Raw genomic sequence first — 70,345 nt, forward strand, 5'->3', positions numbered from 1 at the left:
AGAAGAAAGAAGGAAGGGGAAGGAAGGAAAAAGAGAGAAAGAAAAAGGGAGAGGGAGGGAGGGAGGGAGGAAGGGAGGAAGGAAGGAAGGAAGGAAGGAAAAGAGAGCAAGAGAGAAAGAAAAAGAGAGAGGGAGAGGGAGAAAGGGAGGGAAGAAGGAAGGAGGGAAGAAGAAGGAAGGAAGGGGAAGGAAGGAAAAGAGCGAGAGAGAAAGAAAAAGAGAGGGAGAAAGTGAGGGAGGAAGGAAGGAGGGAAGAAAAAGGAAGGAAGGAAGGAAGGAAGGAAAAGAGAGCAAGAGAGAAAGAAAAAGAGAGAGGGAGAGGGAGAAAGGGAGGGGGGAAGGAAGGAGGGAGGAAGAAGGAAGGAAGGGTAAATGAATGAATGCATGAAAAGGCCATGAGAGAAAGCAGAGTAGGTTTGTGATGGATTCTGACTGCTGGCAGAAACCAAGCAGTATCCTGTTTTTTTCGTTTCTCACCATTAGAGCAGCACAAAACACATTGACTAATGTCACTATCTGCCCACCCTGACCTAAGAGCTTTACAGCTGTCTACAGAACTTGTTGATAGGAGTACTGGATGGTGGGGGTGGGGAAGGGAAGCTGGTTCTTTGGGAAAATGCAGTCAAACAGAAGCCTCCTCTCCTCTTCCCAGAGGGTGGGAAGCATTGTGGGAGGGGGGTGTCATTAGGAAGGGAGGGTACCTGGAGAGGGGGGTCTGCACACAGAAGGGAGGGAGAGTTTTAACAGCTCTACGAGGGGAAAACTTTAGGGTGACAATGACTGGCTCCTTGACCAAACTTTATTTAGGCTCCTCGGATCGTTCTTTTCCAATCAGCCTTGCCCTTGACCCCACTCTCCCCCTTCAGTTTGGGGGATGGATGGCCCAGTCTTAGCAAGAATCCTGTTAAGTCAGTTGATACACAATGCCCCCACCTGGGATATCTGATCACCTCCATATCTGATCAAGTTCTCCACCTCCACCTTTGATGTCTTAGGCCTTGGCCTGCCTTCTGCAAGAATCCCCGTTTAGCAAGAAACCCCCTACCCTTGCTGTCTCCTCCAGTAATTTTCCATCCCTGACCCTCACGCAGACCCTTGGCACCCCCGCTTCATCCTTGCTGTGCTGAGCTGGGCTGGGCCTCATCCCCCTGTGTGATAGTCCAGAGCCTATTTGCAGGGGTCTCACCAAGTCTTCCATGGAGTGGGACTAGGTCAGAACAACACCTCTTTAGCAGGGGACAGGAAAGAGCTTTGAGAAGCTCTTGTTGAGAAGGCCCTGGAAGGCCTCGGAGTGGCTGCTGCTTCTTCAGATAACGCCCCACAAATGGGTCTAATTGATCTTGTTCACTGGGTTGTAAAGTTACCTCATTTGACCCTCTGAGCCATGGTCCCCGGGGCCATGACGACTAGTTGCGTTGTTTCCCAATACTCTCCCCAAGGCAGAGGAGCCAGGTTATTTACCTTCTGAACCGGGACACTGGGCACTCCTAAGGGTGAAACGGGTGCCTTGGGGTTACCGACAGGCCTCCTCTGTTTTTCCTTGCGTGCCTTCTGGCCACTGGGTTGGCTCAGGATACTGGTTCGGGCACGGGGTGCGGGGGGTGTGGGGGGCACGGCGGGGGGGGGGGGGGACAGGGGGCGTAGCCCAGGTGGACCCAGGCCTCCCGCGGTCAGTGCTCAGTCAGCACCCAAAGTTCCAGAAAGGCTGGAAATTCTCGGCGGCCGCAGGCCGAGTTTGGTGGCCACCAGGGGGCGGGCCGGGGCCGGGGCCGGAGCCGGGGCGGGCCGAGCGCGCGGGGCGGGGACGCGGCGACGCCGGCGCCAGCTGGTCCCGTGACCGTGCGCCCCGCCTGGAACGGCCGCGGTCATGCAGTCCCCGGCGGTGCTCGTCACCTCCAGGTGAGCCAGACCCCCGTGCGCGGCGCCGCGTCTCGGGCAGCGTGGACTCCGGGTGCGCGCGAACGAGCCCGATGCGCCCAGTTGGAGGAGCAGGCGGAGGCGCCGACCCCGTGGGCCCGCGGCCCGGCCTTCCCTGCGGCCCTGCAGGTTCTCTGGGGTGGACCGCCCCACCGTCCTGCAGGAGCGGTGGGCGCATTGAGTATCCCCGTTTTACAGATGGGGAAAACTGAGGCCCTTGAAAGGGTGACGAACTGGCCCAAGACCCAGTGGAAGGCCGGGATTGGCTAGTCCCGCAGGCGGGCAGAGAGGGGGTCTCCTCTGCCCTTCTCTGCCGACGTGCGTTCATTTTCTTTTTCGCCTGAAAATCTAGTTTATACCTCCTTTCAGTGCTCACTCTGTGCCGGGCCCGGTGCGCGGCCCTGGGGATGCGGGTGAATTAGAAAAGGCCGGCCCTGCAGGGGAGACGGAATGAACACGGACCTGCGGCGGGTGGCGGGGGGGGGGGGGGGGGGGGGGGGGGGGGGGGCGGTGCGAAGCGGGACCAAGCCGGGACGGGGAGCGATGGTGTGGGGAGTAGGTGCAGGTTGCCATAGGAACACGGCGCAAGGGCTGAACCCAGACTGCTCCGGAGTGCGCGTCCCGTCCCGCAGGGAGAGTAGGAGTGAACCAGGTGGAGGGGAGAGACGAGGTGGCAGCTGCTCACGAGGTAGCTCGGAAGAAGAGCAAGTGACGGCAAAGGCCCCAGAGGCAGAAGGTGCAGTGTGGGCCCACCCTGACCCAGACCGGGAGGACCCAGGGCAAGGTGGATCCTGGAAAGCCTGGGGTGCACATGCTTTTACTCTTCCGCAGAGTGACTGACTCACTGATACACCGCTCTTGTTCCCCCTACACAAAATCTTGGTCGAAGACGACAGTTTATTGCCTAAATGAATGTATTGCCTAGCCCAGCTGTTATTTTTCCCGCTGTAACCTGAACTTCCCTGTGGCTTGAGGTCTAGAAAATGTAATTCTGTAAGCAAACCCTGATGCCAGAACCTGCTTGGTGTCCTCTGCATGATGCAGTGAAGTGACAGGTTGTGTCTTCGTTGGCAGCAGAGGTTTACCTGGTCCTACGTAAGTCACCTGTCCCTGAGCCTGCTTTATTTTCTGCAAAAAGGAGGTTTGAGATTGGCAGGTATGAGTAGAGCCAGCAACGGACGCCCGCTCAGCCACACGCAGATGGAGTGTGACTTTGGTGCTGGGTGCTTGGGAAGGGGGTAGGTAGGTGGCTTCCCTCCCTGCCCCAGCCCGGACGGGGCTTGCTCATGGTCTCACGTGCTGGTGATGACGGCCAGTCGGGTAGTACTCACTCCGTCCTGGTGGCAGGTGCTGGCAAACCCGAGGGACTGTCCACAGGGTAATTCCAAAGGCTTGAGACCAGCCATCAGGCAGGCTCTTCACGGTTGGGCCCCAACTCAGCTCTCCAGCGCAGCCCGCCACCGCTAGGGTTAGCACCTGCATTCACCCACCAGCTACTTATTGCATAGCTACTCTTTGCCAAGTACTGGTTCAGATTCTAGGGTACAGCAGTCAGTCACCCAAATGAAGCCCATCTCATGGAGCTTTAGTGGGGACAGCTGGACAGGAGGTAAATGGATGATGTGTCAGGGATGATAAATGGTATGAAGGAAAATAAAACGGTAGGGGAAAAAGAGGAGCAGTGAGTGCTGGTTTATTGGTGTGCCGTTTTGTCCAGGAGTGTTGTTCTGATAGAGTGGCAGTTGGGCAGATCCTGACAAGCTCTGTGAGGGAGAGAGCCATGATGCTATCTTGAGCAAGACTGTACCAAGCAGAGAGGACAGCAGAGCCAACGTCCTGGGGCAGAGGGTGCTTGGGCATTAGCGAGCAGGCCAGCATGGCTGGAGTGGAGTGGGCCTGGGGGAGTGTTGGGTGAGGCGGTAAGGCACTGTGGGCTTGGGAGCAAGGGGACAGTGTGCTCAGGGGAGAGAGAGCCGGAGGAGGGGGAGGGAGAAGGAGAAGGCAGGGGGAGGGGGAAGACTTACATGAGCCTGCCTTGAGTAGGTGATGGCCTCAGGTAGGAGCCGGCCAGTTTGTCCCCAGTGAGACGCAGGCCAGTTGTGAGGGGGAGGCTTGGGGATTTCTGCGATTGCTGCCCTTCTCAGTGAACCAAGAAGCAGGGGTGTCAGGTGAGAACAGGTACTGGGGGTTTACTGGGGGTTTGTTGAGAGAGGCGGCTTAGACGCCATATCTTGCTGCTCAGCGGGTCTCAGGAGCAGCTGAGAAGCATCAGCATCACCTGGGAGCTGGCTGGAAACGCAGACTCTCGGGTCCCACCCCAGACCTGATGTGCATACTGGCAGCTTCCCCAGGCGACTTAGATGCACTTGTGGTTTGAAAAGCTTGGTCTAAAGCATAGGTGGGCAGACTGTACCCGTGAGCCAAATCATGCCCACCTCTTGCCTTTGTAATAAAGTTTATGTATTGTCTGGCTGCTGTCACGCCACATGACAGAGTTGAGTAGTTGTGACAGAGACCATATGTCCTGCAAAGCCTAAAATGTTTACTACCTGGCCCTTTATGGCAAAAGTTTGCCTGCCGTCTAGGGTGGGTGGGAGAGTGAGTGAGTCAGGCTCAGGGCATCAGAGTTACCCGGAGGAGTTGTCAACACGAAGATTATTGGTATCCCCCTCCCACCGGGGTTTCTGATTCAGTGGCCTAATTTTCCAGGTGACACCAATGTGGCAGGAACCACACTTTGAGAAGCCTAAGTCTAGACCAAGGGAGGGGTGCCAGGCCTAGGCTGTGGCTTGCAGGTTGTGGCGGTGAATTTCAGGTGGGACCAGGTGGCACCTCTGTGTGTTTATCCCAGTCCCGTGCAGCTGCTGGGCACCAGGACAAAGGAGGCAGAGAACTGGAGACTTCGGGATGGGGCAGGGGAATGGAGGCCAGAAACCGTGGTTCACCAGGACCTCCCAGCTGAGGAGGTGTGACAGGAACAGGAGCATCAGTGGAAGGCAGTGGGACCGTGGACTACAAGTCCCGATGTGGTCAAAGAACTGGGAGGTGTGCGGTACTAAGAGGGAGAGAGTGAGCCCCGCTGGCGATAGAAGGTGCCTCTCAGCAGAGAGGCCAGGGTTCCTTCACGCCTTCTTTCCTCCGCCAAGAGGCCCCCCTCCTCTGCACTCCCACCTATGCTCTGTAGCATAATGATCCCAATTCCTGCCGCCCTCCACTGGGCTCTGGGGCAACTGCCTGGGAGGACACCCTGGCTCCCCCTCTGACCTGCTGAGACCTGGGCAGCCGACTCCCTTTATCGTGCCTGGTTCCCTCTCGGGGAAATGGTTGTGTCCCTTTGTAGAGCTGCCAGAGCGGGAGTGACTTAGGTAAGGTCCTTAGAGCCTGCAGAGCCTGCAGCAGTGCGGGCTGCCACCAGGCTCATGTTTAGTCCGCTCTGCGCTCCCGCGCTAGTAACTGGAGCACCGTGGACACCGTGTTCAAAGCCGGGAACAGCACGGCCTCTACTCAGCATCAGGCCAAGCGCACTCGTGTGATTACTGGCAAAGGGAAGAAGGCTGATATGTTAGGTGTGTTTTCCATCTCACAGGGTTACGTTTGGGCTCGCCTGGGCCTTCCTAATTGATTTGCGCTCATTACTGTGTGCCTTGTGTCACATGAAAATGTGTGTGTGCAGGGGTGTGTGGTCAGTGCATGTATGCTCTTCATATGCACTTTTCCTCTCTGGTGGGTGACAGACGGCATCACCATGGTGACAGTGTCGTGTGCTAGCATGGAGGTGGAAGGAGTCCTGGGGGAGAGTGTCTTTGACTCTCTTTGGGACATTAGGCAGAGAGGGAGAGGGCCTTGCCCTGGTACAGTGTTAGCCCAGAAGCGCCCTCCTCAGAGCATCCCTTTGCTCGTGTTCTGGAAGTCCTGCCCAGCACATAATAGGTCTCAACGTTGATGAGGAGGGGTCCTGTCGTAGGTGTTTGCATGATGTGTATTTGCCTGCATGGGTCTGCATCAGACCCTTACGGAGGATGAGGACATCCTTACCGTTTTTTCTCACTTCAGAGAAAATGTCTCGTGACTTGTTGGCCCCCCATACAATTCAGTATGTTTGTGTAGCGTTTACAGATTCTGCAAGATGTTTGGCCAAGCACCCTCTCACAACCTTGTACAGCGGTCTTCTCAGTGCCTTGTGCCCTGCACTCAGCGCCCTCTCCAACCTCCCCCTGCTAGACAGGTTCTGTAGTAGCCAGGTTGCCCCCCACCTCCCCCCAGGTAGCTGAAGAGATGTGTCTCTGCCCAAGTTCCTGGCAGTAGTCATTCTTGCACTGTGTGCAGATAGCCAGGCACTTTCCTTGGTGGGAATACTGCCCCCGCGTGCATCCCCTCCATCCTTCAGGGGCACATGAACTGAGTGTGTTAACACACTTCCCACTGGTGATTTTCCACGAGCTGCATCTCCTCCGCTCCCACTCGTTTTCCTGCTGGGGACAGCCCCTTGTCCGGGAGCAGCCCAAGGGCAGGGCCCAGGCCTGGGGCTCACCAGCCAGGCCCCGTGAGACGCGGTGTGTGGTGGGGCAGTGACCGCTGAGGACAGCCAGCAGAGGAACCTCGTACCCCAGGCCTGCAGGGCCACCGCGAGGTCCTGTCTGCATTTCACTCGAGAAGCCTGCTGACTTGAACCTGAGCTTCCTTTGCCTTCTTTCCCTTTGGCAGGCGAGTTCAGAATGTCCACACAGGCCTCGACCTGACCGTGCCCCAGCACCAGGAGGTGCGGGGCAAGATGATGTCAGGCCACGTGGAGTACCAGATCCTGGTGGTAACCCGGCTGGCTGCGTTCAAGTCGGCTAAGCACAGGCCCGAGGATGTCGTCCAGTTCTTGGTGAGCTGGGGGCTCTGCCAGGGTGCTCCTGAGGGGGCCCGGGGGCCAGGTGCACAGGTGTGAGCAGCATCAGGGAGCGGGCGCTTCTCTAGCCAGAGCGTGCTGGGTGGTAAGGGCACAAGAGCGATTCAGGTGCTTATGGTCGGAGGGGAGACAGACTGGTAAAGAGACAGGTGCAGGCCATGACAGGAGCGCACGGGGCTGTAGGTGTGCAGAGGAGCAGCACCTGGCCCACCCTTGGGAAATGTTCTGGAGGATTTCTGGAGGTGAGGAGCGAGCCCATAGAGCTATACAGGAGAAGGGAATCCCAGGCAGAGGGCGGGGCGTAAGCAAAGGCACGGAGGTTGGACACAGGGTGTTGTGTGCGGGGAACTGTGCGCAGTTCAGTGTCATCCAGGATGAAGTAGAAGATGAGGGTGACGACGGGCAGGATCCAGGTCACGGAGGGCGTGTAGGGAGCCTGACTTGTCTTGCAGCCAAGGAGGACTTTGAAGTAGGGGAGTGACTCGCTGGCCCATCTGGTGGGGAGTGGAGTTGGATTGGAAGGAACCGGGCAGGAGGCAGGGGGCCCAGTCACGAGTCCAGTGATGCCCCAGGGGAGTGCTGGAGGCAGGCCAGCAGGAGTTGGTGGGAGAGGGAGGGAGAGAGTCGTAAAATACAGTATTTCCAAAGTAACATGCATATCATTTGCTGGCTGACTGTTTGCACCAACTGTAGAGCACCGGCGGAGGGGCGGGTCTAAGGGGGATGTGTGGAGTCTGAAGTGTCCCACAGACACATGAGGCTGCAGTGAGGGACTGGGCAAAGGGAAGGGTTTAGGAGGAAGCCCCAGACACACAGGCAGCTCAGGGACAGTCACGGAGAAGGAGGAGCCTCTGAGGCCAAGGGAAGAGAAGGGGGCATCGTGGAGTCGCAGGAGCTAAGGGAAGAGAGAGCTTTTAATTAAAGGTAAAATGAGCCAGAGTCCTGTGGTACAGACAGGATCAACAGCTACAGGTTTGCACATATTTAGTTCTGAATCTCCTGGCAGCCAGGACAGAAAGGAAAACCATGAATTACCTAGCTCTGGTGACCTATCAGAAGAGACATCACCTTCTAAGAGAGAAAAATGTATGGCACGGTCTTTACGGGATATTTAACACATGGGAAGCATCGAAAAGAGCACGATGTCTTTCATTTGCTCCTTAAATTGACCTTTTTTTAAAAGTTTATTTATTTATTTTGAGAGAGAGAGCAAGAACAGGGAAGGGGTAGAGAGGGAGGGAGAGAGAGAGAGAATCCCAAGCAGGCCCTGCACTGTCAACGCAGAGCCCGTTGCAGAGCTCAAACTCACAAACCGTGAGATCATGACCTGAGCCGAAACCAAGAGTCGGACGCTTAACCGACTGAGCCAGCCAGGCGCCCACTTAAATCGATGACGTTTAGGGAGAATCCAGGTCTAATCTCGGGTGCTGGATCTGGTTCTGCTTGGCTGGGGTTTTGCAACTCCTGATCATCTGACTTGACCCACCATGGAGCCGAACACACACACGTTTTCAGAGCTGGGAGCAGAAGAGAATATCTGAGGTGCGTGTCTTTGGGCATAAGAGAGAAGCAACATCCGGGGAGCCCTGGAGGAGCATCCCGGCAGGTCTGAGTCCTGCACAGAGGGCCACCCTTACGTGCGAGGCCGTGGTGGAGACATCTTTACGCCCCCGTGCATCACCCCGGTGCCAGTCTTTTGTGGCCAGTGAGAACTGCAAAGGGTGTTAAGTGCGTGTATGGATGGCCATGCGTGCAGGGACTTCTCACACATTTTGAACCACCTGCGAGGGCGGAGGAGAATGCATTTACCCCCCATGAAATCTCTGAAGTTTCATGATTTAGCTTAAAAAAAAGGAGGGGGGAGCATTTTGCATTCTATTCCCGAAAAGGATACATGTCTCAATAAAAACATGAATTTAACTGCTCATCAGAAAGTAAAACAGCCCCCAAAAAGGGACACTGGGTGTGCTTGCTGTTTAGCAGCGCCCACGTGTGCTGGCGGTACGAGCACACATGCCTCCCCCGGAGAGGCTCAGGGTAGCAGTACTGTGCACCCTGCCCGTGGGGGCCCCAGGTGAACAGCAGCTCGCATCTCTGCACCCATGGCCTCTCCCCGAGCCTCTTCTCCCAGCTGTTCAGGAAGCTGCTTGAGAAGCCCTTGCTTTGGAACACTGATGAATGTGGGTCCTGGTTGGGCGGGGAGGTTACCCCTGACTTAAAACTTCCTGGCCTCTCACGCTATCAGTGCTCAGGAAACCTGAAGCTTCCAGGACCCCATTCCACTCCTGCTGGGTCCAAGGGCCAGACCCGCGTGGGGCTGTCAGGCCAGCAGAGGGCACTCAATCCTCAGGGTCACAGCTTCCCTGATTGGGCCGAGTCACTGTTCTCAGGACCCAGGGGTTAGAACCTACATCTCTTTCCTGAAAGGATCCTCTTACTTTTTTCCTTGAGGGCTGTTTTCAGGACAGCTCCAGAGCCAGATCCAGCTCTGGGGCCAGCTCCAGATCCAGTTGACAACTGCAGGCTGCAGCCGCCTGGCCCAGGGAACTCCCATTGGCGGGGGGAAGGAGGAGAAGGGGGCTGGGGGACTAAATTCCTCCAGTGCTCCAGCCACCTGCCAGCATGTGAAACCCTCACAGGCTGGGGGTTCTGGTGACAGGTGTAGTTAGCCAGGGCCGTGAGCTCCAACACAGCTGTGCACCGGGATCGCCAGGTCTCATGTCAGCACCTCCAGACACCCCCAGCGTCCTCAGCCACACCAGCATTCAGTGCTGTGCCACAGGTTTGGCCCTGGCCCGGGAGCAGAGGTGGGTCTATCTCTGTTTTTATGCTCAGTGCTCTGTCAGAGGAGCTGGGGAGCCAGGCCCAGCATACAGAGTCCAAGACAAGGGAGGATGCTGGGCGATTGGTGGGTGGGTGTGTGGTCAGAGCAGGTGACTCTTTGAGCACCCACACTGGGTTGCACAGACTGCGGCAATGCCTCCGACCCACTGTGCCACGGCTGCTCCCTCCGTGCAGGGCCTGAGCCTTGTGGGGCAGAGATCATGCAGAGGTGGCCTCATAGAATGTGAACTCAGCTGGGAACTGAGTGTCAGGGTGACTCTGGTGGCCTGGGACCACCTGCCGACCTGCTCCCCCGAGGTCCCAGTGTGCATTGGGGTTCTGGCTGACAGCAGGGCTGAGAAACAACCTTGTAATATCCGGCTCTTCTCCACTGGAGCCCTGTAGGGATGGTTCCAGCTAGAAGGCTGCTGCTTGCATGCGGGAATATGATCCAGAGATCTGTGCTGAGAAAAGGTGACTCATGTGGTTGTTGGAAGATGACCTAACAGCTGGCCAAACCATGAGGTCACCCCACTAGTCGGCTGAAGGCCCAGAATGGAGGCAGCCGGCCTCCTTGGTCACCTGTGGGCCGGGCCAGGGTCCCTGTGCCAAATGTCTCTACCTGGACCTGTGACAGTGCCTGGAATCCACCATGGCTGTATCTTCTCTCTGGCTACTCAGACTTTCATAATTGAGCCTAGTACTGATTAGGGGTGTTGAGAATGGAGCTGAGGAAGGATGATGGGTGGAGGGTCAGAGGTGCCCCAAGGCACCTGTCCTGGGGACAGGCTCTCCAAACAGCCCGGCCTCTGGGCTGTCTGGTTGGGGCAAGGGGGAGAGTACTCAGGAAACCACATGCCCCTCTCATTCCAGGTCTCCAAAAAGTACAGCGAGATCGAGGAGTTCTACCAGAAACTGAGCAGTCATTACCCCGCGGCCAGCCTTCCCCCACTCCCCAGGAAGGTCCTGTTCGTTGGGGAGTCTGACATCCGGGAAAGGAGAGTCCTGTTCAATGAGATTCTGCGCTGTGTCTCAAAGGACGCCGAGTTGGCAGGAAGCCCAGAGCTGCTAGAATTCTTAGGTACCTGAGGCTCTGTCCCAAACCCCTGAGGTCTCCCCTGTTCCAGAACTAGGCCTCACTCCCCTGGCTGGGCCAGTATGGGTCCACAGCTACTGCCTGCAGTCAGGAAGCTTCAGCCAGGCTGTTGAGGCAGGTGGGCCTTACCCGCTGCCTGGCCGTGGTGGTGGGCAGGGAGAGGCTGGCACCTGGTCTTTGAGGACTCACTGCCTGGGTGCCCGATGGGGCTCATACAGGGTGTTCTCTGTAGTCTGACTCCACCAGAGGCCCATGCCCCTGGTGCCATGCCCCTCCTGGCATCCCCAGAGCTCCACTCCGCCCCCAACACACGCACCCCATTTTGCCTCCTGCCAGCCAGGCCTGGGGACCTGGTCCCTGGGGACATCTCCCTCAGCTTGCCCCCCACAGATGTGTTTTGGGTATGGCTACAGGTGGAGGCTCAGCCCACACTGGCCCAGTGGCAGGGACTTCAAACCCTTGTAGTGTGTGTCCTCAGCCACCTCCTTCCCCTTCGAGTTTCCTTAGCTGTCAGATGGGACAACGCCTGGCAGCCAGGTGGCAAGAGAATCCAGTGAGCTCACACGTGTGAAGCATGTAGAACAGAGCCTGCTGTGCAGGAAGTGCTGTACAAGGGTGGCTGACGTTTTCCTTCCCACTTGGTACACCCGGGCGCCGTCCAGGCTTGCCGTCCAAGGCAGATGAAGTGCCTGTGCACCCCTGGGTGGGGAGAGGTCCCATCAGGAGGTGCTGGACTCTCCCCCTGACTTTCTCCCCTCTTTGGACCATTCTGTTTAACTCTTCCTAATGACCGTGGTCTCTAAGCTTCACAAGACAGATGGGAGGTTTTCAGAAGACAATTAACAAATAGCAAATACACCCAAAAAAAAAAAAAATTTAAGGGGTGAGGAATAAAAGCAAAACCAAGGAATGCACAGAAGGCTGGGACTGGGTAAGGCTGCAGAGCAGGTTTCTCCTCTCCTTTTCCATCCCCCCTACATGGGCTTGTGGGCCCCCGGGTTGTTTGCTATGAGATCACAACCTGTTTGCCTCCCAATGGTCTGTGTTGACTGTGAGATGGGGACTCCAGCTGATCCATAATTGGGGGGAACTCCCGATCTCCTGGCCCCCTCTGTTATGGAGAAGAAGGATAAGGTGGTCTGACTTTCCTAGCCTTTCTGTGCCTCAGTTTCTTCATCTGTAAAGTGCAAACAGGATCTCTCGCATGAGATTTTTACAATATTTAAATAAATCCATACTTGAAAAATGCTTTTTTAAAAAAAATTTTTCTTAATGTTTATTTGTTGTTTTTTAGAGAGAGAGACAGAGCATGAGCAAGAGATGGGTAGAGAGAGAGGGAGACACAAAATCCAAAGCAGGCTCCCGGCTCTGAGCTGTTAGCACAGAGCCCGACGCGGGGCTCAAACCCACGAACTGTGAGATCATGACGTGAGCCTAAGTCAGAGGCTTAACCAACTGAGCCACCCAGGCGCCCCTACCTATAAAATGCTTTTTACATGATGCCTGTTACATGAAATTGAAGGTTCGTGACATTTTGAATGGTATTTTCACGTTTGTCCTAATAAATCAATAGCAAAGCATAACATAAGGCAGTGTATCATTACTGCTTAGTTTTACTTATTACAGTAACACATATTACTCTTGTATACGTATTCATACCCTACGTGCCATGCGTTCTGTAAGTTCGTTACTTAAGAATGATATTTTTTTAAGAAGGAACTGCTTTCAAAGATCTACCACTCAGTGGCTGTTTAGGTATAGATGAACAAGTGGTCTAAACTCATTTCTCAATCCATCTGTGGGGAAGGACTAGCTCTTATATTCCCAATCTGTCACAGACAGATATTTTCACAAATAACAAAAATCCCATGCTTGGATGTCGTGACAGTGTCAAGCTGCTATGGAAGTTTCCGGATGCTTGCTCTCCCTTTCCTTGTTACCACATCATGGACATCCGTCGGTGGATGCTTTGAGAAGCGCTGATGTAAGCCAGTTTGTAATGGAACCGTTAACAGTTTGTGCTAAATCTTCCGCAAGCTCACTGTGCACTCCTTGGGCTCATAGTCTAAGTGCCCAGACCCTTGGAGCAGATCTTCACTGGATTACGGAGCTCCCTGATACGCCCCGCAAATGCACGCTGGCTGGCTTGTCCGGCCCTTAGCCCGGGCGTGCAGGTTCGGCCGCTGCTGTGATGCCAGCCTGTTCCTCGGCTCCTCCCTGTAACCACTCCACTCTAGGCTTCGCTGGGGAGCTTCACCCCCGACAGGCTGCAGCAGGGGCTCAGAGCCCAGGCTGCCCCTTATCCACTCAGACCCACAACCCTGGTCCCAGGGTGCTGTAGGAAGCCCCCAGCTCAGGTCCTGGCACAGGAGCTTGGGTGTGATGCGATGCCTCTTCATTCCCTGCCATGGGTGTCAGGTGCCCTCTTCTGTCTCCTTCCACAGGCACCAGATCCCCGGGGGCTGCGGACCTCACCAGCAGAGATGTCTCTGTCCTAAAGGCACACAACCAGGCCCGGGACGACGGGGAGGCTTTTGACTTCTTCAAGCAGCAGGACCAAACGGAGGATGAGGGTCTACCCATCCCAGGCCTGCAGGGTCAGGATGCAGGGAAATCCTCTGAGGAGGAAGAGGAAGAGGCACTGGACCCTCTGGGCATCATGCGGTAGGTCTCCCCATCCTAGATGGGCCCTCCTTCTGGCTTGTTCCTGGTGATGGCTCTTCTCATCCTCTGTCCCGAGAGTCTGAGAAAACCTGTCTCTCTGGATCATCACCCCATGTACCTGGGGTGCTCAGGGAACTGGCTCTCTACTCACTCTCGACATGCCTATTCTTAGAGCTAGGCTCAGGCATTGCCTTCTCCCTGGCCCCAAGGCGGGCCCCTGATCTCCAGCTCCACACTGAGTCTTGGGAGTCCCGACCCCTGACACCCCACCTCAGCAGCCCAAGAGCCCCCGGGTCTCCACCCAGGTCACCACTGATAGCCTGTGATGTGTGGCATGTGATTGGAGCGCCCCGGGCTGCATTTCGTTGTTCTTAAAGCAGGGGTGTTTACTTTGGCCCTGCCTCCCCCAAGGCGGTTGTAAGGCCTGTGAGTTACGTGGGTGGAGGAGACTGATAACCCTCAGGGTGCTGACTGTGTGATGAAGAAGGTAGAGTGAGCCCTGGGGTCCCCTAGCCAGTCAGCTGTGTCCCCTTTACGTGCACATACATGCACACAGGTGCATACACACGTACGCTGGCTGGAGAAGAAGAGGTAAGCCAGCTGCGGTCTTGGTGGTCCCTTAGTGTCCTGATTCTGTCATCTGATTCCTTCTCCTTTCCTGGCCCTCTGACTGCCTTAGCCAGTCACTGAGCTGCTCCCAATCCCCCACTGCAGGACCATCCTGTGCTGGGAGTAGGGGACCACAGGCAGGATGAGCCCAGAGAGACATCTGTTCCCAAGGCCTGTCTGATGGGCACAGGCTGAGGTGTGTGGGAAGGGCCTCCCAAGCAGACAGACTCAGCCACTCGAGGGCCCTCACCGCTGCTTGGCCCAAACCTGCGAGAAGCAAGGTGGGAACTCCTAGGTGTTTCTGAGCACCTACCACACACGGGGCTTTGTACTTTGCACTTCACATACTGTGCCTCATTGATGCCCTGCCTGCAAGCAGATGCTGTAAAATGGGACGTTTTACAGATTAAAGAAACAGAAGCCCGCAGAGGCCGAGTGCCATGCACAAGGCCAGACAGCTGGTAAATAATGGTACTGGGATTCAAATCCAGTTCAGGGCCCCGGACTGTGGTGTGGACTAGGCTGCTTGGGCTTGAATCCTGGCTCTGCCACTTGCCAGCGTGTATCCCTGGCGGTTTACCCTTGTCAGTTTCCTGCAGTGAAAATAGAGCACTGCCAGCACCTCTCTTTAGGGCTCTTGTGGCGACCGCCCTTCTCATGGTGCCAGCTTGCTGCCCCAACACCTCCGCAGAGCCAGCCGCAGACCCGCAGCGACACTCCCTCTGCCCTGGTGAGAGATTGAAGTTCAGCCAACAGACGAGGGAGGCCCGTCTCGCAGGTCCTGTTCCAGAAATTAGGGAGGGGCAAGTTCCACTTAAATGACATGAAAATCACAGTCCAGAAAACTCTGCCCGCCATCCGCCAGCTTTCCTCTCCTGGAGGGGATGTGAGGCTGGGCACACACAAGAGGGGTGGCTGCAGGGCCCCCGTGAGACCAGCCTGCAGGGGACAAGGGTTCACTCTTGGGAAAGATCTGGTGCTCTGGGAGACACGGCACCAGAGCCGGAAGTCGGGCAGCGCCTTGCAGTCAGGTCCCAGCAGTCAGGTGCCCAGCAGTCAGGTCCCCCTGGCCCTCCATGGCCACCTTGACCTGGGTGAGGGATCAGCGGCCCTGTGGAAGAGGCAGTGAGGTTATTTGGGGAACAGTTTGTAATAGGCACTCCTTATCAGCCTTGCACAACCTGCAGGCCCTTCTTGGGCTTTATTTTGGTAAAGATAAGGCTTTGTTTGAACTCATGCTCTCTGTTGTTCTGAGTAACCACACGTAAAGCCAAACGGAGAAGGACTTCAGTGGTTTGCGCCAGCCTTTGGCTGAGGGTCATGCTTAGCAAAGCGGCTCCTTTTTTGGGTAGGAAAATGCTCTTTGGGGTTGGCAAGGGCCGCCCTGAATTTTCTACTTATTTCGGTAGCAGATTGTCGGGAGATGTGTCAGCCATTTGGGACCACCCCCCACCCCCCCGCCCCCAGCACTGTCCCCAGCTCTGCACTCGGGGGTGGCAGAGGTGGGGGGTTGCTGATTTCTGAATCCTGGGAAAGCTTAGCATCTGAAAGGGATCCCAGAGGTCTAATAAGACCTCCTGCTAATTTTTCCTTTAATGACTGGTGTGACAGTGGTCAGTTCTGTTGGTCCCATCAGGAAAAGTAAAAACTAACATTTTTTGAGAGCTTGGTAAATGCCAAGAACTGATTCCCATTCTCGTGAATAGATACTTCTATTTCTGTTGTTGTTTTTTTTTTTAAGGTCATGACACACCACCTTGCTCTCAGGACCTGTGTGGGTCTGGTTTGGGAAATGGTACTCTAGGAAGCCAGTAGAGGCATCAGGCTGTGTGTGTGTGTGTGTGTGTGTGTGTGTGTGTGTGTGTGTGTGTAAGCTGAAGTTTGGAGACAAGTAGCTCATCCAAATTCATGCAACCACAAAAGGCAGAGTCAGGACTCAGCGCCCTCCCCTTGCATGCACTGTCCCTCGGTTCCAGTCATTCTGCAGTCTGGGAGGTGGGCAGGGCCTGGGATTATCCACAGATGGGAAAACTGAGGAGAGTTGACCAGGCACTTGGCTGAGCCTCATACACATGTGGCAGAGCCCCACCTTGAACTCAGGCTTCCCCCTTGGCCTCTGCGAGGGCACCCAGGTGGGCCTGTTGACTCTTGCACAGTGCTGTCCCCCCTGCCCTTTAGTGGGGAGCATTCTGGTTTTTGCAGGAGACTTACGCTTTGCATGTACATCCCCCACCCTGCCCTCAGTTCCTCTGCAGATGCGGCACCCGCTGTCCCAGATGTGCACCAACCCCCACCCCCAGTGCCCATCTGGGTCTGGCTTTCCAGAGCAGCCACGTTTCCAGGTGACAGGCGTGAGTCCTTCCTGCCTTGGACCCGGTGGGGCGCTGTCGCTCCACCACAGGGCTGCCGGAAGGGGGGGAGGTCGCCAGCACAAAGCCCCGTGCAGGGACTGCCCGGGCTTTTCTTTGTCTCTTAAACCTGATTTTGATTAGGGAGAAGACGACTTGCTACACCAGTAGAAAGTGCTTAAAGATAGAAAGAGCTTTCACTCAGCCCATCACAACTCTGCCGCTCTCCTGCTGCTCACAGGGTTTTGGGCATTTGTGTCCCCGCGTGACCCACATCACTACATGCACAGCACACATGCCTTTTATGCTGTGCTTTTCACGGTGGATTCTCTCACAGTCGCTTTCCATGTCCTGCGTCATTTTCATGTTTAACTCTATTGTAGAGACTTCACACATTTGCAAAAGGTGGAGTTCTACTGTAATAGTTCTGCCTTCCGCTGGAAACACTCTGTTAAAACCATTTTTAATTGTAACTTGAATAATACAGATTAGTACAGAAAAATTGAAAACACAGCAAAAAGGCCTTTTGCCATGGAGGTATAGCTTTTGGATATACATTTTTAATACCAGAATGGGGTGATGTTGTGTGCACCACTCTATAATTTGCTCTTTTTTTTTTTTCAGCATATGTACTGGGTCTTTCCAGATCAGCAAATAGGTTTCTACATTCTTAATCCTGTGCTAGTCTGTTGGGTCAATGCCCTGCACATGGCTTTGCCAGGCCTGCCTGAGGCACTGTGGTGGTTTCCGTACGTTTTTGCTGTTACAGGCAGTGAGGAAGTTTATCACGTGTGGAGTTTTTCCTCCCAGATAACTGCCCCAGAGCAAGGCCCTGGAAGCTTCTGCCCAGGGGCCTCAGTTGTGCTCCTCGGTTATGTAGAATTCTTTAGGGACTTAATCCCTCTCTGTTGGGAAGGCGTTTTTGCTTTTCTAAACCCTGCTCATCTGAGAGGTCCTCTGCCTCTCACCTCTTCCTCCAGTGCCCAGTGAGCCCCACTACAGCCCCAGGTCCCTGAGGACCCTCAGCTCCCCAAGGGACAGGCTGGTTCCTGCATGAACATGCCTTCTCTTAAGGCCAGGCTTCCCGCTCTCTGCTCACAGGAGGGGGAGCCAGCCCCCACTGCACTGGGCGTGGCCTCAAGTGGGGAAGCTGGACGGTTTTTTTTGGAGTGAATTACATATTTTGTCATAATTATTTATACAAATTTTGCCTTATCTTCATAGAAGAGTCATACGTGTCTTAGTATAAAAATGTTTTACTCCTTGTATTTGGATAAAGTCACTCCTCTGGGATGACTCTGTGGTTTTGAAAACCTCCTAGTGCACTGCCTGGTATCCCCAGATTTGCTCTAGTTGGGGATTTACTTATTTGTGCCCCAGCTTTATTGAGACCTAATCGGCACATAACATTGTATGAGCCTAAGATGTGCAACGTGATGATTTAATACACATATAAATTACAAAATAAACCACAATAAGGTTAGCAGAGTCCTCCATCTGAGAAACTAGTTCTGAGATTTGGAAGTGAGATGTCCTCCAAGGTGGGCTGTGGAGGGGCTATGCAGGTGGCCCCAGCCGTACCTGGTGAGGTACCTCAGAAGCTGCTTCTCCTCGGCCACCTCACTCACGGGCCTGGGATCCCTTTAATGTTCTGGCCCCTGCCTAGGACAGCAGGCCCCGCTGGGAGTCTCTCCCTGGAGCTTGTGAGAAGTGCCCTCAGACCTGGGCTTTAAGGAGCCCTTTAGGTGATTCACAGGAAGTTCACGTTTGAGAAGCCCCAGAAACCAAAGTTGATGACAGTCTTGGATATGGTGGGAAGGAAACGACGCAGGAGCAGCAGGCCTTCTGGCCACAGCTCTGCCATCCGCTGGGGCTTCCAGAAGGGTGAGTTCAGGGGTCCATCCTGCTGCCCTCAGTCCCCCGCCCTTTCCAGCTCTGAGGCTTTCTCTCCTGTCACCCGCCACCTGCCAGAGGGCAGTTGTTCCTGGTCACAGTAGGGCCTTGTCCTGTACCTCAGCAGACAGCACTCAGCTGCGGCCTGGCCCAGAACCAAAATCAATGAGGAGCATGGTGACAGCCACCCCCAGCTGCACCCTGGAGCCGTCCCACTGATCGATTGCAGCACGTCCCCCGTGAGAGCAGCACTGCGTCCATTTCCCCATCCGCGTCGGTGCGCGGTCTGGGCTGAGTGCACCATGTGACAGTGCTTCCCTTTTTTCCTTCAGTAGCAAAAATTTCAGTTCAAGAGAAGTCTCCTACAGAGCCTCGATATATATAAAACAGAGTGAGGTAGGGTTGGCCTGGTTGGGACAGGACTAGAGGGAGACTGGATCTCTGCCCCCTTAGCCTCAGCTCACCTCGCACGTGGCCCTGAGTGGCTCTGCAGAAGGTCCGGGCCTCTTAGAGCATGGTTTGAAAGCCACTGGGAAAGCTGGATGTGCGGACACCCCAGAGCAGAATCAGAAGCAGACGGTGCCAGGTTCAAAGCCCAGAGATGCCCCTTTACCAGCTGGAGGGCACTGGGCAGTTTCTGTTTTTATAAATTAAAGACAAAGTCCCAGTGACAGGAAGAATAAAATGAGAAGTACAAGAAATTACCCTGGTACAATGTTATCAGTATTTCAGATTTGCTTTGTGCTGGTTTGTGTAAGCCGAACTAAAGGCAGCCTTTCCACTTCCTGTTGTGTTACGCAAACATCAGCACTTACCTCAATGCCAGGTCACCTGGTACAGCCTGTCAGACTTGCTGCAGCCAGGTTAGAGGGATGCCTCCCGCAGCCTTGGTCTCGAGCCAGGGGCTTGATTGGCTGTCCTTGATGGAATTGAATGGTTGCTTGACTCCCTGGGGATGGAACCTTGAGAGCTCATGCCTGTCATTCCCCTGCCTCAGGCTGCCTGGAACTCTTGTGGCAGCCCCCAAGTAAGAGCATTAAAACGACAGAGCCTTTGGGGCACCCCGGTGGCTCAGTTGCTTAAGTGTTTGACTCTTGGTTTTGGCTCAGATCATGATCTCATGGTTCGTGGGTTCGAGCCACACGTCAGGCTTCATGCTGACAGTCCGGAGCCTGCTGTCCGGAACCTGCTTGGTATTCTCTCTCTCTCCTTCTCTCTGCCCCTCCCCTACTTGCTTTGTCTCTCAAAATAAATAAAACCTTAAAAAAAAACAAAAACAAAAAAACCAGAGCCTTTAAACTGTGAGGGACTTGAAGGCAAATCCACTGTTTACTCGTGGATATTACTGAGGAGCCAAGACCACACAGCCACGTACCTTCCTGGTGGGAGCTCCAGCCCCCTGACCACTGGCCCAGGAATTCACCCATTACCCCCAGCCTGAGACTGAGTCCGTGCCAGGGTGCCAGCCTCACGACCCTTGTCCACGCGTTCTCCATGTTGGGTGTTAGGGGTGATGGGGTTGCTCAGTTGCAGGGACTGCCAGGTCCCACTGGTCATGTCAACATTTGGGGTGTCGTCGGGGATGTGGGAATAAACCAAGGCCTCCCAGGTGAGACCAGGCAAGGGCCTTGATTCAGAACTGGCCATAGCAAAGGAGGGGTCCACCACCAGGACCTGCATTTAGCAGAGGCTCAGAGGCACGCTGGGAGTAGGAGCGATTCTTGGTGGGAAAAGAGAAGGCACAGGTGTGCCCCGACTGGAGGCTGTTGGCAGGGGAGGCTGCTAACTGGAAAAGGGGCATCCTGCATGCTGGGCGGGTGGTTGGGGGTTTGGTCTCCTGGGCTGGTCTGCTGCAGGTGGTGGGACAAAGTTCTGTCTTCCGTATGCTCTGCTGGCTGCCCATTTGTATATTCAGTCTTGCAGGGCCGTTTTGGGTGTGGCCAGAGCTGGGTCCTTGCTTTCCACTGGGTGCAGCCAGTGGTGTGGGTACCATGGCGGGTGAGGGACAGTGTTTGGCCCCAGTGCATAAAGGAGGAATGTCCTCACGCACAAGCCCAGAAGGGAGGGGGAATCACTGAAGTCCTGGTCCGCCAGGTGGGGCCAGTGGCCTGGACAGTCAGGCCATGGCTGTTGAGAAACAGATCCTTGAGGGTGACTCCGGGGTTACAGCAAATGATGGGTGTTTACCAGACAGGCCCTGTTTACTTTTTAGGGCCCAGAATGAAGTGTTTTGGGCCGAAACATGACGTGACCCTGGACAGTAGTATCAAGTGCACCTGTGATCACAGGCTTCTGCTGCACGTGGGTTCCACACGCAGCTTCCAGAGCATTCCTCGTTCCCATTTAACAGACAAGGAAACAGACGAGGGAAGTGAAATGACTGGCCTGAGGCCGAACATGGGTTCCCTTGCATCCCCCCACCCCCTCCAGTGCTCCTCCCCGGGAACAGAAAGGCCAGAATCTTCCCCAGACCTTTTAGGCTGTGGCCCCAACTTCCCGCCAGACTCTCCTCCTTCACCTTAGCATTTTCACAGGGCTGTTCTCTGCCTGGAGCACAGCTTTCCCGACTCTGCTCATTCCCCATCCAGTGCTTCCCTGAAGCTCCTGTCTGGGGGACACCTGTCCGGTTCGTGGGGTGATAGCCTCTCCTCGGTGACCTGCACTGCCCTGATGATCGGGCCACTGTGGAAGCCCCGAGACCTGGTGCTGCTGCAAATAGCATTGTCCTGGAATAAGCTTCGCAAAAGTGTATTTATTGGCATTCAGAATTTTCTCTAAATGCAATAGAAATTGAATTTAAAATTAAAAAATGAAAAATGCTTTATTTGAAAGCAGGAAAATTATATGACTGGAGAGGAGATTAATTTCCTTACTTGGTTAAGTGTCACCCTGGCTTTGAAGGTAAGGTAAGTCACGTTGTCTATGAGTTTTGGCTTCAGAAGGGCCTTCTGTTTTAGTCCAGGAGATGCTCCTGTAACTCAAGTGATGCAGATCCTGGGCAGCTGGTGCCCATTGGTGGTCTGCCCGGGGGGGGGGGGGGGGGTGGGGGGCAGGTGCATCCGGGAACATGGACACGGGCCCCCTTAGTGGCCAGAGGGGAGGCTACTGTCATGCGTCTGTCACTGTCACCAGAACTGCCTGAGCCACGTGAGCAGGGCCGTCAGCCTCAGCGTCTGCCACCTCCGTCTCACGTTTGCACCACGTCCGCCCGCAGAGTGCGGCCTGGTCTGGACATCTGTCTTCCATCAGGCATGCAGTGCAGGAGAGTTGATGTCTGTCCACGCACACGCCTGCATGCTACAGGAATGTGCTTCCCCATGCCTGCACCCATCCAGGGAGCCTGCCCCCCACCTCCTGCCACCCATGCTGCCCCAGAGCCTGCACAAGTTCAGGTGACCTCCTTTGTGCCCGCCAGGAAGGCAGGAGCAGGTCTGTCTATGGCACACCTCTCTGCTCAGGGCCCAGTTGCCCCATTGCCCCATCCCTGGTGACAGGAGACTAAACTGGTGAAAGGACAGGCGGGGCATCCTTTACCGTGTGGGTGCAGAGGCAGGGCTGGCGGGTGCAGCACAGTGGGGAGGTGCATCCCGCAGACAGCCGGGTGGACACAGGAGGAGCAGGGGCAGAGCAGGGATGGTGGGGGGCGGGGGCCATGGCCTGTGTGTGCAGCTTGAGTCCGCGTCCACGCGATCTGTGAGCGAAGGAAGAAACCCGGCTTGGAGACTCACCTCACACATGACATTCCTGACCCTGTCCCAGAAGCCAGAAATCTGGTATCATTCTGGATACGCCCCTTCTGCCCACTGATCACCTCACAGTCCACATTTTCTAGGAGCGCTTTTGCCTTCTGACATTCTCCCTGACCCTGTCTCCTCGTCACACTGCGGCACTCCCCCAGGCCAAGACTGATCGTTTTCGTGGATCACGAGCCAAGCTGCCGTGGGGACCTGGTTCATAGTCATGCCTGAGTCATGCCCCTGGCAGACCCCCCACAGCTGGAGGCCTCATTCCCTCTGCCTGGGGCCACATCTCCATCGCCTTGCCTCGCCTCCTCTGGGAACCCCCTGAGCTGGGTGGGCTCCTTCCTCTGTGCTCTGCGTGTTCTGGAACTGTTGCTCTGTGTGGTCATGATTGGTTTATATATCTCCGATTTTTAGCTGTGAGCTTCTGGGGACCGTGGCAGGTCTAACTGCCCTGCCCAGGATCTTGCACAAGGGAGGTGTCTAGCCAGTGCTGGGTCACAGAGGGCACTCGGAGTGAATGCCTGAGCTGCTTACAGGGTGGCTGAGGGCAGATGAGACCAGCTGACCTGCCTGCCAGCTCTGGAAGAGTGAAGCTTATATTCTCTGTCTCAGACAGAGGTGGTGCTGGGAACCACCTCTCTTCACTCTTTCCACTCCTCCTGGGGGAGTAGGCAGAAATAAGTCTGAATAAGAGCTATACTGTCACCAGTGTGTCCATCCATCTATTCATTTGTCCTCTTTCCCCTTCCTTCCTTCCTTCCTTCCTTCCTTCCTTCCTTCCTTCCTTCCATCCATCTATCCCTCCATCCATCCTTCCATTCTCTCAGCCAATATTATTGAGTGTCTGCTCTGGACCGGGCACATTGTGGATCCCAGAGACTAAAGTTTGGGAGCCAGTGAGGGCAGGCCCCTGGGGCTTTCAGCTGTCAAAGCTCCATATTTCCTCCTTATTCACTGTCTCCCCTGGAGACAGTTGGGGAGAGTTGGGGAGACAGACCGATGGCCTGTGTGGAATAACGGGGTGGAATACAGATGGTCCCCAGCTGAACAGTCGTATGTGCCACAGATTCGGTTAATTTCAGTTCAAGGCAACAAAAGATCGGAAATGTCTTCAGGAAGAAAAGACAAGAACATTCATCCAATCTGAGAGGAAAACGAACATAGCAGGAAAGTCAGGCCTAGTTTGTGCTCTCAGAACCAGAAGTAGGTGTAAGGAGGGAAATTGTTGAAATCTGCAGGGCTTCTCCAGACGTAATCAGTCACGATTGTTCTCTCACACTTGCTTTGTTCTTCAGACAGTCCCCTTCTTTCCACGTTCCCTCTGGTTTCTGGTCCACGGGAGGCCTCTTTCCCCTGTGCCGCTGGGGGCTTGTGTGCTGGAGGAGGATTCGGGCTTGCTTTCCTAAGGAACTGTTTCAGGGCCTGCTAGTTTCTGAGCAGGGCGGACCTGCGGGCAGTGCCGCAGGTGGCAAGGCCTCAGCCCTGCCCTCCCTGGTCAGGTGCGGATGGGGCACAGGATCTAGGAGCAGGGCCAGCTCAGGGGTGGCTGTCAGGTGATTGAGGGAAGCAGTGGGGCAGAGCCCACAGGCCCCAGGCTCCACAAAACCTCCAACACAGCTTCCTGGGCTGGCCCCAGGGTTCTGACTCAGCAGGTCTCGGCTAGAGCTGTCTCTGGCTGGCCTGCCACGAGGGGCATGGCCTGTCTTTGGTACCCACTTCCCAGGGGTCATTAAAGCTGAACTGGCCCTTCAAGGTGTGTGCCATGGCACTCCTGAAGTTTTCTGGGAAGTATTTGCTGTGAGGAGGGAAGAGGCCAGGCCCCTTTCACCTTGCCCAGCACCACAAGCAGAGCCTGGGGTGGCGCCAGAGCAGACACAAGTACCAGGTGGCCTGTGACATGAGCCTGTCTGGATGTGCCCAGGATGGAGAGAGAGCAGGGACTGGGGCACGTGGGGCACAGCCCTGCTGCTGAGTCTCTGCTCTCCATCTTGTCCTTGACCTGTGCCACTTTCTCCCAAAGAGCAGTAGGACCGAGCCCCTTATCCTCACCCTATCCCGAATCTCCTTCCTGCTCCTGGGACACCTTGAGGGGCCGAGAGCACAAGACCATGAGGGGGCCTTGGCACTGAGCGTGTAGGTGTGCTCCGTCCTGGGTGTGGGAGCCTCCAGCAGGTGCGTTTGCAGCTTTCATAGCTTCTCCCATCTCAGCTGGAGCCTGAGATTCTACCAGAAGTCCACATCCAGAGCGTGTGGATGGTCGCCTCTGAGCACCCTGCCCTCCAACCCAGCAGATTGTGTGTGTGTGGAGGAAACGAGGGAGCATTTACCAAGGCTGCTTTCTGCTGTTCCCCGGGTCCAGGCCCTGAGGTCTGTGTCCAGCCCCCTTTCCAAGGGGCTGTGCAGTGACTCCGAGCCTGGCCCCTGGGAGCATTATGGACATTGACCCCCGCAGCCTCCAGAAGGAGAGCAGCCTCTCTGACCTGTGACCATGCATACAGGCCTGAGTCCTGGGTAGCCCTTCAGGGCTGGGAGTTGTCTGGCAGTCTGCTGGCTCACTCACTCACCTGCTCCTCCCACACATCCTGACGTCAGTGGTTCCTGGGGCACAGGGCTCAGCCACTTCCAGTAGCAGGGTCTCACGTCTCCACTGTCAGGGCACTGGAAAGTTCCTTCTTGACACAAGCTCAAACTCACCCAGCCTTTGACCAGGCCACCTGCTGGCCATTGGGGCTCTCATGAGAAGTCCTAACCTAGAGCTGTGTCTGATTCCCTAGCTCCAAGAAGCCCAAGAAACGCCCAGAAGTAGCCATGAAGCCCAAACCCTCACCCCGACTCACCATCTTTGATGAGGAGGTGGACCCTGAGGAGGGGCTCTTTGGCCCAGCTCTGAAGCTCTCCTCCCCCAAGGGCCCCGCAGAGGACATGCCCCTCAAGGACCGTAAGTAGAGCCTCTGGGTGTTCCCATTCCTCTTGGTGACCCAGCCAGCCTCTGTCAATGGCTTTGGACCTACCACACGGGAGCATGATGGAAATCTCCTCGTTGTCCTGTTTCAACATGGTACAGACTCAGCTTATGGAGATTTTCTGCTGGAGAAATCTAGCCTTGCGCTTTGTGTCCCCATAGCCTGGAACATTCCAGGGCTGTATGTTTATTGTCCTCATCCTGTGGAAGAGGAGGGTGGTCATCTTTATCACTTGAGAAGTATGGGTTGTGATTGGTGCAAAAGCATCTTTGTCATTCCGGGGCCAGGTGTGGCCACCAGCTGGAAAGTAGACACAGCCACCCTAGCTGTGCTGTGACTCTGTACAATTTGGATTGTGATGAGAGATTTTGTGTTGCCTGCATAGACCCCATGGAAGGGTCCTGTGCAGAACTGGAAAGGGGAAAGCCGAGTGGCCTGGGAACTTCTGTATTTGTCCATAGGTCTGATCTTTCCTCATCACACCCAGCTTCTCATTCAGGGTGGAGAGTAGATGCTCCCCATTGATGCAGCCAGCACTTGGTGACCACCCTCTGGGGCCAGGCTCTGCTGAGCCTGAGAACACATGGATGAGAAAAACACAGTCCTGGCCTCAGGACTCCCACAGGAGACCGGACATCCCCTGACAATTGTAGGGCAGCCTCTGAGCACCTGTCCCTTGCTTCCTTCCTGCCCCCACCTGGGCCCATTCCTCTGGTTCTTCTGTGCTCTGCCTTGTCCCTTGCTCACTGTCTCCTGGCTGGGCCAGGCCATCTCCACCCTGTCCCCCTCTGGCAGCTGAGGATGGGCCAGGACTTCCTCTGACCACTCTGCTCCTGCCTTCCCCACAGCCCTGAAGTTGTTTGAAGATCCTGATCTCGGCGGCGCTGTCCCCCTGGGTGACCCCTTACTGCTGCCTGCCGCCCATATGAGTGGAGGGCCCATGCCCCACCCGGAGCTGTTCAGGTACCACCTGCCCCCAGCGGTGCTCTGCCTGCTCTGAGAGTACCTGGACGGAGCCAGGGACCCATCTCAGCGTGGGAGCATCTCACCAGCTTCGGCCTCCAAGGAGGCAGTCTTGGCTCATCAGAGGCAGGAGTCTATGAATGGGTGCCGGCCAGGGGGCAGTGGCAGGGATTGGGGTAGGGGGTGGGGGTGGTCAGCAGCCCAGGGCAGCTCAGCAAGTTCCAGAAAGGACTTCATGAATGCAAGTCTTTTTCTTTTCCTTTTCACACTCATACTTTAAAAGTTTATGTGAAGAATAATCAAATTAGGTAGTCGCAAGAGCAAGTGTAGCTGGCATAAATAGGTTTGGGAACAAGTCAAACGGACTCTTGGTAGCTCGCAGCTCTCCCAGAGGGAGGGAGCACAGATGTGCTGGACAGTGGCCGGACCCGGCAGGGTCCCATCAGCAGGTCTCCAAAGAAAGAGCGAGGCTTAGTCTGTTCCATGGGGGGCTCCTTCTTCCAGAGTGTGTGCCAGGCGTCAGTGTGTTGGACTTTGCACACTGCCTCAGTCAGTCCTCCATCCTCCGACATAGGTGCTCTTATCTCCATTTTAGAGAATAGAGTGTGGGAAAGGTGACTGGCCCAAGGCCACAGCTCCCCAAGGACAGAGCCAGGATCGGAATCCAGCACACCGCCCATGCCCTGTCCTCCCCGTTCCTTCCAAGGACTCTCTAAATACTTGGAGGAGAGGCTGGGAGATCTGCCTCCCACCCTGGGCCAGCAGCTCTCCCTGGACTTCCGAGCATGCCTGGTATTGTGCGTCTCTGTTGGGTCACCTGTGCCCCCCAGAACGCAGCTGTGCTTGGCGATTTACAGGAAGCCGAGCCGTTTCTTTCCAAGAACGGTTACATGGAGCCGGGGCATGTGGTTCTGGAAGGCTGTCATCTGCACCCTCGTTAGCAGTCTCGGGCTGTTAGCCCCGTGAATGCCCACCAAACCTGAGTCACAGCGAAGGCCTCTTGTCTGTACATCTCCCCATGGCCCCTGGCATCTGTTCACTGTCATCCTGTGTCCTTACCCCTGACAACCCCGACAGGCTGGGAGAAGCTGGGGTCGTTACATCTTCAGAGGAGAAACTGAGGCACAGGGAAGCAGAGCACTAGAGTCAGCCCCAGGGAGGGTGGCAGGGCCCTGCTGCCCTGCTGAGTGTGCCTGTATGTTTATTGTCCTCATCCTGTGGAAGAGGAGGGTGGTCATCTTTATCACTTGAGAAGTATGGGTTGTGATTGGTGCAAAAGCATCTTTTGTGCTGAGTGTGCCCTGCCCAGGGATGGCTCTGCCATCTCCAGGACCCCGCGTGACCCAGGGAGGCCATTGCAGTGTGACTTTCCTGGCACAGCCTATTCTAAATCCATGACACCAGCACTTCCCGACCCATGTTCTTCAGAACTCCGTGCTCCCTTCAGAGGGGTTCTGTGGCCAGACAGCTGGGCAGTACCGGTGTTAAGCAGGACTCTGTGGGCATGAGTGGGAAATACCATGTAGCATTTCACATGCTTGTTGGTCCCTGGGACTTTTTCCTCTGTGGCGTCTCTTGGCGTCCCACAGAGCACTCTGGGAGCCACTGCTTTAGAGAACGTGAGTCCTGCAGCCCTGCCTTCACTCTGCCAGACGTCTGGTGACAGAGAACTGACTTTTTGAGAGCGGGAGCCATGTTTTCTTCTGCTTTGTGCTGCCTCCGTGACTATCCAGGCAGTGATCGGGGTTCCTGATAGCAAACTTCTTAAACCTCATTCATTCACTGATGGCGTCACCCATCCGTTCATTCTGTCACGGCCGTCAGCTAGCACGAAGTGGCACGGAGTGGCGTGCCCGGCAGGATGCGGATAAGCCCCCAGTTCCCTCTTGCTGTGCAGCCACGCCAGTGGGAGGCTTCCAGGTATGGTCTTTAACCAAGGCCTGTCCTCTGCAGGGGCCTGGGGAGGAGAGGTGGGACTGGGGTCTTCAGAACTCCCCACAGCCTCTCCGTGGTTGACCTTGCACTAGCAGGGCCTGGAAGAGAAGAAAGCTGAACCGTGCCTTAGTGGAACCTATTTCTAGCCGTGACTCAGGGAGCCCACGAGGAAAGGGGTGCCCCTGCAGCCACCTGTCGTCCGAGTGTGACTGCCACCTCAGAGAAGCTTCTGATCAGTTCCGAGGGTATGGATAATTCAGTCCCTCTGAGCTTTTCCTGGGCTCCAGCCTCCTGTGGAAGATGCAGGGAGAACCGGCACCTGCCCCAGGAGGGTGCTGCCTGCAGGGAGCCGGGGCACGTGTGAGCTGAGGTTGTCAGGAGCTGCCTGCCTTGGGTTACACTTCTTGGCATCACCTCAAACCCGGGACAGCTGCCTCTCTTTGAAGGCCTGGCTTGGGCTGGTCCCTCTGGGTCTGGGCTGGGAGGACACCTTTTGCTCAACTTGTCTGCCATCCACAGAAGCTCTGAATTCTCCCTTCGGGGTGTGTCCCCCACCATGGGAGGCTGACCCAGGAAGCAGGCAGGGTGACCCAGAGCTCCTTTGGCAGCTGGTACTTGGCAGGCAGCCCCTCTAGGGGACGGTTGTGCCGGGCGCTCCACGCTCAGACAGGCCTCTTCGTAGCCCTGCTGATGTCTGAGCTGGATCCCATTTACGGATGGGGAGACTGAGGACCAGGGAAGTGGAGGTGATGAAGTGGACCTGAGGCCCCTGATGGAGTAGCAGGAGCAGGATGGGACTGTGCTGTGGGCGCAGTGCTGTGCTTCTGGGTACACAGTGGCTCTGCAGCCCTGCTGGGTGATGCCACCATCACCATCCTACAGATGAGGACACCGAAACTTGGAGAAGCCAAGTGGCCTATGCAAGCCCCCCACCCCAACCTGGGCCTTCTGCCTCCTGCACCTGTGCCCTCCCTCCCTGACCCCGGCCTGGCCGAATGAGGCCTGTTGAGATATCCTGAGACACTTGGCCCAGGTGTGGGCCGCACCTGTCTGGATATTTCTGCTGGTCGGTGGCTGAAGAAGCATGTAAAGGGCCAGGAACCCTCATTTAGGAATTCAAACATCGGCCCTTGGATTTCAATGGGAATTTTCCATGTAACTCCGTGAAAGCCCCCAGGACAGTGTTACCAGACCCTCTCCCCCCTCCCCAAACCTGGGTCTCCTGCTGTGGTTCCAGATCAGACCGAACAGTGCACAGCTTCCCCCAGAGGGCAGGCTAGAGGCTGCTGTGCCCCTGGGAACGGGAGGAGAGCATGCTGTCCTCCCTCTGCCCGGCCGAAAGGAGAGTGTGAAAGCACTGGTCAGGGCATTCTTCCATAGCATCTTGTGGAAGCGAGAGCGTCCCTGAAATGACCTCATCCAGCCCCTCACCAATTGGGAAATGAGGCCCAGGGAGGGGAGGAGACCTGTCGGTCACTTACCTTGCAGTTCTTCTTGCTTTGGGTCTTCTCTGAATCACTGTGTCCCAGATGGGACTGTCATCTGTCAAGGGACAGAAAAGTGGACAGCAAGTGTCCTGGAGCCTGACCCAGGGAGAATTCCGAGGGGACACAGGTGTGTGGAGGTTATCACAGAGTCCCAAGGGAAAAGAGGACTCCCTGAGGAGGCAAGAGGGGTCTGGGTCAGGTCCTTAGAGGCAAAAGGTCCAGCAAGTGTCACCTGAAGGGCCTTGGGGGCCTGTGGCCTCAGCGTAAGGAGGGATCCTCCACCCTGGAGAAACCCCAACCTGGGAGGGCTTCATTGCATTGGTGCCCCAGGAGGGCAGACACACCCAAGAGACCCACCCATCCCCAGGCCAAGTCTTGTTCCTTCACAAGCTGGCCATGGGCCCCAAGCAAAGCCCTTTATCTCTGTACTTCAGCTTTCATATCTGGAAAATGGGGCTAATACCTGCTACCAAACAGTGTCTTGTGATTATTCAGTGAGTTAACGAATGTGGAAATGCCTGGCCGCAGTAGGTATTCAGCACAATGTTGATTGGATGGGTGGGTGGGTAGTGGATGGATTGAATGGGTCTTGCATTATGCATCTGGTCTCCAGAAAGTGAGTTCCTCCACCAGGAGCTGGCAGCAGGAGCTCCCTCAGGCAAAGAGGGCAGAACCAGGTTGTGGCGCGCTTTTCTTAACTGCCATCTGGTACCTGGGGCTGGTCCTGTGTGACCATCACACTGCTGTGGGCTTTAATCCCACCCAGCGATGGCTGTCAGCTCCCGGGCCATGGTGGCTCTAACCCTCAGTAGGCTGTCTGGCACCCGTGTCACCCTCAGTGGGCACCATGGATGGGCAGCCCCACCCCACAGTGGTCAGAGCCCCTTATTTATTCTTTCTCTGGCTGAACTTGGCCTAGATAAGGGCTCAGCTTCTGAAGTCTGACGCCTTGGTTCTGACTCAGGCACTGTCACACGCTGTCATCTCAGGCGGGTAGCTTGGCCTCCTGGGGCTTGAACATCCACATCTGCTGGGTGGAGATCAGCCGTGCCCCTAAAGGGTTTGGGGATAAAACAAGATAATATGTCCAAAGTGCCTGGCACAGAGCAGGCGCTCTGTATCTGGCAGCTGTTGCTATTATTTCTTGAGAGGTTGAAGGACAAGCCACCTACAGGGCCATCGTCTAGAGGGGGACCACCTGAAAAGGAGGCCCAGAGGCCGCCAAGGGGCTGGCTCTGCTCCGGCTGTGTTGTGCGGCTGCAGGGAAGGAGAAGCCTCCCCTCAGTCCTCACCGGGGGGCAGGGTGGGGGAAGGCCAGGTTGGGGCGGGGCCTGGGCACAGTCCCCAGGGGTGCCTTGGGCCTTGCTCCCTTTGCGGGAGATTCTATTCAGGGCTTCCCCCTCTGGTTCCTTAGAGTTGAAGAAGACTTGGACCAGATTCTGAACCTGGGGGCCGAGCCCAAGCCCCAGCCTAAGCCCAGACCACCAGTGGCAGCTAAGCCAGCGCTACCCAGAAAGCCAGCTGTGCCCCCCAAAGCGGGCCTGCCTGAGGCTGTGGCGGAGCAGCGAAAGCAGCAGCAGCAGATTCAAGCCATGGACGAGATGGACATCTTGCAGTATATCCGGGACCATGATGCACCTGGCCAGGCCACCCCCAGCCTCTTCTGACCCTCCCACCCTGGGCTGGCCCTGGGCTGGCAGAGCCTCTCCCCTGCAGGGATGTGGTGAGGTTGGCACATGCCCTGCTGGGGTGGGACCTCTATTCCCAAGGGAGGGGGGTGGCCGCCCAGGTCACAGGACCCCTATACTACTACCTTGTTCCTTTTTTGTTTTGTCTGGAGTGTCAGAGAACCCTGTGGGGCACAGAGAGAGAGGTCACCATAGGAATTGGAGCCCAAATTGTCTCAGCCATGTGGCTGTGGAGGGAGAGCTAACCAGCTCAGCTCCCAGGATGAAGGGAGACCAGAGGGACTCCAGGAAACTCTATCCACTGCATAGGAGGGAGGGTCTGCCCAGCCTGGGGGGAGGGGGTGGAGTCCCTGGGATGTATGGCTCCTGGGGACCTGTAGGCTCTGAGAAGGTCCCCAGGGGATGGGTGCTGAGTGGGTGCCGGGAAGAGCTCTTGGTTGGGCAGGGTGTCCCCAACCCTGGGCTGGCTCTGGTCACCAGGTGCTAATAAGCAGCATGGAAACTTCCCATGTTTCCAACTTGAGGGAGACCTGAAGCCCAGCCCTGCCTCTCAAGCCTGACAAGCCGCTGGTCTCCCTCCCTCCTCCTTTCCCAGGGAAGGCCTAGCCACACATTGGCCTTTTTGGGCCTCTGGCCCCATGGCCAGTATCCAGCTTTGCAGCTCTGAGCAGAATGGTCATAGCATCCTCTAGCACTCTGCCTGGGCCTGCAGATGGGGTGTTCTACTCCCAGTGGGCCTCGGCAGGACGCTCTTGGCTGCCACTTCGAGCACTCTGTCCAGTGGCACATGCGGCCAGGCCTCCCCTGTCCCCCAGATCTGGACATGCTCACTGGCCTTTCAGCAGTCGGGACCGCCTTTCCAGGGAGAAGGAGCCCTGTGCCGGAGCAGGGCCAGTGCCTTAGACTTCTCCTGGATGCCCCACACCCCGGCACGCGGGTCTGCGCATGGCACAGCGCTCAGGAAATTCTCAGTGAATGATCTTTAATAGAGCAAAGAATCTCTTTTTTGATATATTCTTTGTGTCCAGAACTAGTTTTTAACGAAACACAGTTTTTAATGAAACACAACCACTGTTGTCCCTTGGCTTTTCCTGCTTGACAGAGACATTGGAAGGGGGTTTGGGGCTAGGCCCCCAAACGCTTTCCTGATCAGGGCCAACAGCCAGCCCTGAGGGAGGCCCCCTGGCCAAGCTGGATTCTTGCCGCCTTCAGAGTCTCTAGAACCCTGCTTCTGTGCTGTGCCTGGTCCTGCAGGGCGGTGGGGGGGGGGGGGGGAGGGAGGGAGCACTCCCTCTGCCCTGTGCTGTGTCTCATGTACCCTGGCACCCTCGTCAGCTGTCCAGTCTGAGAAGACTGCCCTTCTCCAGCCTGGGCCAGAGCTACAGGAAATCGGCACTTGTGAGGTCTGAGAGCTGAATGCCTTCTCCTCTGGCCTCACCTGGCCTCCAAGGTCGCTCTCCCCAGGGCCCAGCACTGGCCCCGGTGGCTGCACTTCCCTTTCACTGCCAGACCTCCACGTCCACACCCCAGAAGGCCTCGGAAGGAGTGAGTGCCGATGTGAGGGCTGCCTCTCTGTTCCCTCTCCTGTGCCAGCTCCCCACTCACCACCTCCCACCAGCTGTGGCATAGGGGCAGAGGGCTCAGCTGGCAGGTGCCTGGAGCCCTTGGGGGCTGACCCGCTGGAAAGGGTCACAGATGGAACCTGCCATTGTGGTATGGGTGGTGTGGGTTCATCCACTGTGTCTGGTGCTGCCTAGACACTTCTGAAGATGTGCATGTCCCCCGTAATGATGCTCACCATGGGTCTGTGAACTACTGGTGAATTGATGACACCCAGTAATCCAATAAAGTTCATGTCAGTGACTCATTCCAACTGGTGTCTTTTTCTGTGCCTGGGCTGAGGGGGAACAACGTGGGGGAGGGCATCTATTAACAGTGAGCTCAAGGGAAGCTGTCCTTGAAGGACCCTGGGGTCTGCCACAGCTCCACTTAGCCCTCCAGGCTGCTGCCTGGTAGGGCGAGTTGAGGCCAGAGGGAAGATTCCACTGTGTAAACTGAGCCAGAGGGACTAGAAGCCCAGGCCCTGTAGGGGTCATTGAGTCAGTCACTGGCCAGCCAGGACTCTTGAAACAGTTTGGAAAGAAGACCCTTCCCTTCTCCAGACTTACTATCTCCTCAGAGTGGGGACTGGCCCAGGCTTGGACTGGTCTTAGGCCCTTTACTCTCTGATATCACACAGCCCTACCAAACAAACCCCTCCATCCATACACAAGCCTGTCCTGGCCCCCACACTCCTGCCTGAGCTCAGATTCTGAAGTGCTGCTTTGTGCCTGGGCCCCAGAGGTCCTGGGCAGCTGCCTCTGTGACACTGACAGTGGCTGGAGAACTAGATATGGGTCCCCAGGAGCCAGGGAGGCCCCAAGCAGGGACAGCCTGTGGGCCAGCATTGGCCTCCCCACACTGCTTGGTTTTGGATCTCATAGCCAAGCTTGAATTGGGGTCTTGGCTCCCAGGAATAAACAGTTGGGGTCTTCTGAGAAGGAGCCCACAGCCAAGAGCCTGCAGCCGAGAGCTCACGTACAGAGAAAACCGAGAAGTCGAGTTTGGGGCAGCAGCCTTTGTTAGGAAGCCCCTGTGAGCCCTGCGGACAGGATGTGCCATCTGTGGCAGGGGCCCCGCTCCCTTCCTGCATTGTTCCTCTCAGGAAGCCAGGAGCTCAGTTCTTCTGGAAAGTCCCCATTCTAGCTCCTGTCCCAGCCAGGCCATGCAATGTGGCTGACTGGAAAGTGCCCACCTTCTGAGCTCTGGTGTCCCGTGATCATGTCCCTGCGACTGTCTAGAACTCACCTGGCCTCCACGTGCACGGTGGGGGGCTGCCTGCAGCTCAAGTCCTCATACTGGATGCATCAAGACAGCGCAAGTCCAGCCTCTCTTCGGGGCCCTCTGGCCTTAATGCCCAGCTGCCATCGTGGATGGCACTTGATACACTCTGTGTGGAGATTAAACACCCAGTGTTAGGCTTTGGTTTGTCTCTGCCCCTGGAATCTGCAGGGAGGCCTCGTGTGGAAAACCATGTTCATTCGATTCTCCGGCTCCCCAAGTGTCCAGCTGAGCAAATCCTGGGGAAAAGAGAAGGGCAGTGGAGCTGCTCTCCCTGGCAAGGCGGCCCCGGCCAGGCAGCAGGCGCCTCCCAGTGCTGCTGGGTCTTTGCTGTCCAGAGCGGGCACAGTCAACACTCAGAGGCTTTTTGAATGGCTGACCTTTCAGTGGCCAGTTTTGGATGCAAACTCTGACCACTCCAAACCATTCCCTGTCAATCCCCTGAGGCCTCGGGGTGGGGATAACTGATGAAGGACCCTTAGAGAAATCAGCCATCCGGCTCTGGGCATGGAAGGGTCTAGGTTTCAGTCTAGCTCAGCTGTGTGACACCCTCCCACCCCGTAGCCCACAGTGCCGAGTGAAGGGGCCAGGTAGACTGACTTCCTCTTCGTGCTGAAGGAGATTCCATAGGCTGGTCAGACTCTAGCTCATCGCAGAGGGACCCCTGCCCAGGATGAGCTGGACGCTAATGGGAAATGGCAGGCTGTTGGATGGGTGGTCAGGAGGCACCGGCACCCTCAGCCCAGTGCCCAGTGCGCAGCGCCCAGCGCCCAACCTGGGCACTGAGCACAGATGGCAGGTGCTGTGCTCCATACAACATGGTGAATGAAACAGCACGGTGAGAATAACCTGGAGTTCCAGTGTAATCCCTCTCGTGGCTGACCTCGGGCTCTTGTTTTCCATGGCTCGGCCACCAAAGACAGCTGAAGGATTTCATTTCTCAGCCGGCATTCAGGATAAAACCACAGCTTCTGGAGCGGGGCTTATGGGCTGAGCCCCTGGCCTCAGTAAGCGGAATCCCTATTGACAACTTTCAGAGGCGCTGATGTCTCTCTGACAACTCAGCAAATAGCAGCCTCTAAATTGGTTTTTTAGTAAAGCTGAGTTAGCTCCCTCCAGCCCAACTGGCCAATCAGGCCATCAATCAGTGAGAAGGAGAGGGAGGCCAGGGCTAAGCAGGAGGCACAGCCTGGTGCTCAGGGGACACAGGGAGCGAGAGACCCCACGAACATTGCCTGAGCACCTCCGGGGTACAGTACCTTTCCCAGGCACGACGGAGGACGCAAAGATGGAAAAACATGAGCTGGTAAAGCTGGATCTGCCACGAGCCATGCTGAGCCCTGACTCTCGGTTCTGTTCTTTGGGCCGCCTGCCCAAACAGCAGATGCAGCTGAAAGAGGCCCCTTGCTCATCCTGTGCAGGCTCCTCCCCGTCTCCTGTCCTCTCTGACACCTGCCAGCCCGGAGCATTGGTGTAACCTGAGCCGGGCTCTCAACCTGAGCCCAGCTCTCCCGGCTGCTGTAAGAAAGTATCACAAATTGAGAGGCTCTGAACAACAGGACCTTACTCTTTCCCAGTTCTGGAGGCCGGAAATCCGAAATCAAGATGTTGACAGGGCCACACTCTCTCCGAAGTCTCTAGGGGAGAATCCTTCCCTGCTTCTTCCAGATTCTGGTGGTTGCTGGCACTCCTTGCAGTCCCTGGCTTGTCGCTGCATCCCTCCCAACTCTGTCTTCATGTGGCCATCTCTTCTGTGTCTTCTCTGTGTCTGTGTCTTATAAGGACACCAGTCACTGGATTAGGACCCAGTATAGAAAACCCAGTATGATCTCATGTTACCTTAATTACATCTGCAAAGACCTGGTTTCCAAACAAGGGGTGGTTCATGGCTTCCAGGTGGACGTGAATTTGGGGAGGATGCTACTCTGCCCAGTACAGTCACTAAGGGACTGAGACCTTCAAAGCAGGCTGATTTACTCGATAGCAGAGGGATGATTTCTGCATCTTTGGGGCCTGGCAGAGACCTTCTCTGAGGGCCTGTTGGGTGCCATTTGATACTTACCATGGAAGGTTTGGGAGACGCTGGAATCAACATGCCGCTAATCGTCCCAGCCTTTGTACATCACTTGTAACCAGAGGTGGGAGCAGGACACACCGGGCATGTGACATGTGGAACTCTAGGTCCTTCCCCACGTGGCCAAGGTGTGGCCTGACCCTGCCCCACCCCCCACCCCCCCACCCGTGGACCATCGTGCCTCCCCTTCCCCGACGCAGTGGCAGGCCCGGAATGGTCTAAATTACTTCCTGTTCTAAGCCATTGGGTGTTGGAGGCAAGGTGAGGCAGGCAGCATCCCATCCTGTCTTGTCCCATCCTGTCCTGTCCAAGCCACGGCCTCTGTGCCATCCTGTGGCCTCTGTGGGTATTTCAGCAGTACCCTGTCACCTCCTCCCTGTCTGTGTCAGGGAGGGAGCAGGGAGGGAACGGTCCTTGTTGGACACTCTCCGCGTGCCAGGGGCAGAGTACTCTCATTGGCAGCTGCCACCTGAAACGCCCAAACTTCCTGATCAAAAGTTGCATGTCGTTATTAAATAGGGAAACTTCAAAACTTACTAAAAGATGACTCTCTGGAGCAAGCTGTGGCACAAAATGGAGAGTCAGCGGTGCTCAGAGCAGTTCTGGGGAACAGCGGGCTGCGTCCCCTTCCTAGAGGGTCGCCTGGAGGGGCCACGGCACTTCCTGCTCAGCACCCTGGCTCTGGACGCCCAGACGCTCTCCCCGGCAGCTGGCTGCCGGGCTGCCCTCCTGCCGTCACCCCTTCGTCTTCTCACTGGGCCTCTGAGGAAGCTGGAAAGGGCTCTGACAAAGCTGACGGTGGGTGGGGGCGGGGGGGACCTTCCTCCAGAGCGTGAGAGCTGCTGGCCGCCTCCCTGGGTGCCCGGGGGGGCTTTCTTCAGTTGGTTTTCTTCCTTTGTGAGACCTCTCTCGACTTCCCCACGTGTGCGTTTCTGCTTTTCCTTTTGGTTTAATAGCCACTTTGCTGATTTCCCCCAGCAAGTGCTGTGGGTCCCAGAAGGTGATTCTTTCAGAGTAGATGGCAGAACAGCTGACTTCTTGTCCTCCTGATGGTCCCCCCCCCCCACCCATGGTCTCTCCGACCATCAGGAGCAGCAGACAGGCTCTGCTTGAGCCACTGGTGGCCCGGGGGCCTCATTTTACTGCCTGGTGGTCTGGGATTCTCATCAGGCTCGTTGGGTTTTATGGGTGGCCCTGGGATTGGAACCCCGACCTCGCAGACTGTAAAATCCACCAGCATGGGAATGGAAAATTCTGCAGCACCTTGGTGAAAGTTTGGCAGGTTTTTCAAAGTTGACCATGAATTTACCACAATGATCTAACAATTCTACTTCCATGCATATGCCCAAAGGGAAAGGGAAATCTATGGCCCCACAAAGACTTGTATACACCAGCAGCTTGATTCATCACAGTCAAACAGTGGAAACAACCAACAAGCCCATGAGCTGGCCAATGGACAAGCAAAACGTGTGCGTCTGCGTGGGGTAGACACGCAATGGAGTATTACCCAGCGGTAAAAAACAAAGTGCTGACACCTGTTACAATGTGACTCAATCTCAAAAACATCAGGCTGAGTGAAAGTTGCCAGGGTCAAAAAGACACAGAGTGGGCAGTCGGTTAAGCGTCCAGCTTCGGCTCAGGTCATGATCTCAAGGTTTGTGGGTTCGAGCCCCGCATGGGACTCTGTGCTGACACCTCAGAGCCTGGAGCCTACTTCGGATCCTGTGTCTCCCCCTCTCTGCCCTTGCCTTGCTTGTACTCTCTCTCTCAAAAATAAATAAACATTAAAAAAAATTTTTTTTTAAAGATCACAGAGCGTATGATTCTATTTCTATGAAATTTCCAGAAGAGACAAATCCTCAGAGACAGAAAGTAGATTAGTATTTGCCTCAGGCTGGAGGTCAAAACAAACAGTGACTGCAAACGGACACAAAGGATCTTTTGGGGGGGGGGTGATGGAAATGTTTTAAAATTGGTTTGTTGTAATGATTGCACAGGTCTATAAATCCACTGAAATTATTTTATTGCACACATAAAAAGGATGAATTTTAAATTAAATTATACCTCAATAAAACGGTTTTAGAAATTAATGACTGGCACATGAAACAAGCAAACCACCCCACGGGCAGCAGAGTGCAGTGGCTGAAAGTGTGGGTCAGCTCTTTGCTCTCCTGCCTGCTGGCTGTGTGGCTCTGGGCCAGTTACCTACTCTCTCTGGGCCTTGGTTTCCTCACCTGTAAAGTGGGGATAATAATCGCACCTGCTTCATTAGGGTAGTTATAAGAAGATGAGTTACTGTTTGTAAAGTTCTTTGATCCATGTCTGATGCCTAGTACACATTCTATGTGAATCTTTAAAATTCTGAGCACTGTTACTCAGTTGTTTATTGCAGAACAAGCAATTCTGGGGTTCAAGTGCTCCTTCTCTTCCTCTGAGAGTGAGAGCCAGACCTTTGGAGAAGGGGGAGCCACGGGGCTTGCTGTATGAAGGTGGCTGTAGGTGAGAGGCTGTGTCGTTTTATGCCAGCCTCTGGGCTTATCTGAGCCGCAGTCTGCCCCTCTGCCACGTGGGCAGCCCGCTCTGCCACGTCTCGTGGGGTGGGGGTCGTGGGAGACGGTCCATGTGGCACATGTGTCGTCTGAGATCCACAAAGGGGCCTGGTGGATGGGGGTTTGGGGATGTGACCCGGGTCCTAGATCTGTATGAGCCATGGAGGGCGACCATAGGGAGGATAGATAGAACATGCTGGAAATGAGCCTCCAGAGAAGACGTCATTCTGATGAGGATTACTAATAACACCTGCAGGGCTGTGGCAGCAGGGAGCTCATCCCAGTGCACCCCGCACCCCAGACCAAGTACAGCTTTCCCAGCACCATGGAGACAAGGAAATAAACACATTGCTTCCCCCTCCTGGCCTCTGACCTTTTGTTCAGAGCAACTGGCGAGGCCGGGCTGGGAAGGGAAAGTCCGGGGGGAGAAAGGTTTCTGGCAGTTCTGGTGGCTTGTGGCCCGCCTGGCCTGTGAGGGGGCCTGGAGGTGATGCCCTTTCCTCTTGATGCCTTGAGCCTCCCCCAACCTCCTCATTTCCCTGCTTGCTCTGGGCAGGACTCGGGGTGGGGTTCCTGCATTCTCCTTTGGAAAGAAGCCACAACCACAAAGATATACGCAAATGTTCATAGCGCCATTATTCATAACAGACCCAACCAAAGGAAAGAACCCAAGTATCCATGAGCTGGTTAACAGACAAACCAACAAGTACATCCATACAGTGCGATACTGCTCAGCAAAGAAAAGGAAAACACTAATAGATACGATGACATGGTGAATGTCTCAGAAACAGGCTAGGTGAAAAAAAATGAGACCCCCACAACTGCATACTGTGTGGTTCCATTTATATGAAATTCTAGAAAAGGCAACACTATAGTAACAGAAAACAGATCAGTGGTCGCCTGGGGCTGGGGCTGGGGCTGGGCAAAGGGGCATGAGGAAACTTTCTGAGGTGGCAGAAATATTCTACAATTTGAGCATGACTATAAACAAAACTCATTAAACTTCGCACTTAAAATAGGGGAATTTTTACTGTATGTAAATTATACTTCCATAAAGCTGTTGAAAGAGGAACCATAGTACAAAACTAAACAGAGTCTTACCATTTAATCCAGCAATCATGTTCCTTGGGATTTACCCAAATGAGTTAACAATTTATATCCACACCAAAACCTGCACACCAATGTTTATAGCAGCTTTATTCTTATTTTCCAAAACTTGGAAATAACCAAGATGTCCTTCAAGAGGCGAATAGATAAACAGTGATCTATCTAGACAATGGAATATTATTCAGCACTAAAAAGAAATGAACTATCGGGCCACCTGAGTGGCTCAGTCAGTTAAGCATCTGACTTCAGCTCAGGTCATGATCTCACAAGTTTGTGGGTTCGAGCCCCGCGTCGGGCTCTGTGCGGACAGCTCAGAGCCTGGAGCCTGCTTCTGATCCTGTGTCTCCCTCTCTCTCCGCCCCTTCCCTGCTCACACTATGTCTCTCTCTCACTCTCAAAAAAGAAAAAGAAAAAGAAATTAAAAAAAAAAGAGAAATGAACTATTAAGGTATGAAAAGACACGGAGGAACCTGAAACGCACATGAAAGAAGTCAATCAAAAAAGACCACGTGCTGTATGATCCCAACTATATGCCATGCTGCAAGAGGCAAAATTGTGGAGACAGCAAAAGGATCCATGATTACCAGGGACTGAGGGGGCAGAGGGATGAATGGGTAGAGCACAAGGAATGTTTAGGGCAGCGAGACTACTCTGTATGATACTATAATGATGGATACTTGTCACTATATGTCCAAACGCATAGGATGTACAAAACCAAGAGTGAGCCCTAATGTAAACCATGGGCTTTGATGATGTGATGTATCTGTGCAGGTTCATCATTTACAACAAATGCACCACTCTGGTGGGGGATGTTAATAATGGGAGAGGTGTGTGCAGGCAGGGGGGTATATGGGAACTCTCTATACTCCCTATTTAATTTTGCTGTGAACTAAAAATTGCTCTAAAATATAAAGTCTATTTTTTTTTAAAAAAGAAGAACCACAAGTTGAGGCTCCTGACCCAGAAGATGTCTCCTACTCCTGCCACCCCAGACCATGCCCCACCTTCAATGACGTCGTCTATAGCCGCCAGGGAGCCCTGGGTTCCAGCTGAAGGTCACAAACGTTTGGTTGATGGTGGGAGGGGTTCCTGGTCCAGCAGATGGGCAAATCTCAGGGAAGGAGCTGGAAGCCTCCTGTGAAGGGAGAGACCCACCCCAGAGTTCCCTGGGGGATATGAGGGGTCAAAATCCCGTCAGCCTGGAAGCACTGACTGGCCTTGGTTCCCTGAAAGCTTATCTCTCTTCTGTGTGATTTCCATCTTTCCTTCCTCTTCCCTGTAGTTGTCCTGGACAGGCAGATGGAGAGGATTTATTGCAAGATGGTGCAGTGCCTTTCAGAGGTGGGTAAGATCCCCTGAGCAAATCCATGGAGCTGCACAGCCAGGTCTTCCTACTTCTCATGGGATGAGGCTGGGGGACCCCATTACCAGGAAACCATGCCAGGGACTCTCCCAAAGGCCTCATCGAGCTCCAGCGGCTTGGGCTCCATTGACCTTCAAGAAAATGAGCCTTCCTTGGGGGAGACTCAGGGGTCCACCTGGACCCCAGAAGTGGGCTTTGGAGTCTCAGTCCTGCCGAAGGCCTCCACCAGCTCTCCCTCTGGGTCAGAGAGTGCATGGACCTTTGCTTGCTGGAAGATCAAGGAAGTCCTGTCATGTGGTTCTCAAGGGGCAGAGAGCCAAAGACTGCTCACGAGGCCCTGTGAGAGCAGCAGGTCAGGGTGCTGCTAGGGGTCAGGGCCAGGCCTCTGCCTCCCAGGAGAGTCTCATCCTGCTTCAGGCATTGGTCAGAGAGTTTTTTTTTTTTTTGTCCCATGGTCACCTAAAGTGGACACCCTACACAGCTACATACAAGGAGGTTTACACAGGTCACCTCACTTTCCCTAATGTCAGCCTGAGGTGCTATTATTGCTAATTAGTGAGAGGCAGCTCCTGCTGCGGCCCCTGCCTGTTCCTGAGGTAACTTTTCTCTTGGCATTGGTTTCTTTGGGCTCAGCTCGAGGAACATGCCCTTAGCCTGAGGCTGAATCGTCCCAAGTTTAGAGAGAGGAGAGGAAGGAGCTCAGAGCCCCAATCCAAGAACTGGGTCCCTAGGCTCACGCTGAAATCAGGACAGACCTACCATAAAAATGACAAAGCACCTGGGCAAGCTCTCCAAAGCACCTGGGCAAACCCCCAGGCCCACCCCTCCCCCTCCTCAAGGGGTGTAAGTGTGCCCTTGTCCCCACCTGTCACTCACCTGTGAAAAGTCCTGGGCCTGCTCTCTGGAGGGGCTTAGCTCGTCATAATTATTTTGGTTCTTCTACGAACATGAATTTGCTCATGTTTTTCTAACTCTTTTCAAGTTGATTTTGATCATGTATATTTTTCTAGAAAATCGTCCATGGGGCGCCTGGGTGGCGCAGTCGGTTAAGCGTCCGACTTCAGCCAGGTCGCGATCTCTCGGTCCGTGAGTTCGAGCCCCGCGTCAGGCTCTGGGCTGATGGCTCGGAGCCTGGAGCCTGTTTCCGATTCTGTGTCTCCCTCTCTCTCTGCCCCTCCCCCGTTCATGCTCTGTCTCTCTCTGTCCCAAAAATGAATAAACGTTGAAAATCGTCCAGATGTCAGATACATATCATGTTATTTTATTAGTTTAAAATTTGTCTTCATATTGGTGGTTAATAGTGCAATTTTCTTTTTAGGGTTTTTTTTTTAATTCTCCTTTCTTAATTGGTTATATTTGTAAGAAATTTATTCTATGCATTTTTAAAAAGAACCAGTTTTGGTTTTAAAGATCTGTTTGACTTAATTTTCATCGTGTGTGTGTGTGTGTATGTGTGTGTGAGTGTGTGTGTGTGTGAGCAGGGGAGTGGGGAGATGGGCAGAGAGAGAGAGAGAGAGAGAGAGAATCCCAAATAGGCTCCAGGCTCAGTGCAGAGCCTGACATGGGGCTCGATCCCACCACAACCCTGGGATCAATGACCTGAGCCAAAATCAAGGGTCTGATGCCCAACTGACCAGGCTCCCCTACTTCTTTTCCATCTAATTCATTAATTTCCACTTTAACTGTGTCCATTACTTTTTTTTAAGTTCTTTTTTTTTTTAGAATTATATTTTTAATTTACTTTCCCTTTTTCGTTGTTACTTTTAAAAACACAGAAGGCCACAGAATTTTCTCTGGCACAGTTTGGGTCACCTCCCACAGACTTCAAAATGTTCTCATTTTCATTAATTTTTTGGAAGTCTAAATTCATAGTTTCTATTTCCTGTTTAAAAGTGAAGAGCTCTTCTAAATACTGATTCTGCTGACATGTTTGTGCTTTTGCTTCCAAAGTTTTATCACTATTATTATTATTATTATCCCTCTGTGATTCATTTCTAGTCTTATTGCATTATGGTCTGAGAATGGGAATCTGTAGGATTTCTCTTTCTGTAATTTAAAAGTTTTTCTTTATAGCCTAGCACATACCCAAATTTTATAAATATTCAATAGATGTTTTAAAATATGCATTCTGCTTGTAGGATATACATAATTTTTAAATTATTAATTTAGGTTTCTCAGAATTCTATATTCTTATTTACTGTGTCCACTTGACCCAGCATACCACTGTCATGATGGTTTTGTGCAATTCTCCTGGGAGTTGTTTGGTGCCAGCCTTGGCAGAGGATCCCCAGCAGACTCTGGCAGTCTCAGAGGGGTGCTGAGGGCCCCTGGGAGGATATGACCTCACACTAGCCAAAGGAACGCGTGGTTCTGGATGCATCTGGCTTCTGTTTCTGGACTTATGCTCCAAGCCCACCTTTTTTGTGGCTCAAGCCATTGTCTTCACAGAGGTGCCTAGCCTCAGGGGCATGGGCATCACTGTGGGCACTTACAAGATTCCCCTCCAGCTAAGAGGGAAGGGAGCAAAAGTTCCTGCCCACAAACAGAGGTTCCCATGCCAAGTCAGCAGGCTCCAGCTGCCACAGATCCAGGCACCCAGAACTCCCGTATCTCATGGATGACCACCAGGTCTCTCTGGGCACCTGCCAATCAGACCAGCAAGAATTGGTGATTTGTTTTTCCTCTGGTCCAGCAGGCCCAAACATAGTTCTTTGCAGCAAGCCTGACCCCTCAGGGTCCTGAAAAACAGGTGTTTTTTTCCAAACCTCCGTGTTTACGAGGTTTGTCCCTGTCCCCTTCATGTTCAGAACTGAGGGAGAGGGCCAGGGAGATGCTACCTGACTAGTGGGGGCCACACGACTGAGGCACAGGGAACTCCTCCAAAAACTTAGTATGAAGGACAGGGAACTCAACAGAGAGGCAGAGGGCAGAGGTGGGGACTGGAGGATACGGCAAAGGCTTGGAGAGTGGTTTTCCTTGGGGCAGCAGAGCCAGCAAGGGTAGGGAGCCAGACACCCTGGAGAGAGTGGGGAGATAAGCCAACAAGAATCAAGAGCATTTCCCTGAGATCAGGAGCAAGACAGGGCACCTGCTTTTACTACTTCTATTCGGACTTGTATTGGAAGTTGTAGCCAGAGCAATTAGGCAAGAAAAAGAAATAAAAGGCATCCATGCTGGAAAAAAAGCAGTAAAACTGTCTATTTGTAGATGACATGATCTTACATGTAAGAAATCCTCAAGAATTCACACACACACAAAAACTATTACAACTAATAGATGAATTCAGCAAAGTTGAAGGATACAAGATTAACACATAAAATCAATTTTATTTCTATACACTGTCTAAAAAAGGGAATTAAAAATAATTCCATAAATAATGCCATCAAAAACAATTAAATACCTAGGAATGAACTAAACCAAGGAAGTGATAGACTTGTACACTGAAAATTATAAAACATTGCTGAAAGAGACAAAAAAAAAAGAGGAAAATAATAAATGGAAAAAATCCCATATTTATGTACCAGAAGATTTACCATTATTAAGATGGCAATATTTCCCAAATTGATCAACTGATTCAGTACAATTCTTATCAAAATCTCAATGGTCTTTTTTACAGAAATGAAAACACTAACCATAAAATTCACATCAAATTGCAAGGAACCCTGAAAAGCTAAAACAATTTTGCAAAAGAAAACAACATTGGAGGACTCACACTTCTTGATTTAAAAACTTTCTACAAAGCTACAGTTATCAAAATAGTGTGGTGATAATGCAAGGATAGACATATATAGATCAATGGAATGGACTGAGAAACCAGAAATAAACAAATACATCTATGGTCAATTGATTTTGACACAGGTGCCAGGAGCATTCAATGCAGAAAGAATAGTCTCTTCAACAAATGGTGTCAAAGGGGTTATACATATGCAAATGAATGCAATTGGCCCTACCTCACATCATGTACCCAAATCATCTCAAAAGGGATCAAAAACCTAAATAAATATAGAAGCTAAATATATAAAACCCTTAGAAAAAAAACATAGGGGTAGATTTTCATGACCTTGTATTTGGCAACGCATTCTTAGATGTGCCCCCAAAATCACAAGTAGCAAAAGAAAAAAATAAATTGAATTTCATCAAAACTGAAGGCATTTGTGCTGCAAAGGACGCCATCAAAAGAGTGGAACGTCAACTCAGAAAATGGGAGAAAGTATTTGCAAACCATGTATCCAATAACGGGCTAGTACCCAGAATGCATAACGAGCTCTTACAACTCAACAATAAAATAAAACAAATAATTTAAATTGGTTTTTTTAATGTTTATTTTTGGGAGAGGGAGAGAGAGAGAGACAGAGACAAAGACAGAGTGTGAGCAGGGGCAGGGGAGAGCCAGAGAGAGAGGGAGATACAGAACTCGAAGTGGGCTCTGGGCTCTGAGCTGTCAGCATAGAGCCCGATGCGGGGCTTGAACTCACAAACTGTGAGATCATGACCTGAGCCGAAGTCGGACACTTAACCAACTGAGCCACCCAGGGGCCCCAAAACAAATAATTTAAATATGGCCAGAGAACTTTACCAGGTATTTCTCCAGAGAAGATATGCAAATGGCCAACTGGAACATGAAAATATGCTCAACACCAGTAGTCATCAGGAAAATGCAAATCTGTACCACTATGAGCTGCCACTTCACACTCACTGGGATGGCTTTAATTTTTTAAAAAACCAAAAAAATAGCAAGTGTTTGTAAAGATATGGAGAAATTGGAACTCTCACACTGCTGCTGAGAATGTAAAATGGTACAGCTGCTGAGGAAAAAAAAATTGGTGTTTCCTCCAAAAGTTAAAAAATTATCATACGATCCAGCAATTCCACTTGTAGGTATATGCCCCAAAGAATTCAAAACAGGTGTTCACACAAAACTTGCACAAGAATATCGTGGTAACACCATTCATAAAATAGCTCACAGACAGAAACAAGTGAATGTCCATCAACTGATGAATGAATGAACAAAACGTGGTATATCCACTCAGCGGAATATCATTCAGCCAGAAAGTATCCCCATGTGAAGTCCTGATCTGCGCTCCAACATGGATGAACCTTGAAAACATTAAGCCAAGCAAAAGAAACCAAACATGATGCCGTTTATATGAAATGTCCAGAATAGGAAATTCATAGAGACAGAAAGCAGATTAGTGGTTGCCAGGAGCTGGGGGCTGGGGAAAAGGGGAGTGGCTAGCTATGGGCTTTCGTTTCGGGGTGATGAAATCTTCAGAGGTAGATAGTCGCAATGAGCATACAACATTGTAAGTGTACTAAATCATTGGGTTGTATACTTTAAAATGGTTAAAATGGTCAATTTTACATTTAGTGTATTTTACCACACACACAAAGAGGTACCTAGAGCATGCTGGGAAACAAGCCCAGCAAGGAAGCCAGCCTTGCCTGCCAGGCCAGGAGGCCACAGAGTCACTAGATAATGGGGAACAGGGTGGTGGCGGGGAAAATCTGGGGGGCCGTGGAGGATGGAAGATGCGAGGCAGGTGGAGGAAGGGGGCAGCGTGTTTCTACAGCTGATGTTGAAATCCTGCCCAGAGAGTCTGCTGGAGTGCAGGCCTCCCAGGTTTGAGAAGCTCGTGTGTGTTTGCATGTTTCCTGGGAATGATATGGGCTGGGGCTTGTCTTTCTTGGCCGCTTCTAAACCAAAGACAAGCTCTCCTCTGGTTTGGCAGGAAACTTGTGAAGTTATTGCCAGACATCTGTTTCATTTTTCTTGGCAACAAAAGGCATCCTGAGAGATCGTCTCAAGCTTAGAACTGGGGATGTCTATAATGCTTTCCCCTCTCTCCCATGGGAGTTGAAACCGAGGCTCCCAAGTTGAGAGAGGGCCAGACCTGGGCTGGGAGAATGGAGCAGCTGGGGGAAGAAGTGAGTGAGGTGGGGAGGGAGGAAGATGGGAGGGTAGCAGCACAACCAGAGGAGGCCGAAGCAAACTCTGGAAATCCTGAGTCTGGAGCAGAGTCCTCTTGCAGCTGGGGCAGTGGAGAACCCTCTCCCCTGTAACCTCCTTGACTTCGGAAATGGAGAAACTGGGGGACCATTCCAGGAGAAAGAACATGGGCTTTGGCATCAGACAGGCAGGGTTTGAATCGGAGCTTGCTTACTCTCTGAGTGACCTTGGGCAAGTCTCTGTACTCCGGTCTGTAGAAGAGGAAATAACATCTATCTCATATGTTTGATGGGATTAAGTACAGGAATGCACTGGAACTGTAAGCCAAGTGTAGCACATAGAGGAGGTCACTGAATACATCTGAATCCTCCAGAGAACTGAGCTGGGGAGGCCACTGTGGCCGGGCCTGCCCATCTCTGTGCCTCAGTCTCCCCATCTGGAACCCCAGGGGACTTCCCACTGACTTTCTGTAATTTTATGACTCAGAACTCTAGGCCCAGCCAGGCTCTTCCATGGTTCGTGGGTTTGAGCCCTGCATTGGGCTGGGCGCTGACAGTGTAGAGCCTGCTTGAGAGTCTCTCTCTCTCCCTCCCTCCCTCTCTCTCTGCCCCTCCCTCTAAATAAATAAACAAGAAAACTTAAAAAAAAAAATGTAGGGCAGCTTATATAGGGCCTGAGAGACACAGGGTGTAGACTGAAAAGCTCTTCATTCCTCAGCGAAGGGTCAAGCGATTGAACGACCACTGAAGGGCAGACAGCCATACCTCAGACCATCCCAGTTCCACCCTGGACCAGGCTTCCTGGGAAACAGGGATGGATGGAAAAGGTGGCCTCAGCCACACACCTGCCTTCCAGCACCTTCTCTGAGTTTTTCAGACGCATAAAGTCTGATGGATTGTTATTTAAATATTTAAATATAACAAGGCCAGTGACAGTCAATTCCCATAAGGAGAATCTGTGAGTTCCAATCATTTGGGGGGGGGGGGTGGGCGGTGCTTTGGAGGGCCCTCTGGAGAGCAGCTTGCTCTGTCCCTACTGAGTGCTAGCACTCTTAGTTCCTGCATCAAATAACACTGTCTCCCTTTTAGGGAGGTGAAGTTCCTTATGGGAGAAGGTTACCCAGCTGGGAAGTGGCTGAGCTGGAGTTGAAACCCACCTCTGCTGCTATGTAGACCTGGCTTGCCAAGTATACCGAGCAGGCCAAGCATGGCGACTTCCCAGGTTTTTTTAAACAAGCTTTGTTGAGATATAATTCCCATACTACACAATTCTCGCCCTTAAAATGTACAATTCAGTGGTTCTTATTATATTCACAGAGCTACACAACCACTGCCACAATCAATTTCAGAACATTTTCATCACCATATATATATATATATATATATATATATTCATCATCTAAGAAAGCCCACTTTCTTCAGCTCTCATGTACCAATCTCCCCAACACCCCCTAACTTTAAGCAATCAATCTATTTTCTGTCTTCTCTATATTTGCCCATTCTGGACATTTCATGTAAGTGAAATGATCAAAGATACGGCTTCTTGTTACTTGCTACTTACCTAGCACAACATTTTCAAGATCTTTTCATGTTGTAGCATGTATCAGTATTTCATCCATTTATTAGTTGGATTCTATTAGTTGAATCTACCTTTTGACTATTATGAATAACATTTCTATGAATATTCACATACAAGTTTTTGTGTAGACATGTTTTCATTTTTCCTGGGTATATACCTACGGTAGAATTGCCGAATTATACGATGATCCCATGTTATCTTTTTGAGGAACTACCAGACTGTGAAGTAAATGCAACACTTTACATTCCCAGCAGTGCTGGATGAAGGCTCGGATTTTTCTACATCCTCCCCAATACTTGTTAATATCTGTCTTTTCATTATAGCTGTCCTCATGAATATGAAGTGATATCTCATTGTGATTTTGATTTGCATTTCCCTGATGACTGATGATACAGAGCATCTTTTCATGTGCTTATTAGCCATTCGTATATTCTCTTTGGAGAAATGTCTATTCAGATTCCTTCCCCATTTTTTAATTGGATTGTTAGACTTTTAAAATTGAGTTGTAAGAGTTCTTTATATACTCTAGATATGAGTCCCTTATCAGAATTTGCAAATATTTTCCCCATTTTTGTGGGCTACCTTTTCACTTTCTTGCTAGTGTCCTTTGAAGCACAAAAGTTTTAAATTTTCATGAAGTCCCATTTATTTACTTTTTCTTTGGTAGTTTATGCTTTTGGTGTCATAGACTTCCTTATTTTTAAAAGCAGTATTTAACATAGTGAAATCTGCCCATACCCAAATAGCAAAAGCTATTGATCTTTTTTTGTTTTTTTTTTCAAGCTGAGACTTCTAAAGGATTTTTTTAATACTATACTTTGATCCAAAAATCATTTGATGCTACTTATGGAAATTCAAATAATAGGAAGGATACTATAAATAAAGAATTCTAGGCAAGACAAAAGTTGCATCTGACAGAGAGAGAAGGGTAAAGTCAGTGTGCAGAATTACATACACGGGGCTTCCTGGTGGCCAAAGCAAAGAGGAAAATGCAATTATTTATAAGATATACAGGCCAATGGCATAAAAATATATCTAGAGCTTAGGGGATGCCTCGCTTTTCCTGGCACAGAGGCCAGAAAGAAACTTCTCCTATGACCCCTCTTAAAGGGAGAATGTGTTTGGGCTCATCAGCTAGAAGAGAACACACACATAAACGTCCCAATAATTATCTTTCACAGCCAAATTTCCTTCCCTTCGTGTTTCTCCACACATGAAACCATCCTTGTGGTAATCTTTTTAAAACACCAACGTAAACACCTCACTTCCCTTCTTGAAATTCTTCAATAGCTTCCAACTGCTCTCGGGATAAAGTCCAAACTCTTTAAGGTGACTTACATGATGCTGCGTGATTTAACCCCAGCCTCCGGGAGCCATTCCTTTCGAACACCTCTCACTCTGCACCTCAGCTTGTCAGAGCCTCCCCTTCGAGGCCCCACTCAGCTCTCTGTGATCCCTTAGTTCACTCACACTTTTGGCAAAGTGCAGTATCTACGTTTTTTCCTAAGATGATAGTAGACTTGAAGCACCGAATTAGAGAGAGAGCAGGAAAAGAGTTGCTACGGGCAGGATGTTCATTCTGACGTTTATCAGCAGTGGGTGAGACAGACTGAAAAATTACAAAAAGCAAGTCTAGATACTTAATAAGTAGGGTTATCTGAGACCATTCACTGCAAATACAAATACCTCTGCTTATCCAATAGTCCTAAAGATCAGCCTATTACATAATATGGTAGAATTCAGACCCCTCGCAGTGATAAAGCTAATGATAAATTCTTTTTTTTTAATGTTTATTTTTGAGACAGAGAGAGAGAGAGAGCAGGGGAGGGGCAGAGAGAGAGAGAGAGGGACACACAGAATCCAGACCAGGCTCCAGGCTCTAGGCTCCGAGCTGTCAGCACAGAGCCCATGCAGGGCTTGAACTCAGGAACCACAAGACCATAACCAGAGCCAAAGTTGGACGCCCAACCGACGGAGCCACCCAGGCACCCCCGATGAATTCTTTCCATTGCACTCTGTTGTAAGAAGGCATGAGGATACGCAGGATTCTTTTTTTTTTTTTAATTTTTTTTTCAACGTTTATTTATTTTTGGGACAGAGAGAGACAGAGCATGAACGGGGGAGGGGCAGAGAGAGAGGGAGACACAGAATGGGAAACAGGCTCCAGGCTCCGAGCCATCAGCCCAGAGCCCGACGCGGGGCTCGAACTCACGGACCGCGAGATCGTGACCTGGCTGAAGTCGGACGCTTAACCGACTGCGCCACCCAGGCGCCCCCGATGAATTCTTTCCATTGCACTCTGTTGTAAGAAGGCATGAGGATACGCAGGATTCTTTAGAATAATGTTTCTTATATACTTTCAGTATATACTTATATACTGGTTAATGCAAAAATTTTTTTTAAATCTTTTCTTCAATTACTAAAATATTACATTATAAATATTAGAATATAAATATTCTTTATAAAAAAACGTGACCCTCCGAATCAGTGCCCTCCCATGCATTTTATTAACTGCAGTTTATTCACAGAGGGAAAGAATGACAGTCTTCTTATTCTCTATACCAAACTTTAAGAAAGGTTTTTAGAAATGCAAGAGAAATAAATATATTTTCATTACAAAAAATGCAGATAAACCAAAAGAAAAAAATTACACAATCCCACTTTCCAAAGATAATCACTGGTACATTCTAAAATATTTTCTTCTATATCTTTACTGTGTATATGTATATATATGATTTTTTGAAAGAAAAATGGCATCTTGTCAACAGATTTTGTAACCTTGTTTCTATGTATCATGAGGACTTTAATGTAATAATGTCATCAACATCGTTGTGTGAATGAGGCCAAGTTGTGCTGTGCTTTGGCTTTACCCTGCTTTGTGTGACCACCCGTTGGACATTTGGACATGTCTCATTTTCCTCCTCCTCCTCCTCCTCCTCTGGGCTCAGGGTGACTTTGAGGCTGATGCTGGAACCATTCTCTTTGGTGGACTGGGCTCTCTGTGACTTGAAAACATGATGCATCTCCTGGTAGGGCCACTGCGACTTGTAATAATGGCGCTTTGTGGTGTAATGAGAACAGGGCTCTATTAATCCCTCTTTGACCTCAGCCAACCTCGCTCTCAGTGGAAGCAGGATTCTTAGGCCGCTGGGACCCTATTGAGCTGTTGTCATAGTGATTGGTGCCGGGGGCAGGGTCACTGGGGCAATGTCCCTAACCAGACCATCTCTGTCTTAATGACACACACAGGTCATGGCTGTTCAGTCCCAAACTCGGAGAGGAACATGACTAAACCTGTTACTATGCCACTGTTTGTCCTGACTGTCCTGAGGGGGGGCGCTTTCTGAGGCCTGGCATACTCTCCCCAGGGACACAGCTCAGCTCACCTGCCCAAAGAGTCCCAGGCATGCTCCACTGTCATGCACTGCCCTGGGACCACATCCAAGTCTCTGAGGATGTGCGTCTCAGAGGACACTGCATCTGAAGTGAACTGTCACCACTGCAAGAAGCCCCCCCACACACACACACACACACAGTGAAGCCCTTTGCTGCCTCATACACACAGTGAAGCTTCCTGATGTCAGGGAAGGACCTCGGAGAATATTGGGTCCACCTCCCCGTTGTACAGATGGAGAAACTGAGGCTCAAGGAGACAGATCCAATTCCAAACCATTCAGCAAGTCAGGAGCACTGTCTGAACCAGTCAGCCCCTACTCCCCGCCACCCCATCTCTGAAAGGGAACATGTTTGGAGTCAATTGTAAGACAACTGATATTTTTACAGTAAATTCTTTAAGTCTGGCCTTTAAAAAAGTCTTTATTATTATTATTATTATTATTATTATTATTTTTACCCAAGTAGTCCATGAATACATTTTCCTTGGGGACAAAAAAAAAAAAAAAAAGAACATTGCAGAGAAGGCTCAAAGTCCTTTGGCCTCTGTCTGCAAGCCCAGTAGTGTCCCCTGAGACAGATTCCCAGTTTGGAAAGTATCCGAATCTGATTTTAAGTACTCACAACTCATTTGCTTGACCTGGGTGTCCAGGATGATTGGGGTGATGCAGGCTCAAGTCCCCAACTGGGCATGAATCCAGGTGGCTGGCTGTGGCTGGGAGCCTTGCCCACGTGAGGAGCACTTCCCTGGCCCCGGGGGGAGGGGGGGAGTGTGGGACGTGCCGGCACTGCTCTGTCCTCGAGCAGCCCCGGGCTGTGACAGCCCCTCCATCTTCTTGCCCCAGTTCCTGTTTTGGAACCCCCACAGCCCAGGTCCTGGCCTGGACCGGATGCCAGGAGCCTGAACAGAAAAATAGGACTTTTCCAGCAGAGTTTAGTAATCTCTCCAATAGGCCACAGGCCCCGGGGGACAGTGCTCACCCAGGTTTCGGGTGCCTGTGCCCCTCCGGCACTTCCACACCCCCTCAACCTCGTGCCAGCCACTCCCCACCCCCACCCTACCCTCCCAGCGGCTGCCCTCTCCCTCCCATACTCCAGGGAGAAGCTTAGCTCACCAGCCCAGGAACCCTTGGAGAAGGAGGAGGGAGGTTTAAAAGAAGAGTTTAAAGAGCACGATAACATAGGGGCACCTGGGCTGCTCAGTCAGTTGAGTTTTCAGCTCTTGATTTCGGCTCAGGTCATGATCTCCCGGTGCCCCTCCCGGTCATGGGATGGAGCCCCGAGTAGGGGCGTGGAGCCTGCTTGGGATTGTCTCTCTCTCTCCATATGCCCCTCTCCCGCAGGTGCTCACTCTCTCTCTCTCTCTCTCTCAAAATCAACACATAAACATTTAAAGAATAAAAAGAGCACAACAATATATCTGAAGAAGTCAGTCTTATGTGAGCAAACTTCTGACATTGAAGGCAACACACAGGGAGGAAAGAGACTTTCCAGGCACCCCTACCTCGCAATGATGTAACGACAACAGCAGTTTATGGCTGGGAACAGAAAGCGGCTCTTCTTCCCCGGAATTTCTCTTAGTCTCGATCTTTTGAGAACCTCCTAGAATTTCAGTCCACACTATTTGGATTTCTAAATGCATAGAAATCGTATCTAGTAGTTTTTAGGTGTTTTTTTCAATCAGTGAAAATTATTTTTTTTTTCTCGGGTAAAAAATCTTACTCAGAACTTTAACATGTCTGACATTAAAAAAAAAAAAAAAAAAAAAAAAAAAAAAAAAAAAAAAAAAAAAAAAAAGCATTGCGTTTTCTCCAGGCAAAGTAGTTTGCTTGGCAAAAGTACTCTAACATCTGTGGAATCCCTAAGGTTCCTACAGCCCAGTTTTGATCACTTCTCACCCAAATCTGCTTCCTTGTCTTACAGCCAAGAAAACTGAGGCAGAAGGCTCAGGGGTTTGCAGAAGCCCCCAGTAAGGCAGCGGCAGGCTGCGCTGGGACGTCTGGAAATCTGGCCGGGGCTCGAAAACTGCCACAAGACCTTCCTTAGCCTGACTGTGAACTTGGACCAAATCAGAGCTTACATGGACACTTGGCTAGACTGAGGCTGCTGGGGGAGGGGAAGGGGACAGGATCATGCTGCCAGGGTTACCCTGGCCCAGGAAGTGACCTTTTACTCCAGAGTCCTGGAGCAGATGCCTGTTTCCTGCTGGGCAGGGGGGGCAATGGCCAGAGCTAAGCTGGAGGTCCTCATACTGCTCAAAGCTTGCAAATCCCGTGCTTCAAGTCCACACCATAAACACGGAGGGAGCCCACTTCACATGGAGTTTAGCGATGATGCAGGCTCAGCCCCCTTGTGTGGCCATGAGGGGTGGCCCTGAGCTGGACCTCCAAATCCCACCTAGAGTCCAGTGAGCTGAGGCCCTTGGGGCTACCTCGGGCCAGCACCGAGCAGTCACCTGTATGAGGCAGATGGGGCCTAGGGGCCCAGCCCAGAAAATGCAGAGGTGAAAAAACACCAGGCTCTGAAGGAGCTCAGACACTTGTGGGGACAAACAGGGAAACAGGCACTTCAAACACAGGAGAAGGAAGACTTTGACGTTGGGGTGGGGAGATGCAGTATGGAGAGAGGACGAAAGGGCCACTCTGTCTATGTATGTGGGTGTCTGGTAGTCGGAGATCAAGGTAAGTCTCTTTGGGGAAGTGGTATCCTGGCCGGGCTCTTGAAGGATGACCAGGAGTTTTCCAGGAGAAAAATGGGAGGGAAGAGGGAAGAAAGGGAGAGAGATCAGTGTTCCAGGATGACAAAGCAGAGGGTGAAAAAACACACGAGGGCCTGGACAGAAACCGGGAGTACCTGGTGTGGCCACAGGTGGGGCTGCAGAGGTGCTGGGTGGACAGAGGAGAGAGTTAAGAGCCTTAAACATTTGGGTCACATCCTGTGGGTCAGTAGTTTTCAAACTACTGGTGGCCCAAAAAGTGTTTCAGGGCCCCCCAAAAAGCAGGTAGGGGGTAAGCTCTGGGTCATATCTTCCTCCATTTTATATTCTAGGGCACCACACAGGAAAACCTTTGATTAAGTTCCCAGAGATTTAAAACACACACACACACACACACACACACACACACACACACTAAAAAATTCCAGCCATAAGGGGTGCTAGAGCTCTTGTGGGTTAGCATAAAACACTGCCTCCTGACTACTGCCTCTTCTGGGCCACTCAGAGAACTCGGGGCCCTGAAAAGGTCTCCCCACCCAGCTGAGTGCTGGGGGGCAGGCACTGAGGGACCACTTGCCCAGCTTCCCTGCCTGGCAGGGTCCCATGGGGATAGCTCCGGTCCCAGGCTTCCTTGGCTTTGAAGTTGTTGTGTGTGTTGTCTCATTTGCATTGATGTCACAGAAGAGGCGGGAACCAAAATATAGAACTAGGAAAGAAAACAGCTGTGCTGGGAAAGGCAGCAGCACAGAGCAGGCCGCAGTCCCTCTGGGGGAAGTCAGTCGTCCAGACAGGGGCTGTGGTTGCCATCTTTGCTACAGACCCTGCAAGGCCCAGCTCAGACCCTCCCTCCTCCATGAAGCCTTCCTGGTGCCATGACTCCCTCTTACTGGGTCTACCTGCCTCATTTAGAGCACGAAGAATTACAATGATGAAGCTAATGGTTCGGCATGATATGAAAGCCCAGAGCTACCACCGGTCCACAGGGCACCTTTGTGCCAATTAGAGAAAGGTGCCGCATCCTCCAGGTGGGCACAGCTCTGCCCCAGGGCGTTCGGCCCCCACTCATCCACTCGGCCGTCGCCTTTCTGTCAGGCACAGCTGATGCCGGCCCCACCTGAAAAGTCGACAGCAAGTGTGACTCCTCCCCCACAGATGGGAAACTGAGACTCTAATCATGTTGGGGCACCTCCTTCCAAGGCATTCATGCCTATCCAGCCGCTCTGGCTATGAAAGTCTTCCCAGCATTCTCAGAAGGGATGTGATGGCTCCGTGTCTGTCCCGAGGACAGCTGTGGAGGACACTTGGCCGGGCCCAGGCAGGGCCATGGCCTTCTTGATCCAAGCCCCGGGCCAGAAGCCAGCCTCTGCCACCAAGCGCCACAACTACCCCAGAGTCAAAGTGCAGTGCGGGGCTCTCGGCTCACTGTCCTGCGGCCTCCACCCCGGCCCCCCCACCCAGAGCAGCCTCTGCACTGGCTCTTGGAGGATTCCCCGGCCAGCAGTTCACACTGGCTGCCTCACAGTCACCAACTAAATTCAGCAAGGACTTCTGGGGCTACCGTAGGCATCTACAGACTCGTGTAGACCTGTAGCCTGAAGCACCCTCACGTATCATCTCATTGAGCCTTCACACACCTTGGCACTCACTCTCCTCCCCGTCCCCTTCACAGACATCGCTCATTGACCACTGTGCTGCTTTCCTGGTAACCCTGAACCTCAGAATCCTTCTCAACTCGGTGCTCCAAGCAGCCACAACAGAGCTATTTGAGTTAATATATAAGAAGCAGCCTATTTCAGCTCTCCCTCGTGTGTTCCAGTGTCTGGACTTAGAGATGAGGAAACAGAAGACCAGCAACAGGAAGGAACGTGTGTGTGTCCCACAGCTGTGACGAGAAAGCCAGTGTCCTGTCTACCTCCGGGCCAGGGCTCTCTCTTGGGGACCATAATCTACCTCTACTGAAATGGAGATTCTGGTGGTGTGGGATTTTCAACCAAACGTAGGGGTGTTGCAGGGCCCCCAGGCCTGTCTACATGCCTTCCTTTAATGCCCGCCCTGGAGGCCTTCATGCCAGGCTTTAGTGGACTGGGAGGACCAGCCCCCCAATGCACCCCACCCCCATGGCAGCTCTGGAGGTGGGCAGGGGCAGCAGGGCCTGCCTATTCTTCCCACACTGGTTCCTCTGCACATATGGCTGAATGTGACCAGGGTAAGTGTGGGCCATGTGGGGGAAGGAGGGCCAGGAAAGATCCAGGGCCTGGGGCTGACTTGGTTATGGGCTCAGGGAGTGTCTGCTGAACCAGCAGTGACCCCCTTCTAGACTTAAACTTGACAAGGAGGATGCCCACAGCTTGACTTGTGGGGCCCTCAGAGTCCAGGTGTCCCAGGAGTTCAGGGAAGCCCCAGGTGGGGCTAAATGTCCATGAGAGCTTCTGGGAGCTCAGAACTCAGCCTGAGCAGAAGCTTGTTCATTCATTCATTCATTCATTCATTCATCCAAGGCCGACTAGCTCCAGACATCCAGCCATTGGGACATAGCAGTGAGCAGAACTTACGGAAACACCCCTGCCCCCTAGCAGAGGGCAGACCACACACCAGATAAAGGAGGAAAATGCATGTATATTCGGTGCTGATAAGTGCTGGCAAAAGACAAAGCAGGAGACAGAGCGGAAGTGCTTGGGAGAGTGTCGAGGTGCTTTAGACGAGGTATTGGTGGGGAGGCCCCCACTTCAGAAGAGTGACAACCTGAAGAACGCTGTCTCTGATGGGAGAACTGTGTGCATCTCTGGGAGAACGACCACGGTATGGCCTTCCTGGGCAGCAGAACGAGCGCCTGCGGAGCCTGGGGAGTAAGGAAAACAGCAGGGGCCTGAGCGGGAGTGGGGTACATGAGCGGACCGTGGTAGGCTGAGGTATGGGGGCCATGAGGTAGGAGGTGCAGAGTTTGGATGGGGGACAGATCCCACAGGGTCTCATGGGCCAGCGTAGACTTGCAGTGTGTAATGTAATCACCTGCCATGGGGTGAAATGTGATATGTCGCCATCCTAACTAACCTCCTAACCTGTGCAGGTAGCCTTGTTTGGAAAAGGTTGTTTTTATAGATGTAATTGAGGATCGTGACATGAGATCATGCAGTGACAAGTGTCCTCACAAGAGACCCTGAGAAGATGGGCACGGAGAAGAGGAAAAGGCCATGTAAATATGGAGGCAGAGACTGGAGGGATGCCGCCACAAGGCAAGGGACTCCTGGGGCCACAGAAGGTGGAAGATGCAAGGTGGGATCCTCCCCTGGGGCCTCCGGACAGTGTGCAGCCTCAGGGCCAGGGCTATGCTGTCCTTGGATGCCTGTGGGAGCTGACGTTGAAATGCCTCCCCGTGGGCCTTCCAGCTGCTGTCGGATTTCATAGCCTCCCCGACACAGTGGTCTACAGCGGCTCAGAAATCTCAGACAAGATCCCACAGGCTCTGAAGGGCCAGAGGGCAGTGGGCCATATGCGTGGCCAGTGCAGAAGTCTGACAACAAACACCTGGCATTAAATCCTTAAGCACCTTCTGATTCTCGGGGCTCCCAGGGTCTGAGCAGGTGAGGCTTTCTGGGGACTGGTGGCCATGCTCAAGTTTGAGGCTTTTTGTGACCTGGTGATGGGCACCTTCAAGCAAGACTTGGTCCTGTTTCTGTAAAGCAGGAGAAGGGGTCCAGAAGATGACAGAAGGTTTCTCTTCCCTTGGCAGCTCCCGTGGAGGATGGGGCTGGTAGCCTCACAGGGACATGGACACGTATGGAAATGTCCCTCTTCAGTGGCTGCAACAGCCTTTGATTTTACCCCTATAAACTATCAGTGCCTGGCTGGCTGGCTGCAGCCCTCCCTCTCTGCCCCCATGGAGACAACCCTTCCCCTGTGTCCCAGCCTTGAGCCTGGCTTTCCCCCTGAGGGCTCGCCTCTGCTTGAAGAGGTCATGCTGGCCAGTGGTCAGAACCTCTGCATTGGGAGTATCATGTAATACAGGAGAGAGCAGGGTGAGGGGCAGGGTGGGGACCCTGGGGGGCCATGTGGAAAAACACCAGCCCTGCATCCTGGTCCAGAAACTTCATCTCTCTGCACCTCAGTCTCCTCAAACGGAACGTGGAGACAATGCGCTGCTCTTCACAGAGTCCCACAAGGATCACCGAAGTCGGTAGAGGTGAAATGCCTAGCTCAGTCCCAAAGCCGTAGCCACACCTGATTGACTCTGAATCTAGAAATACAGCGTGGTCCAGTTACCCCAGTGAGCCCCATCCATCTGCCAGCTCTGTCAGGTGGGGAAGGGGTGGGATGAGGGGCCAATGAGTCAGACATAAGGACCTGGGAGAGGGAGATACAGAGAGGAGGGAGGGAGGGAGGCCCGCAGGCCCTCTGCGAAGACCCAAACTCATCGTTGCCTACAGAGAGCCCTTCCAGTGAAGGTGCTGCCCAACTTCAGTGAAGAGGAAATGGAGGGTGCCATTCACCTGCCACTGGTATCTCCCTGAAGTTCTGGGAAGAAGGGAGGCCCTCAGCCAAGCTGGAATGGAGGAGGATACAGGGGATGAGGATTAGGCTCAAGCCTGGGGCCAAGGGACTCACACAGAGCCCAGAACCTAAGGTCTCAGCCACTCAGACAGGCCTCTACCTTAGCATGACCATCTGTCTACCTGGAGGGGAGTGGGGAGTCCAGCAGGGGCAGCCTAGGAACTGCTGAGACCTGGATGGCCTCTGATGTATTGGCCTCATTCATTCATTCATTCATTCAGATGTTGACTAAGTGCCAACTCTGTACCAGGCACCAGGGACACAGCAGTGAATTGAGAGCTGCTGGGACCCACCGGTCCAGTTGGAGCTTCTGGAGGTCAGCACCCACAGGAGCCTCAGTCACCTTTCTCTCCACATCTGGGGCAGGAGACCTTCACCACCCCCCTAATCCTCCTCCCCACCTGTGAGGGGAATGGATCCTAGAGCTGGCTGGTGCTCCAAAGTGCAGATGTCAGAGCCCCCCCATGTGGGTCTTTTACCAGGAAGTAAGTGATCCGATGGAAGGACTCTTGGTGAGCACATCGGTCCCCTTGTGCAGTGACCACATGGCTGGAGGGAGGGCCTTCCTGCTCAGGAAAGTCCATGCTGCCCCTTTTGCACAGCTGACAGGCCATAGCACTTAATGGCCAGTTCTCTGGCTACCCAAGGCTAGCGCATGAGGACAGAACTCCTCCCAGAGGTCCTCCTCCAGACCGATCATGGGAGGGGAGCCCTTTCACTCACGGGACCCAAACATTTAGTTCTGGGCCCCTGTCCTCAGCAGTTAAGGGGTCAATGTGTGTGTGTGTGTGTGTGAAGGGAGTGGGTGATAATTCTGTACTAGGTACCTGGGACACAGTACCTAGGGCCAGCCACAGTATGTGGGCCCCAGAGAACTGAGAGTCACTGAGACCTACTGGTTTTTGTTTAGTGACAAACAAAATATATAGATAGGGTGCTCCTGGGTGGCTCAGTCGGTTAAGCCTCTGACTCTTGATTTTGGCTCAGGTCTTGATCTCATAGTCGTGGGAGGGTGAGGGTGAGCTCCATGGTGAGGGTGGAGCCTGCTTGGGATTCTCTCTCTCTGTACCTCCTCCCTCTCAGAAATAAATAAATAAACATTTAAAAAATACATACATACACACATACATACAAAGCCCAAATTGGGGAGGTGACTGCGTGTAATTGTGGTGAATGTATTCAGATCCACAACAGGCTCTTGGCTTAGAAAGCAACCATTTCTTCTGGCCCTTCAGTGATCAGAGCCAGTCCTCCTGGACCCAGAGATGTTCTGCCCCATCTGCAGGGACATTTTAGCCTACAGGGCCTCTGCCTGACATCTGCACTAAGGCTGGGGGAGGATCAGCTCCTGCCCCAGCTCAGTGCCGAGCTGCACTATGGAGTTAAATGGAAACATCTGGGCCTTTGTAGCACAGAGGTCCAAGGCAGTGGAACATTAACCTGGAGAAGGCAATTGTGTCAGATGTGAGTCCTCAAGTGCCAAGCTCAGAGAGGTTCACACCCATGCTTAACCTCATGGTCAAGGCAACTCCCCAGTTCTGCTTCCTACCTGCCATGCCCTGCAGATAGAGCCCTGCTCCAGGCAGCTCTGGGCTGCTGTACCAGGCAGGGGTGGGGGCAGGGGACAAATCCGAGGGTTCTGCGGCATTGGGAACGTTCCGGCCTGCACGTTAGTCAGAGGAGCCGATGAGCTCACCAGCTCCACCAGGGTGAGAAGCCACCCCTTCCTGCTCCCGGGGCCAGGCCTGTGGTCAGGCAGTGCTTGTGTACCTCCAGGCACCCACACGTTCCAGGGAGGCTGTGCAGGGCTTGCTCAGCTCTTTCTCAAGTTCCCTCTGCCCCAGTGAACCCAGCCTCCCTGGAGAGACTGCAACATAGCAACTCAGCTACAGAGATGCAGGGGCATACCTGGTGGCCATCCCCACCCTTGTCACCATGGTGAGGAGGACAGTTACAATTCTGGGGCCCGCGGAAATGTCTCCTTCACAGAAGCAGGGGTCTGTCCCAGGGCAAGGACTCTAGTCCTTTCTGACCTTCCCAGGGACCCGGCCAGGGACCGCAGATGTCTGAGAAGTCCCATCCTGGGAGGGCACACTGCAGACAAAACATACTGAGGGTCTCGCATGCCTGCGTTTCACTTCCACAGGCCCTGGTTTTAGATGACTAATTAGCACTTCCCCCTTGGAGAACTCAACCCTGGCTTTCTGGTGGCAGGATTGCTGTGTGCTGCTTCCGGGCAGCAGTGTTGGCTGGCCTAAAGTCAAAGGGAGGCAGGGCCCCCACGGGTTTGAATAGGCTCCGCTTTTTCTGTGGAGGAGGGCAGCTGGCGATGTGTTCCTGAGAACGCCCACTCAGAATCTTAGGATTTACATCGCTTAGAATTCTGTCTTCTGAATCTCAAGGTCCTGGGGTGCTTAATCCTGAAACTTGATGCTTTTGGATCTGGAAGAGAGCTTTGAAATAATACAGCCCATCCTGCCACTTAGAAGTTGAAGAGCCTCAGTGGCTGGATCTAACACCCTCCCCTCCCCCAGCAAGAACCTTGTCCCTCAGTGGATTTCCAGGGTCAACTGGCGCCAGCTCTGGTCTCCTGAGAGGCCCACCAGTCACTTGTGGCAGTGCACACCCCCACCTCCAGGGGGTGTGCCAGGGCAGAGCAGGCATACTATTGCAGCGCACAGGGCCTGTCACCCTCGGAGAGGAGCTTGGGTCCTCCAAAAGCACTGCGAAACATTTCTGAACTGCCACTAAGGGACACTCTTCTCCAAACAGAGCTCGGGGCACTTTGAGGGGGTCATTAGCAGCCAACCACCTGACAAAGTAATTGTAAAGACCAGCTTTTCACACATGAAATAGCTGGGGGCCCAACGGAAGACTAAGAATCTATGTGGTCAGGCAGAAAGTGCTGAAGGGGTGCAGGGGTGGGGAAGGCCTGGGGCTTGCTGAAAGGGAAGGTTTCCAAGAAGAAGCTGGCTTTGGAGGGGCCCATGACTATTGAGTCCTGGGATCAGCCCCCTCCCTCAGATACCCACAGGGATCTATACAGATCCAGGTACATGTCTACACAGCCGTGCTTCGGTCCTCAAAACAGGCAGGCAAAGGATGAACTAACATCCAATGTTAGAGATGAGCTAACGGAGGCCAGAGAAGCTCAGACCATGTGGTGACTTAGGGCAAAGACGGAGGCCGACCCAGTTCTCCTGACTCATAGTGGTAGTGGCTTCCCACACAGTAGGTCCACTCAACCCCTAAGGATGCCCGAGTCCAGAGAGCTGACCCGGGAACTGGTTCTTGGTGCTGTCATCTGGACTCAGATTGTGGTTATATTGTGGGCCCACCAGCCCTTGGCCCGCTGGCCCTGACACTCTCTGACCTGTCATTAGACAGTGACACCTAAATGTCCTGCTCTCTAGACCCTGTTGCCCTGGACCTTCCCTCAGGCTCCTTCCCCATTCCCAGCCTCACCTCCATCCTCTGGAACGTTAAATGGTCTCCTGACATGCCTACCATCCTTGGAGGGTGGAGGATGGTGCCAGTTTACATGCCCTGAAGATTGTGACTAAAGGGAAAGCATCATGACTTCCTCTCCCCGCCATGGATGTACCTGGTTGACGATCGACATGTTTCTATGTAACCAGGTCATCACATACGTATACACACTTTTTAAAATTGGGATCACACAGGAGCACCTGGGTGGCTCAGTTGATTAGATGTCTGACTTCGGCTCAGGTCATGATCTCGTGGTTCATGGTTTCGAGCCCCACGTTGGGCTCTGTGCTGACAGCCCAGAGCCTGGATCCTGCTTCAGATTCTGTGTCTCCCTCTCTCTGCCCCTCTCCTGATTGTGCCCTCTCTCTCTCTCTCTCTCTCTCCCTCAAAAATAAATAAAAATATTTTTTAAAAAATTTTAATTGGGATTATACAATTGCTTTATGGTCTGCTTTGCTCAGTAATATTTTACGGTTCTTTTTGCTTTGCGTGAACATTCTTTAGAAACACCATTTTAAGGGGCTATGCAATCTATATAGCTGTATTGCAATACACAATATTTTGCACCTATTTTGGAGTACCTGGGCTTCTGTTTTTTTGCTGCTCAACAGTCCCTTTTTGGTCATCTTTGTCCATGATTTTTTGTTTGAATTTCTAATTATTTCCTCAGAGAAAATTCCAAGGCATTTATGTTTTTTAGTTAAATATCCTTGACATGTTCTGCCAAAGTTTCTAGAAGGGTTGTCCCTTACTTCTATGTCACCACCAGCTAAGGTCTGAGAGGGCCAGTGTCTGGGTCTGCACCAGCTTGTGGCAATAACAGTAAAGCAAATTTTATTATCTAAAAGGCAAATAATGTTAATTGCAAAATTATAACTTGCAGGCTTATCAATGAAACAAAAATACTCATAATTATTAAGCCATTTAAAATTTTGGGGGGGTCAATTGTCTGCTTTTTTCACCTGTTTTTATAACACAGCTTTGATGGGTTTATTTAAAAATCATCTTACGAGCTCTCTCTACATTGCCGTTACGACATTTGTGGCATACGTGTTTTACTAGTGTGTTGTTTCTTTCTATTTTTGTTTTTGATGGTTTTTAACATACTACTGCTTTATAATTTGACATTGTCAAAGCCATTGGCTTATTCCTTTTGTGATATTATCCATTACTTAGAAAGTCCTTCCTGGGAAATAGCTTTTTAAATGGGTCAAGAGGTTGCCTCTTCCTCTCCTCGGTTCTCTATTTTTGGTAAATTTTGAACAAACATCCTTTTCCCAAATCCCCTTTTCCCTGGACCATCTGGAATGTGCTTGCTTTTACCTCCCCCTCCCCCCGGGACCAGTGTGTTGGGGTGGGGAGAAGCTCTCACAGTGTGATGATCTCTGGGTGGGGAAACTGGAGTGGGGAGGTTTGGGCTCCAGAAATGTCTTGTTCTCCACCTTCAAGGTGGATGTGCTCTGTTCTGAATGTCGTTGGGTGTTTCCCATTTGAGAAATGAAAACGCTGTCCAAAAACCTTTTAAATGTGGTGGATCTACAAGTGAAGACCATCTGTGTATGGGCCTCAGATCAGCTCACAGGGCTTATTGCTGTGTTCTTGGGCAAGATGGTCCTGGCTTCCTGGTAGCTAAAATGCCTCAGGGGTCTTTGGGTCCATAATGTGGGTCAGCCATTTGTCTCTGCCATGGGCCCATTGGAACCTCATTCCTTTGGCAGCCCCAAACAAAAACCCATTGCTGACCTTCCGTAGTGCATGCAACCCAAATGGCACACTGTGGAGAGTTTGCTTGGCTCAAAGGTGGGATCGCCATGTTCTGACCCCAGCTCTGCCTCCTCACGGCTGCACACCCTGGGGGAGTTTCCTTTCTGTGGAAGGAGGACCGTAACATCCTGCTTGCAGGGTTGGTGTGAGGATTAGATGCAACTCCTGGCACACAGTAGGCAGGGTGATGCTCGTTCGTCTGATGACTATGATGCTTCTGCTGCCCGTGAGCAAACCAGAGTTGTGCATGCTGTCTCTCAAAAAGGGAACAGCATGCCAAAGTGTGGGACTGGGAAGGGAGCCAAGGTAACTCCAGGACTTTAATTGTTATTTCTCTACTATTTGGAGATACTAGTCTCAGTCCTTCAAATCATCAAAGGATTTTAGGAGAGGAAGTTTGGTGTTGTGGCTAAGCCAAGGGGCTTTGAAGTCCCTAATGGTTTCCGGATCTGCCACTTCTAACTGGATGACCTTGGCCAAGTTACTTCTCTTCTGTAAGCCTTAGTTTCTGCATCATAAAATGGGGCTATTAGCAGTGCCCCTCTTGTAGGGCATTGTAGGGGTTAAACAAAATAATATCTATAAAATTAGGGTGAAGATATACTTGTCTTCCAAACCAGGACACTTTTGAGAGGGAAAAGAGATGCTATTAATAACTGTCCAGCAACTCAGGACTGTCCCAGGCAAACCAGGGCACAGGGCCACACAGAGTAAAGGGCTTGGCACAGTGGCTGACTGAATCTGCCCTCTGAGATAGCAGCCGATTTACTGAGCTGTGTATGGGCTCTCTCCATTGCTGGGTGGCCCACGCTGGGGATAGAAAAGAACCATCTCAACAGAGAGCCCTGGATGAAACAGGGGCTAGGGGCTGCGATTCACAGCCACGACTCTGAAAGGGAGCCAGGAGCAGCCAGAGTCTCCCCAAGCCCTCTGGGAGGTTGTCCTTCCCGGAAGGAGGTAGTGAGGGACCAAGTCCCTTTCCCAGGGTCACTGGAAAGGAGACCTGCTTGGACGGGCCCCTCTCCGCTGTTTGTCTCATGGGCTCAAATTAAAGCCAACTCTGGACAAAGGAAAGGCTCTGATTTCTGATTGAATCTGGCCCTTTCCTTCTCTGGTCCTCTGGGCCCCAGACAGAACCACATCTCAGTAACTCCAGAGGTCGCAGCCTTGTCCCCCTCGTCTTTGTGAGGGCCCCTCATCTCTTGCCCCAAGCCAGCCGGACACAGAATAAACTACTGTGTGTGCAGCCCCGTCTCAGGCTCTCAGCTCTCCTCCCAGCGTTAGCATAAACACATTCCTGAAGCCAAGCCGGAACCAGAGTGACTCAGGCCTCAGGAATGTGCAATCTGATCCTCTCTCTTGGAGGACAAATTCCTCATCCTAAGGTGGGCAGCTAGCTGGCTGAGCCTGGAAGCAAGCCCTAGAGGGCCTCTGCTATGTCAGAGTGTCTGAGCTGCGAGTCGGGTCTGGTTGGACTCTGAAGGAATAAGCTCTCACTGTCGCAGCTGGACAGTGGCTCTCTTGGCTCTGCTCCCCCCCTTCAGACCCCCAGAGCCTTACAGTGTTGGGAGATGGTTGTGGGGTTGAGGGGATGCTCAGGGACCTCATTCCATGTTCAAGGGCCAGTATTCAGATCTCCGGAGCAAGCATGCCGTATCCACAGGGGCAGGAGTCTGGAAGTAAAACCGTGGTGGGACGGGCACCCCAGGCCTCCCCAGGCCCATCCCCTGAGCAGTGGGAGAGGAGAGAAGCCTCCAGATCCAGAACGGAGAGAGCGGCCTTTGTCCTGCTGGCTGGGCCGGGCCAGGGAATCTCCACTCTGCCCTGCAGGACGCTGGCTATTTTTAAGTGGGAGGTTGTAGCTTCAGGCTACTCAAGCCCTGCCTCTCCCAGCCTAGGCCAGGGATTCTCTGGGGACACATCTCTGTGTCCTTGTTCAGTGCCACAAACAATTTTATAGGGAATCTTTTAAAATCACAAAATAAATCCTCCATTTGATGGCTCTGAGGGTGGACATTCGCTAGAGGAGCAAAACACTAGCTAAGCCTAAATCTGTGAGTCAGGTACCAAATACGCAGAGTCAGAAACCCCAAGTAATGGAGCACAAATTAGAAACACAGGACCTTTGGCCTGAAACAGACACCTGAGCAGCTTGGTGGGGGACCCAGTTCTGGGACTAAACAAGGTACATTGCTCACCGTCACCATATATGGAATAGTGCGCTGACCAGGTCCAAAGAGTGACCTGTCTTCCAGCCACCCTGAGACAAGTCAGGGAGACCTCAATCCCTATTGCATGATCTGGTGCATACCAGCAGTGCTGGGCCCCAGGTGTCACAATGGCCAAGACAGGGGAGCTAACCCGAGAGTGTGGTGGCCTCTCCTTTCCTCCGTTGGACAACTCCCAAGGAAGGGGAGCCTGCCTCCTCCCACCATAGAAGATGACGTGGAGCTCCTGTCCCCTCCTCACTTCTTGGCCAGAGTGGTGCTGGGACTCATGCTCGACCAGCAAGACCCTTGTCCCTGGGGCTTTGAACCTGGAGAGAGGGATGCAAGGCTTCAGAAAGAGGCTCAGAGGACTAGAGAATCCAGTGGCGTCCATCTGGGGATGGCAGGTACTAGCACACTGTCCCCAAGGGGATGCTGTCCAACCGTGCTCACCTCCCTTGTTTTCCAGCCTTCCTGATAGCCCAGTATGAGTGGCCCAATATTCTTCAGTTAAAATCTTTTTCTAAGTAAGTTAGCCAAAGCTGGTTTCTGTGGTTTGCATATGAAGGCCAAGTACAACAGAACAGCATGTGCCATGGCCAGCACAGCTCAGAGGGGTTATCCATAGTGCCAGGGCCCTACCTTTGATTGCATATGCCTCGTTCTAGAATCCTTGCTTGATTAAGGTGTGAGAAGAGGCTGGGGGGCTACTGAGGATGTTTGTTCTGGGTCGGACAGCTGGTCCTGGGAGCACTCAGCTTAGGGTGAGAGTGGCAGGTAGGCCAGAATGTGAGGGGAAATTGAGGCAGGCCTGAGGTCCAGGGCCCGCTGTGGCACAGTCCCAGCTGGCACAGAGCTGGGACTCCTCATTGGCCTGGTCAGAGGAGGCAGGTGCCCTATCCAGCCCACAGCTTGGCAGGCACAGAGGATCAAAGGTGGTTAAGGTGCAGAGGCAGGATGGGGAGAATTTCTTAGGAACTGGGCAGGGAAAGGGGCAGGACACCTGGTCAGGATCCCAGGTTCAAGGGCTCATGCCTGCCCAGGGCCACCAGTGCCTTGAGCCTTGTCTTTCAGGAGGATGTGGAGTCCTGAAGCCCGGGCTGCCAGGACAGGCACTGGAGGTTCTGACCTTCTGAGAGGATCCCTCCCAGATCAGAACCCAGCAGTGGGAGGAGACCAGCATAGTGGGTGCTTGTTCCCATTTGACAATGTTCCTCCCTGGAGCAGGATGAGCTGAGCCCAGCAGGCTGACAATCCTCCCATTGTCCCTTTGTGGGTACATACAGTACCCTCCCATCTGCCCCTTAGCCTACCTCTTAGGTGCCCATTAAAGCTGAGGGGAAGGAGGGTTGGGTCCCCTGATGGCAAGGACAGTGGGGACAGAGCAAGAGTTTACAATGTAAGGGGCTGACATGTATAGGGAGACGTGCCTGTCTCTGGGGCCTTCCCACCTGGAAATGGAGAAATTCAGTAGCCATCCCAGGACCCCTGCAAAGCACACTGTGCCTGCTGTGTCCACCCCTTCCTCATTTATTTATGCTGCTTGAGAGGCCAGCCCTCTCCAGGACCTCTTTTCCCACCCCTCCCTCTCTCCTAGCAACCTCCACATCTCAGGCGGGCAAGCACCCCAGTACTACCCCTGTCAGCCCTCCCCCACCCCCACAGCCCTGCCCTGTCCCATCCTGTGCTGTTCTGTGCAGCCTGAGGCTTCAACTCCCTTCAGCCATTGAGGAGCCTTCCTCTATGGGAGGGACAGAAAAGGTGGTGGACGGACCCTGGAGAGGCCCCATGTTTTCCTGCCCTATATTCTATCCATAATTCCCTCCCCTTGGGTGTGGGCAGGACCTATGACTTGCTCTTAGCTCATAGAATATGTCAAAGTTGAAGGGATTTTTGCAGGGGTCATTAAGATCCCAAATCAGTTGATTTTGAGTTAATCAAAACAGAGATAATTCTGTGTAGGGCTGGCTTAATTGGATGAGAACCTTTAAACGTGGGATTGGGCCCCCTCTGAGTGGAGAGCCCATCCTTGCCAGCGTGATGGAATAAGCAGCCATGTCAAGGAAGCTCACCTGGCAAAGAACCACAGGAAGTCCCCATCACGGGGGTGGCCTCCAGCGGACAGTCAGAAAGAGCTGGGCTTCTGTCCTAAAGCTGCAAGGAAATGCCTGAACTCAGAAGAAGATTCTTCCCCAGTTGAGCCTCCAGATGAGGATGCTGTCCCACTGACACCTGGATTACAGCCTTGTGAGACCCTGAGCAAAGGACCCAGCTAAGCCATCCCCAGATCCCTGACCCATAGCAACTGTGAAATGAGATGATAAAGGGGTGTACTTTAAGCTGCCAAGTCTGTGGTCATTTGTTACCCAGAGATAGAAAGCTAATATTGAGTTGGAAGGGTTGAGATGTCAACCTGGAGCTTGGAAAGGGAGTGGGGTGTCTTGCCTTCTTCAGGGTCAGAGCTCTGAATCCAAGCCCCCAAGGGCCCGATTCAGCAGCTGGACAGTGGCCGGTTCCAGGCAGGACAGCAGGTGTGGGCCCTCCATGGGGCCTGTTCTCCAGGGTTCCAGGTTTTTCTGAAGAAAGCCTGCACCCTGGAGAGTGGGTGGGTGGGTGGGGGACCTTTACTTGGAGAGGGGTCCTCTGCAGTGTTACCCTAGGGCCTCATCCAGTACTCTGGGGTTTATCTGTGCAGGAATAGGATTCCTGTCCAGAGGTTGATACACACTGAGTTTACATACTGATTCTCAATAAAAACTCATTATTTGCCTACCTGGTGATCATTCCTACAAGCGGCTCCTGAGGGCTCCCTCTTCCCCACACTGCTGGTGCTTGTTGGTATCAGTCTTGGTAATTCTGGCCAATGTCATGGAGAACATAGTACCTCATTGTTTTAATTTGCATTTCCCTGATAACTAGTGAGGTTTACAACCTCTTCATGAACTTGTTAGTCATCTGGATTTTGCTTCCTGTGAATTCTTTTATACCCTTTGATTCCTTAAAAAAAAAAAAAAAAAAGTTTTGTTGTTGGGTTTTTGTTGTTGTTTTTGTTTTTGTTATTTTGCTTTTTTCCCCTTGAGGTTTCTAAGGGTGCCCAGGTCCATACCCAGGGGCAGTCGCTCAGCCCTGTCCTCCTTATTCCCAGCTCTGCCCAGCTCAGGCCACCAGGCCCTGTGTCTTCTGTGCCAGCCTTGGGTCTGTGTGTCGCTGAGTGTGAGCAAAGCGTCTGCCCTACATAAGGGTGATCAGAGCCGCCTCTCAGGCCTGGCCCTAGTCCCATATCGGGGGGACTTTCATGGGATTCTTATGGGATTTATGTGTGGGTGACTGGATACTGACTTTCCTTCTGTTGCAGGGACCCAGGCCGCCTGGGGGACCCCTACCCGCCCCCTCCCCCCCCAGAGAAGGGGAGAAAACACAAACGACCCCTTTGAGCCTGCAGTGCCAGTGGGGGCTTCCGGGGCAAACAATGGTCCTCTGTGTCTGCTTTCTCCTGAGGGCCGGAAGCCCCTGGTGTTTGGCCCACCGATGAGTCATGCAGGATATCTCCTGGGCCTGCTTTGTTGTGCCTGAGGATCTCAGCCCAGCCTGAAATGGCAGATGATCTCATCGGCTGCTCTGGGGAAACCCTGTCAATGGCCAGCCCCGGGAAGCTCACCGCCCACTAATGGCTGAGAGTCCCGGTCCCCTGGCCTTGAGAGAGTTCC

At 52.7% G+C, this 70,345-nt stretch overlaps 1 protein-coding gene across 1 annotated transcript; it reads left to right on the forward strand.

The window, feature by feature from the left end:
* Positions 1 to 1,845: 1,845 nt before the first annotated feature.
* Positions 1,846 to 32,896, forward strand: HS1BP3 (HCLS1 binding protein 3). Its single transcript, XM_030311576.1, has 7 exons — positions 1,846 to 1,899; positions 6,622 to 6,787; positions 10,508 to 10,715; positions 13,175 to 13,394; positions 24,762 to 24,925; positions 25,799 to 25,913; positions 30,750 to 32,896. Exons 1-7 carry the CDS (start codon positions 1,868 to 1,870, stop codon positions 31,000 to 31,002), a joined length of 1,158 nt encoding a protein of 385 aa, XP_030167436.1. The 5' UTR covers positions 1,846 to 1,867; the 3' UTR covers positions 31,003 to 32,896.
* Positions 32,897 to 70,345: the final 37,449 nt, after the last annotated feature.

The sequence above is a fragment of the Lynx canadensis genome, chromosome A3, assembly GCF_007474595.2.
Source record: "Lynx canadensis isolate LIC74 chromosome A3, mLynCan4.pri.v2, whole genome shotgun sequence".
Taxonomy (NCBI): domain Eukaryota; kingdom Metazoa; phylum Chordata; class Mammalia; order Carnivora; family Felidae; genus Lynx; species Lynx canadensis.

Bases quoted from the DNA above. Each gene is read 5' to 3' on its own strand.
- HS1BP3 (XM_030311576.1), top strand. From the start codon at position 1,868: ATGCAGTCCCCGGCGGTGCTCGTCACCTCCAG. The intron at 1,900-6,621 runs GTGAGCCAGACC...TCCCTTTGGCAG, and splicing joins GCGGTGCTCGTCACCTCCAG to GCGAGTTCAGAATGTCCACA. The intron at 13,395-24,761 runs GTAGGTCTCCCC...CTGATTCCCTAG, and splicing joins GACCCTCTGGGCATCATGCG to CTCCAAGAAGCCCAAGAAAC.